General features: G+C 57.3%; 4 protein-coding genes across 5 annotated transcripts; 2 read left to right on the forward strand and 2 right to left on the reverse strand.

Annotated features, from left to right (window-relative positions):
- Positions 1 to 11,693: 11,693 nt before the first annotated feature.
- TAFA3 (TAFA chemokine like family member 3) lies at positions 11,694 to 18,916 on the reverse strand. The gene is made up of 4 exons (XM_054395774.1): positions 18,802 to 18,916; positions 13,100 to 13,249; positions 12,178 to 12,302; positions 11,694 to 11,780 (listed from the first exon to the last, which is right to left on the reverse strand). The coding sequence occupies exons 1-4, from the start codon at positions 18,914 to 18,916 to the stop codon at positions 11,694 to 11,696; spliced, it is 477 nt and encodes a 158-aa protein (XP_054251749.1).
- A 13,797-nt stretch (positions 18,917 to 32,713) lies between these two features.
- Positions 32,714 to 39,922, forward strand: PPM1J (protein phosphatase, Mg2+/Mn2+ dependent 1J). 2 transcript variants are annotated; one of them, XM_054395854.1, is made up of 10 exons: positions 32,714 to 32,988; positions 34,263 to 34,389; positions 34,822 to 35,145; positions 35,593 to 35,705; positions 37,056 to 37,140; positions 38,546 to 38,664; positions 38,854 to 38,917; positions 39,070 to 39,177; positions 39,328 to 39,479; positions 39,775 to 39,922. In XM_054395854.1, exons 1-10 carry the CDS (start codon positions 32,714 to 32,716, stop codon positions 39,920 to 39,922), a joined length of 1,515 nt encoding a protein of 504 aa, XP_054251829.1. The 2 variants fall into 2 exon arrangements, with proteins under 2 accessions (XP_054251829.1, XP_054251830.1); XM_054395855.1 differs by having other exon boundaries at positions 34,263 to 34,379; positions 34,827 to 35,145.
- A 2,585-nt stretch (positions 39,923 to 42,507) lies between these two features.
- RHOC (ras homolog family member C) lies at positions 42,508 to 50,817 on the forward strand. Its single transcript, XM_054395916.1, has 6 exons — positions 42,508 to 42,546; positions 43,829 to 43,895; positions 49,679 to 49,836; positions 50,051 to 50,171; positions 50,358 to 50,488; positions 50,644 to 50,817. The coding sequence occupies exons 2-6, from the start codon at positions 43,889 to 43,891 to the stop codon at positions 50,815 to 50,817; spliced, it is 591 nt and encodes a 196-aa protein (XP_054251891.1). The 5' UTR covers positions 42,508 to 42,546; positions 43,829 to 43,888.
- A 1,675-nt stretch (positions 50,818 to 52,492) lies between these two features.
- On the reverse strand, positions 52,493 to 59,100 carry MOV10 (Mov10 RISC complex RNA helicase). The gene is made up of 22 exons (XM_054395960.1): positions 58,967 to 59,100; positions 57,837 to 57,933; positions 57,649 to 57,729; positions 57,530 to 57,576; positions 57,202 to 57,440; positions 56,873 to 57,113; positions 56,509 to 56,631; positions 56,249 to 56,402; positions 56,017 to 56,171; positions 55,698 to 55,874; positions 55,461 to 55,608; positions 55,208 to 55,369; positions 55,010 to 55,113; positions 54,696 to 54,793; positions 54,485 to 54,604; positions 54,296 to 54,398; positions 54,014 to 54,137; positions 53,743 to 53,934; positions 53,531 to 53,605; positions 53,321 to 53,446; positions 52,799 to 52,887; positions 52,493 to 52,607 (listed from the first exon to the last, which is right to left on the reverse strand). The coding sequence occupies exons 1-22, from the start codon at positions 59,098 to 59,100 to the stop codon at positions 52,493 to 52,495; spliced, it is 2,904 nt and encodes a 967-aa protein (XP_054251935.1).
- Between the last annotated feature and the right edge of the window lie 1,848 nt (positions 59,101 to 60,948).

Raw genomic sequence — 60,948 nt, forward strand, 5'->3', positions numbered from 1 at the left:
ATCCAGGTGTGAAGTAAGCCCCAGCTCAGCTCTTCTGCACTGGACCACTGGCTTCAACAGCTTTCAGTGAAGCTGAATGGATTCCAGCCAAACAGCTAAAATATTCATGTCCAGTCTTAACACCCTGAAGCCTTCCTGTTTCCCATGCACCAACCCCAGTTGCTGGCTCCAGGCAGATGCTGGGATGTCAGCTCTCCAGAGGAGGTCTCAGATGGAGAAGGTGCTGACAGAAGGGAGCCAGAGCTGCAGGAGCAGCTCACGCAGAGCAAGCACAGCAGTGCCTTGTCAGCAACCCAGCCACGAGCTGGAGCAGCAAGAAAGGCTCTTTGCAGATAGTCCCAGTGGGGACACATGGCTTGCTGAGCACTAACTGGGGCAGGGAGCAGAACCAGAGGGAATGGCTCTAAGTGAAGCAGAAAGGCAGCTGGGTTAAAAAGCAGGTTATTGATTACTGTGGAGAGGAGAGGAGCAGGAGCCACGGCTGGGGCTGAGTGAAGGACACCTCTAGGAACATGCATTTGAAAGTGGTACCTGCAGCATTGACCACCAGCTCTGTGCAGCCCCAACATCCTCCTGCCTGTGCCCCCACACAGGGGTTGGGGTTCTCACCCACCAGCAGCAGCCTTCCCACCTCATGATGGAACCAGGGCAGGGGAGCACAATGAGGAGGGGACACAGGAACATCCCCAGTGCTCCCTCCCAGCCCCAGGCTGCTCCCACAGACCCTTGGTTTGGTTGGTGCCCACAGCCAAGTTTCCTGCTGTGGCTTCTCTTTGCAGCCAGGAAGGTGCCAGCAGCAGGGAGCCTTGGCTGGGATGGCTGCAGGCTGGGAGGTGACCCTTGTTACACCTCTACCTTTTCCCCTTGGCACTGAGCCTCTGCTGAGATGCTGCCTGGCAGCCACTGCTCTCAAATCAGCTTTTTCACAGTAAAAACCTCTTTTCCCCTGCAGCCAGCAGGGATTTCACTGTTTAAATAGTGTGAAATCCTTCTTTATGAGGCCACTTGCCTTCTGGTCTACAAGGATGGCCTTTTGCAGCATCCAATGCTTTCTGTTATCCCTGATGTTATTTGTCAGGCACAGCCTGGCCACGCTGGCCCCGTGTCCTGCTCCTCCCTGCCAGCTGCTGAGCATTTGAAGGTAGCCAGGCTGGGCACTGCTTCCAGGGGTCCTTCACTTTGCTGTTTCTGGCAAAGCATTTCCCTGTGGAACCAGGAGGTTTGCTCTGCTGATGCTGCCTGGGCTCTGCTGGGCACAGGAAATTTCCAAAGGAAGTTCAGGGAGCCAAACCTAAATATTGATGAGACCCACAGAGCCTCAGCACACATGTGCCTCTTCCCAGGTGAGGTGTCCATCTGGGGAAAGACAGAGACAAGGGCTGAAGTGTGTGGGGTCTGCCCAGGGTCCAGGCACTGCAGGGTGAACCTTTGTGTGGGCAAAGCTGCCTCAGCCCCAGCCACATGGATCTCAAGCAGGCACCACACCAAGGCTGGCTGGGTGCAGACACCCCAGGTGGCAAGAGCAGCAGCTCCCCTGTCAGCATGCAGAGCTGACCCCCCTCCTCCAGCTCAGCTCATTAACCCTCTCTTCCTTCCAAGCCAACACTGCTTAATTAGTTTTTGCCTAACCGTTTGCAAATGCCATCCTTTACCCAAAACATGACACCAGTGCCTCTTGCAAGGGGCTGGAATCAGCCTCCTTGTCACCCCCCCCTGACAGGAGCATGGCAAACCTGCATTCATCAAGCTGCACATCAGTCACAGGAATTGAGGAGTAATTTGTCAGAGTCCCTGCCGTGCTCAATAACCCTTTGGAGATGACTAAGTAATTAATCAATAACATGTTCTCACCTTTTCATTTCCCCAGGTTTCTCTGACTGTACAGTGGAGTGACTGGAAAATAACAGTTTGAGTTGCCTGGTGGCTGTAGAAGCAGAGATTGCTGTTTGGTAGGGGGTTAAATTCAGCCTGGCTGGGCACCTTCCCTCCTGCCCAGCCCCAGAGGAGCTGCAGCCACAGCCACAGGTGCCCATTCCAGGGGCTCGTTCCAGGCTGGGTGGCACTGTGTAGAGCCTGGGCACATGCAGGGTCTGCACACAGAACCACAGAAAACATTCAGTTGGAAGAGACCTCAAAGATCATCCAGTCCAACCCTCGACCCAGCAGCGAAGGCTCACCACTCAACCGTATCTCTAAAAGCAGAGTCACCAACCAAGGGACAGAAAGTGTGGCAGGATGGACACCTGGATGGATCCTGCTCAAGCCCTCCAGCTCCAGTTCCATCCATCACAACCAGCTTCCACCCTCAGAGCTGACTCTGTGATCTCACCAACTTCATCAGGGCTGCTGCTACTTTAGTCTGAACTCTTCTCTCTTACTCTTTTTGCCATGACACTCGACTGCAATCCCAGAATAACCCAGAATGAAAGCACTGCCTTGGGAGACTGAGCTGCTTCTCCTTCAATGCCCTGAGAGTGATATTTTGATTAATAAAATGCTCAGATCTGCAGCACTGAGGGGCTTTTGGGCTCAGGATCTGTCATTCCCCATCTATTACCCAGCCTTGGATCCACTGAGCGCTTTGTTGAGCTTGTTGAAAACTGTGTTAGTAATATTAAGTAATTAGCAAGATTAATGCTGTTGCAGAGCTATAATCTGGGCAGAATCCAGATTGATTTGAGTTAATTATCTTCTGCCTGCTTAAATAATTTATAGACTGTTTCCCCCACTGTGTAAGAGCACAAAACACAGAAGGAAAGTTTCCCTCCCCCCTGCATGGTCCAAGCCACTCATCAGAGGACATTTTGGGCAGACCCCTGTCACTAGGGCTTCATCCTTCCCCTCTTCCTCTTCCTCCTCCTCCATGCAAGTGCATTCTGCACCTCCAACTCCAACCTCAACTCCAGCACTTGCTGCCCCACCTCATCACCCACCCATCTCCTCACCAGTTCAGGCACCCTTGAGTCTGCTGCTGCAAACCCAAAATATTTGCAGCTGAATTCCCTGATTCTGGAGGCAGTTTGGCCTCCCAGGGCTGCTGCAGTAACTTCTGCATGATCCCAGCTCCCTAATCAACATTTCATTATTATAAACGACTGCAAAAGTTTTTTCATATTCTATGTTTTGTCTTTGCAGGGAATTCTAAGCACTCTTAATTTCATCCCTTGGTGCTGGTGTGTGGAACAACCCCACTGATCCATATTCATTCCCTCCCAGCCTCCCAGCTCTCACCACCAGTGGGATCATTCCCTTACAGCACAGAGTTCCCACAATATTTATTATTGTTATTAGTGCCACACGATTCCAGCCCCTTTGGTAATCACAGGAGGTGATCCCCAGTGCATTTAAACCATTGCTTGAGGCAGAGCTCACTGGTATGAATTCATCCACAAGTCTTTCACTGGATCATTACTTGATCCCTGCTCCGTGCTCTGCATCATGCTGCCAATAGATCAATCATACAGCAATAGATCAATCGCACAGCACTCTGCTCAGGGAGGTGGGGCTGGGGCTGGGACAGAGACCACCACAGAGGGGTGGGTGTCCTGGGCAAGCTCAGGGCTCTCTGAAGGCAAAGGTGTTGGTGAGGGAGGTGGCCAGCCCTGCTCCATGGGACTCAGGGTGCAGCCAGCTCCCAGCACACGTGGGGAGGCTGAGACTAGAGGCAAGTGCATCATTAGGAGGCAATGGAGCATGTGCTAATTTGTCCATGTTCTCAGTTAGCAGCATTTATTAGGGATGTCTGACTTAGCCATATTCAGGTCAAGCTGCTAATATTATATTAACCTCTGCTGCCACTGATGTGCAGAGGAGAAATTCAAGCCAGGCTTTGCAGGGATTTCACACGCTGCCCGAGACATCTCCTGACCATGCTGCTGCCCTGGAGGCACTGCCAGCTGCCCACCACAGTGCCCACTCAGTGATGTCAAAGCTGCCCCTGGGGCCCCAGCACAAGCCCATGCCCACCCAGAGCACCCTCTCAGGCCGGTGCATGTTGGGATGAAGAAGCATTTCCCCAGGACTGCTGCCACAGCAGAGCTCCACAGCCAGGGAGGAGGGGATGGGAGCAGGCAGTGAGCTTCTCCTGCTGACTTGGGTGAAAACTGGCAAATATCCCTTCTGCCTGAAAGCTCATGGTCCCTCCAGAGGGATGCTGGCTCAAGCACTCAGAGAGGCAAAGCAGATCCTCTGCTGGGCAGCATGTCCCTCTGGGACAAGCCAGCTCAGCTGGCAGAGGGGACAAGAGATGTTGTCCTGCCCAGGGAATCATCCACAGAGTCTGGGCCTGGTTCCCCATCAGTGCCATAAACTCCTGTGGCATCGTTGCAGCACCCCCCATGCCACAGCATGGGCTTCACACAGCTGCATGAGTCTGTCCCACAGCCACAGGAGCTGCCCTGGTGGTCAAGTCCTCCTGTGCCCAGTGCAGATTTCATCTCCCTGGAGCATCTTTTGGTGGCTTAGGTCCCCACAGGCAGAGTGGCTGCTAGAGGACCTGCAAACCCCTCCAGCTCCTGCTTTGTGGCTCTGGGCTCTGAACCTGGCAGCAGGGGACTGGGAGCCCTGTGAGAGAGGCATCAGGAGATGCTGAGCAGGCCAGGAGAGCAAGCAGTGGATCACAGACTGAATGTTGCTGCAAATGCCAAGACAAATCACACAACCATTGTCATTTGTACCCATCTGACCCATTAACTCCCTACAAAAGGGCTCAGTAATCCCCAGCAGATGAGCATCAGAGAGGGGACCTGAGCTGCCAGCTAATCCCTTTCCAGGGAAGGAAGGCTGCAGAAATCGAACAGCAGCAGCGAGTCGGGGATTAGCCACGAGCTGGGGAGCACACAAATTGAATTGTATCCTCCCTGGCTGCTCTGCCTCAGCCCCTGTCTCCACTCACACACTGCCCCCACGGCCCCAGCAGGAACCAGGGTCAGAAATCACTTGATAAAGAGGAGACTCTGCCAGTCCCTGGCACAGGCAGCCTGCCCAGAGTGAGCTGATGCCCTGCAGCCCCCCAGCTCCATGTGCCTGTCTCCTGGGGGCAGAGAGCAGCTGGCTTTCCAAACGTGCTGGGATCCAGACTGGGAGATGGAGCTGTGCCCAGGAGAGGAGGCAAGGGACAAGTGCTGCCAGGCTGGTGGCAGTGATGGCCACAGCTGGGGCTCAGGACTCCTGCCTCTTCCTGCCAGCCTGGGAGGGCAGCAGGGGACAAGGCTTTGCTTAGATTTGTGTGGGACACCCACACTGTTGTCCAGTGTGATGCCACCTCTGCAGAGGTCCTGGGCTGGATGTGAGACAGGCCCTGGGCTGGATGTGAGACAGGCCCTGGGCTGGATGTGAGACAGGCCCTGGGCTGGATGTGAGACAGGCCCTGGCTAGAAGACAACACAAAGAAAAGAGCAACACTCCTGCTCAGCACTGATTGCTCCAGGGACAGATGGAGCAGAGGTTGTGCAAGGAAGGCTGTGCCAGAGCCATGGGGCATGGCATGGGGCTCCTGGGCAGGTGGCAGTGAGGTCCACCATCCCCAGCACCCTCCTGGAGCATGGCAGGGGACAGCCAGCAGGGCCAGATCTGCCGGGGAACCCCTCAGCATGGTTTGTGCCCTGACTCTGCTTTTATTGCACAGCAGCATCAGAATGAATATTTCATTGGCTCCCCCAAGAACATCTCCACAAATGCACATCAATAAAACATGAGGACACAGTTTTGGAGGAGCCACTAATGCTCCAAAGAGCCCCATCACAGCTGATTAAGCACAGCACACACTGCACAGCTCTGCTTTTGTCTTGGTGACTCTAACAGAGCCTCACCAGATGTGGGGTGATGGAGGGGGGTGCCCACAGCTCTGTGTCTCCATGTCCTGGCAGTAGGGCCAGACATCAGCCAGGGGATGGGGCAGTGGGTGAAAGCTGGAACCAGCTGTAGGTCAAACAGGGACCAGAGAGATAAAAAAAAAGATTAACTATGCAGAGTTCCTCAGTGGGAGGTGCTAGCAGAGCAGAAAATGCTGAACCACTCCCTCAGGTGCCAGCACCAGACAGAGCCAGAGCAGCTGCCTGCACCTTCCACCTCTTGGAGGAGATGGACTCTGCTTCTCACTGACAAAACAGTTCAGGTTTTCTGCATTCCTAATCACAGCAAGGGAGCTTCATGGTCATTTCGCCCACCCCCAAGATGAAGTGATTCTAGCAAAAATCTTGCTGCTTTTGGAACAGACAAAGCTTGTTCTCATCTGTGTTTTGAATTCGTGGTAAAAGCAGCAATAAACCAAAGGCTGCTCTGAGAGGAGCAAGCTGGGGGACAGCAGCAGGGTAGAGGACAGAGGTCATTTCTGCATCCTCCTGCTGCAGAAGAAGGGAGCCAGGTAACCCTGGAAGGAGAAAATGCAAAGCCAGTGAAAGAAAATGTTGCTCCAGCCCTAAACTGAGCTGTTCAGCTCCTTGGTGCCAGAGGCCACCAAAAGCAAGTTCACAGTGAGGTGCCACAGGAGCAGCACTGGCAGAAGGGGAAGGGCACAGACCAGCCTGGCCAGCACACACCACAGGCAGGGAGAGGGAAAGGGGAACCCAGAACTTGGCTCTTGGTGGCACCAGATTCTTCCACAGTGAGACCTAATAGTGGCCTTCCAGCATCTGGAGGAGACCTCCAGGAAGGCTGGAGAGGGACTGCAGTGATAGGACGAGGGGCAGTGGTTTGAAATGAGAGAAGAGGAGATTTAGATTGGATGGTAGGAAAAAGATCTTTACAATGAGGGTGGTTGAGCACTGGAACAGGTTGCCCAGAGAGGTGGTTGAGGCCCCATCCCTGGAGGTATTCAAGGTGAGGCTTGATGGGGCTCTGGGCAACCTGATCTAGTGGAGGATGTCCCTGCTGAGTGCAGGGGGGTTGGACTGGATGAGCTTTGGAGGTCTCTTCTAACCCAGGTGATTCTATCATTCTATGACCCACAGCTCACACTGCAGGGGTTTGCACAGCAACTCCAGCCTGGACAGGGTGAGGTCCCAGCCAGCAGCATCCCATGGGAAGCTCCTGCACTGGAGCAGCTTCGGATCACTGCTGGCAGGTAGCTGTGATTTATCAAGCAGAGGTAGATGAGGCTGCTCTGCAATTTCACCTAATTTTGTCACCCATTTCAATTTGCCATCTCTCAGCTTAAAGCTGGGTGGTTAATTGTGTTTCCATCTTCCTCCTCAGATAATACCCCCCCCCCCCCTTGCACTGGGCTTCATTTTACCTTTCATTTCACCTCCTAGCACAGCTCTAAATTTAGTCAGCTCATAATTTTGGGGGGGGGGGATTTTATCCATTATGCCTTTATTATTGTGAAGTAAAATGGAATCCTTGTCTTTTAATTCGCTCTCCAATAATTCTCCACCAAGCCCTTAATACAAAAGGCTTTTCTTTCCCTTCTTTTTCTTTTTCTTTTTTTTTTTTTTTTTTTTTTTATACCTGAAGACTAACTGAGTGGGGTGTAATTATAATACCCAGGGAGATGATATTGAAAGTACCTTAACTGTGACAGTTTCCTCTGACTAATTGCCCTTTGGCGAGTCGCAAACCTCGGCTGCGCCAGCTCCCCGGCGGTTACTGCAGCAACCTGCCAAGATCCAGCTTAGAGGGGGGGGGTCAGCATGGTGCTGCTCCAGGGCCAGGATTTCACAGGCTCACAGGATGTTAGGGGTTGGAAGGGATCGCTGGAGATCATTGAGTCCAATCCCCCTGCCAGAGCAGGGCCATAGAATCCAGCACAGGTCACACAGAACACATCCAGATGGGGCTTGGAAGTCTCTGGAGAAGGAGACTCCACAACCTCTCTGGGCAGCCTGCTCCAGTGCTCTGTGAGCCTCACAGTGAAGAAGTTCCTCCTCTGGTTGAGGTGGAACCTCCTGTGCTAGAATTTCCATCCATTGCCCCTTGTCCTATCCCAGGCTGCCACCAAGCAGAGCCTCTCCCCTGCCTCTTGCCCCCCAGCCCTCAGATATTTTAGACATTTATTAAATTCCTTCTCAGATTTCTCTTCTCCAGACTAACCACCTCCAGGGCACTCAGCCTCTCCTCACAGGGCAGTGCTCCAGTCCCTTACACCTCATAGCCCTCCCTTGGACTCTCTCCAGCAGATCCCTGTCCCTCTTGAACTGGGGATCCCCAAACTGGACACAATATTCCAGGTGTGGCCTCACCAAGGCAGGTCTCCAAGCCACTAATTTGGCTCTTCTGCCCTCCACCAGCCTAGTCCTATGTGGAGAGAAGGGGATGGGGTGTCCCAGATATCCAGGGGCCATGGGGGTGGCACCATACCACTGAGGGAGCAAAGTCACAGTGTCTTTGCCATGGGAGCAGGCATTGCTCCCACCTCCATCACCCTCATCCTTTGCTTAATGCTCCTGCTGGCAATGTTCTGCCCACTTGGCCACAGGAAAGCGTTGAAAATACAGCAAAAGCAAAGGGCACAGTGCCAGGAGCCATGGCAGGAGCATCCTGGCAGGAGAAGAACTTGGGGATGTCAGTTGATGATAAACTCAACATGAGCCAGCAGTGGTTGCTGGCATCCCAGAAGCAGGCATGTCCTGGGATGCATCAGAAGCAGTGTGAGCAGCAGGGCAAGGGAGGGGATTCTGCCCCTCTGCTCTGCTCCCCTGAAGACACACCTGGAGCACTGCATCCAGTTCTGCTGCCCCCACAATAAGAGGGACAGGGAGCTGCTGGAGCAGGTCTAGAAGAGGGCCATGAAGGTGGTCAGAGGGCTGAAGAACCTCCCCTAAGGGGACAGGTGGTTCAGCCTGGAGAAAGGAAAGCCTTCTGGGAGCAGTGAGATAAATTGCTCATGCTGGGAACAGGACTTGATCAAGCAGCTTGACTGGCTGCTTCTCCCAGCCTGGGAGTCCTGGCCCTTGCCCTGAGTGGAGCACAGGTTGTCCCATTCTGTTCCCTGCCCTTCACCCCTTCCTTGCAGCCATCCTATGCTCAGGGATGAGTCTGCAGCTCTGCAAGGACACAGCCTCTTTATCTCAGTGCTGAGGAATCTCTTGCCAATTGCTCTGAAGCAGTTTCTTTTTTTCTCCCTCTGTTTGCTGTTTTTAGCTGATCAGATGTCCCACCAGACCTGGCCCTGCTTGGCTCAGGAAGCTGATGGAAAGGTTTTCTGTAGCTTTTGTCCATCTTGGTCTTTATTTCCCAGGGAAGGAGCCTCCTGCTGTGCATCCCTTCTCCTAATAGCTTGTAGCCCAGGCTGGTCTCACTCCTTTGATGGAAGAAAACCATCTCAAGGGTATTTATGTTCAGTCAGCTGCCCAGGACAGGAAGCCACCATGCAGGCAGGGCTGTCCCACCAGGAGATCAGCAACATCCCCTTATAAGGAGAGCTCAACAGCCCTGGGCACCGCTGGCTCCTCTGCCAGGCTTTGCCCTCTGTTGCTCCTGTTCCAGCCAGACCATAACAAACCCCACAGCCAAACACTTGACAGAAGACAAAAGCCCTTTGCTGCCCACCCCCAGCAGCCAAGCCACACAGGGCCCATGACAGGACCAATGCTGTGCCTGTGCTGGTGGCACGAGAAGCACTCCCAGAGATCCTTTGCAGAGATTAAAATGGATTTATTATTTCACAGCCTGGTATTTACATCACACCTGGGGCAGGTATTACCTACCCTGTTACAAAAACCTCTCAGTGCCAAGTCCCACCAGTGGCACCAGTGTCCCCAGCACCACCTGCACTGGCTCCAGCCCCTGGCCCTCCCCAAGCTGGCACATCCCTCACATGAGTCACAGAGCAAGACTGGGGTCCCTGGGGAGGGCTTGGCCCTGCTCCCTGCAGCAATGCTCTTGCTCATCCCTTGTGCTACCAGCCTCACCAGTACAGCAACCCCAGCCCTGTGTCCCAGCCCTGCCAGTGGTGGGACCTCAGGGCTTCCATCCTCTCCCCCTCGAGCTGCCATGCCAGGGGAAATGGTGTGTCCTGGGAAAGGTCAGGAGCTCATGGCCAGCAGATGGTACTGGTTGGTGTTTCTTCACTGGAATGAATGCAGCAGAGTTTGGCTCAGTCAGGCTTTGTGGCTGGGCACATGCCAGTGTCAGGCCCACCAGAGCTGTGGACAGGAGAGGGCTCCCCCCACACCTTGATCTGGAATTCGACTGCAAGCACAGGCAGCAGCTGAGTGGTGGGACTGGCAGGGTGGAGAGCAGACACTGGGCTGGCAGCCTGATGATTGTGGAGGAAGGAGAAAGCAGCAGCACACTCTGTGGAGACCTTTCACCATCCCCAGGGCTGAGGGGGGGTCAGGCAGCCCTGGCCACACCGATGCATCCACCACACGTGGTCACAGCAGCCAGGTCATGGGCAGGGAGAGCACAGTGGGGCTCAGAGCAGCCCCCAGGTGACATGAGGTCATGCTGGAGCTCAGTGCCTGCTCCTGGGAATCCCTCTGACCAAGAGCTGTGAGCAGAAGTGGGAAGGTTCCACACAACCATTGACTTCCTTGTTCCTGGTTCTGCATCCTGGGCAAAGCTGGCAGGGCAGTGACTGCAGCTGTCTCAGAGCAAAGCCCACCTGGGGACCTGCTGTCTGTCTGTCTGTGCACTGCCAACAGCTCTGACATGACTGCAGGAGTTTAGTCAAGAGGATGGGAGGAGAAGCCTATTTCTTGGTCGGTGTCCATGGGAGGAGAGGGCCCTGGAGTGGCAGGAACCTTGCAGCTGTGCTGGGCTTCCACACTTGCAGCCCCCAGGGAAGTGTGGGCTCAGTGGATGCTCTGATCCGGCCACTGGCACAGGCTGGCAGCTCTGCAGCATCCCACACCCCCGGGCACCACCCAGCTGGGTCACATCCTGCTGCTCACCGCTCTGCAGAGCACTGGGGACCTGCGCCGAAGCTGGTCCTGGCACGGAGGCTACCGAGTGACCTGCAGGCAGAAGACAAGAGTGGTGCAGACTTGCTAATGGGGACAGCCAAACTGCAGCAGGCAGGGACCCAACACAGCCTCCTGACTCCCCCTTCTCTGAACTGCCAGCCACCAGCCTCAGGAGGTGCAGATGTGATTAGCTCTGTGCACTCATGGCACTAATGAAGTGGTGGCTGGCACACATTTGGGCATTAGGGGAGTTTGTGAAGCCCCTCCTCTGGCTACAGCCCCCACTAGGGGGGTCTGTCTGTAGAGGGGACTGGGACGGCTCCTCCTGGGGTACCCAAAGCCACCAAAAAGCTGTTTGTGGTTCCAAACCACCTCCCAAAAAGGTGCTGGGAGGATGGCTGTGGAGGGCTGGGCAGCTGGAGGGAGCAGAGCAGAAGCCCCAGGGTCCTGCAGATGGGAATGATCCCCAGAGCAGAGGCTTGGGGCTGAGCTAGCAGCTGTGGGGGTTGAGGGAAAACAGTATTAAGATGGGAAAAAGACAAGGAGCTCAATGTGGTGCTGCAGTCACTGGTCAGTGATGGATGCCCAGGGCCAGGGGAACCTTCCTGGACGTCGATAAAAACCCCTTGACCATGAAAGTGCTTTCTGGGCACAAAAATTAATGGCAATAATGAAGGAAATTCTGACATCACTTAATGGGATAATTTTACAGCAGGGGCTGTGGGGTGAGAAAGAGGAAAGCATAAGGAATAATTCCACTCAGCAGCATGAACAATGATGACAAAATTATGCAACTGATTAAGCATGGCATATATGTAATTACTAATGAGTTTGATAAAATTTTAATTATACCTTGTTCTTCAGGGCATTCAGCAAGCCAGGAAAATAATAATCATGTAGTGCTCTGCCACAGCTGACTGCCTCAGACAGGGGCTGGTGGCAGAATCAGGGCTGTGCCACTGGGCTAGGATGAGCTCTGGCTGTCCCAGGGTGGTGGGGAGGTGCTGGGGAGCAAGCCAGGACATGCCATGGCCAGGAAACATGCCCAGCATGGCTACTCCTGGGCTTCCTATGGGAGGTATTGATTGACAAAGCTGTGGGGCCCACCCGGGGTTTGTGCTACCCCCAGCAGCCCCAGCACCAGTGACAGCAGCTCAGCCCAGCCCAGCCCCTCTGCTCTGCTTTGGGGCATCACAACAAACAGCCCTGGAGAAGCTGGAGCTCTCCCATTCCCCTGCCAGCTCTTCTGGGATGCTGCCCTGGGTTTTGCTCCCCCTAGGATGAGGAAATGCAGCCAGGCTCCTGCCCAGCACCCTGCCAGGGGACGCACCTTGGTCGTCTTCACTTTGTTGCCACTACTGCAGCTCCAGCCTGAGAGGTCAGGCAGAACCTTGCACTCCTCCCCAGCTAGGCAGGGCTCCATCTGGCACCACCACTTCTGCAGCACGATGGAGGCTGGGGGAGAGGAGAGAGGGAGTCAGAGGCCAGGTTGGCATGCGGGGTGCAGCCCTGCTTTCTGGCAGAGCCCACGCTTGCAGTGACCTTGCCAAGGAGCTGCTCCTCGCCTGCCTGGCCTTACTCAACCCAGCTGCTCCAGAAAGAGTCTCTGTTCTCCCAGGACCCCAGCTGCAAAGCTGACTGACAGCCTTGTCCTTGCTCCCAGCAAGAGCAGGGAGAACAGTGGTGTTCAACTTATGGAGGCAAGGGGGGGGGTCTGCTCTGCTAGGCTCTTGTCACTTGTGCCTCTAAGGTGGGTAAGGAGCACAGACTCCCCCACAATTTGGAAGAACGACACACAGAGGCTGTTTGGGACAGCAAAAGCCTCTCCTAACAGCTCATCCTGGCATTTCTTGGTGTTGCACAGGGCACTGGCTGTCAAGCAAATCAACCTGGCACTGGCAGAGGCTGCAGCTGCTGCTGCCAGCTCCTTGGCATCGCCCTGTGATGCCATCTGATAAAGCAGACAGGGACTGAGCTTGGCTCAGCGCTCCTGGGCTGGTGACAGTGCTGCATGGCTGGAGCCACTGCCCTGCATTGAACCTCTGGAACACCATCCCAGCCATGGCACACAACCCGGGGCTGCATGGGTGACAGCCACACCAACAGAGACCCCAAGTGTCCCCTCTGCTCCTCTGCAGGAACCCCTGGGCATGTCTCTGTTAACACCAAGGCCATAGACACCCCACACCAGCCTGGCCCTGAGGGAAGATGCCCTCAGGAGCTGCAGGGCCCCCAGCTCAGGGGCCACTCACCATCCACACAGGAGGGAGCTGCCCGAGTCGTCCCTGCCACCTGCCCCGGGAAGCAGGAGCACTTCACCGTCTGCGAGCGCTCCTCGATCTTGTTCTTGTTGCAGCAGCGGTGAGCTGCGATCACCTCACAGGTGCCAGGCTCCACGTGCACTGCAGGGGGACAAACAGCGTCGCCAGGCTGCCCCCCACCCACCCCCTGAGCCCTGCGCTGGCCCCTGGTGATCCTCCTGGGGCCATGCAGCTCGGCACAGCACCTCCCCAGCCCAGCAGCAAGGAGAACTGCTCCAGACCAGTAAGGTCACAGAATCACAGAGTGTCAGGGGCTGGAAGGGACCTCGAGAGATCCTCCAGTCCAACCCCCTGCCAGAGCAGGATCACCCATACCAGCTCACACAGGACCACATCCAGGCAGGTCTTGACTATCTCCAGAGAGGGAGACTCCACAACCCTCCCTGGGCAGGTTCTGCTCCAGGCCTCCCTCCAATCCCTCTCCCTGGCAGCTGCATTGCCACATCTCTGCTGATCCAAGTGCAACCTCCCAGCTTGTGCCAGCTGGGCACAGCCACACCAGCTTCCAGCCCAGCAGCCCTTGCCCTTCTCCTGTTCCCACTCTGTATGAGCACCAGGCAGGAGGTGGAAAGGCAGGAGGGAAGGAGGTGCCCAAGATCTGCTCTCCAGCAATGCCACCAGCCTCAGGCCAGGGCAGAGGTGCTCACTGCTGAGCAGAAAGGCCATGTGCCAGCATGAGAGTGGGCACAGCCAGCCCTGCCTGTCCCTCAGCCTGCTCCACCAGAGAGCCACAGCCAGGAACCACACATCCCTGTGCCCTGCACCTGCTGGCACAGGGGCAGCACAGGCTGTGCCATCCCCACAGCTTTAATTTGGCTTTATTTATTGTTATTTCATGGTCATCTTCATTTAATGAACCATGACTTTCATTCCTGCCCATAATAATTAGACAATTACCTACCCTGGAAGTATTTTGCAACAGCATCTCTGGCCATAAATTTTATCCTTCCTTTTAAATGCTTCATAATTCAGCTTGAAGGATAATTTCTGGTCTTTTTGTATGCAGAAATGGTAGACTTAGGTGAAAGTGAGAAGGAAAACAACTCATTACACAACAAATGTGACTGTTTGGTCCTAGTTTTATGGTTAATGAGATCTGGGAAGCAACCTGAGGAACAAGCAGAGGTCCTTGGCTTTGGTTGAGTGTGAATCCACATTCCCACCACACTCTGGGCCAGGACCATGAGGACTTACCCACCCTGTGGACTCCAGAAGGGCATTTGATGCCCTCCAGCCTCACCTGTCACACACAGCTGTGGCTCTGACTTGTTTTTGTTAAAGCCTCCCCACAAAGCTTCCTTAGCAGAGCTGTTCCCTGGGGGAAGGGGCAGGTGACCTCTCCACTCCCTCAGGTGCCTGCTCCCCAGCTTTGCATTTCCAGCTAATTTCAGAAGGTTCAGCCCAGGGAGAGCCAGGCAGAGCTGGGAAATTGCTTGTTACAGCCATGCAATGAGAGTTCACTCTCCTGCCAAAGCCCTTTTAATTTGCTCAACAAGGTGCAGCTGGGAGATAAAGAGAAATTTGCCTCTCCTGAACCTCACTGCTGCTGACTGAGCTCAGCAGCACCAGACCCACAGAGCCCATGGGCACCTACTGTGCCCCTGCCAGTCACACCCCAGAACCCTGGCAGGCTGTGGGTGTGCAGACACAAGGAAGCTGCTCCCACCAGGACAGATGGACATGGTCCATCTCCAGCTTGCTCCTTGCCCTGAGCTGTCTGGGTATGGCCTATGGGGAAGGTGAACTCCCCACAGACCAGAGCTGCTCTGGCTGATGAGATGCCACTTCATGCCCCAGCCCAGCCAGGCCTGCCATGAGCAGAGCTGTGCAGGGACCCTCAGATCAGAGAAGTTCAGGAAGCTTTTGCTTTCCCCCAAAAGCATGGAGCTTTCCCCCAAGCCAGGCAGAGCCCAGGCTGCTGCCAGCAGGGTGGGCAGTGAGCTGCTGTGCCAGAAGCAGGTGAACAAGGCAGGAGCCACCTTCCCTTTGTGAAGCATCTCAGCTCCCTACACACCAACCAGACCCATCCACCTCCCTGCCCCTCAAACACAAGTAGGACACTGGTGCCATGGATCTCAACACCTAAGGAGCTCAGGGAGGGGGTATCTGGGTGCAGGTACCCCCCCACATGAACACCAGGTACAGTGATGCCCAGGGTGTCAGAGAGGGACTTTGGTGTTTCTTAACTGCAGAGGAGATGAACAGCCCTGTGCCAAGGGTTCAGCACCTCTTGCAGGACAGCAGTGTCAAGGGGTGGCCAAGCAGCTCTCTGTCACTTGGGCTTCCATGTTCCATGCCTGGGAAGAGCTAGCAGAGACCTGAGCCCCAGCTCAGGGAGGCAGACAGGCTCCTCCAGAGCTCCAGCAGCTGCTGCTCCTTGTGCTGAGCAGCAGGGAACTTCACACCAGCTAGGACTGAGAATGCAGATCAGATGGATGCTGTTTAACACCAAGAGCAGGAAACCCCCAGAGAGCCTGGGATAAGTTCCAGAGCTTCTGGCATGCTTCTCCCTGCCATTTAGGTGGTATTTCCCCACTGGAACCCTTGTGGGGAAAAAAAAAAAAAAAACCAAAACAACAAAACTCTTATCTCATGGAACCATGAAAGCATTGTAGGAGCACAAGGCTTTAGAATCCTGCATGAAAAAAACCCAAACCAAACCCTCTGTCCTACTCTGTCTGACCTTTAAGTGAGTGACAGAACATGTTGTTTGGTTTTTTTTTATAGCAAACCCTGAAATGACACACTTTCTGTGTCTAGAAGGTGTGGGCACAGCTCCATGAGTCCACTGTCAAATATCACCCTGGCTGCTGGGGGAGAGCTGTGAAATGAAGGGAAGTGGAACAGAGAACTGCTGGGCAGTGCCCAACCTCTGCACCAAACCCCATCCTCCTGGGCACCAAAAGCTTCCTAAAAGGGCCAGGAGGGCCAAGCATCATAACAGAGCCAAGCACAGCCTGGGAGGGAGGCAGAGGGTCCAGTCCCAGTGGGAAGCAGGGCTGTGGGCTTGGTGGGTTCTGCTTGGAGGGCAGCATGGCCCTGGAGCACCAGGCAGGCAAGGGTGTGAGGCATCTGTGCCCTGTAACAACTCAACTACTAATACTCACTAAATAATTAAAGTCTTAAAATCACTACTGCCTTAGCTGCATGTTTTATTTAAGAGGGTTTTGGAGAGAAGCAGGCTTGTTTTTATTGCTCATTATCACTGCACACCAGTTGGGGTTTTTCATTCCCTGGTCACCTCCAGGTTCCATGGCAGGCTCCGTCCCACCCTGCTGCATGTGTTGAGGGTGTGCATGTCCCCAGACTGCTTGTGCAGGTCCCATCCCTTCAGCCTCACAAGCAGAAACCCAAATGGGCTGTTTGAGAAGAGCTGGAAGTGTTCTGCTGTTGTGCCACACAGGCACCTTGCAGTCAGGGGATCCCCTCCTGGCACACAACCTCCCACCCTCTGCTGCTTCCCACTGCCCCCCCAGCACAGCTCCTGCCTCAGCTGCAGAAAGTGACTTAGAAAAACTTTCCATATGGATGTAAAGGCTGCACAGGAAGGAGTAACCAACACTTCTGCAGGTGGGAGGGCATTGTACAGAAGTATCTCACACCATGGAGCTGCTGCCTTCTCTCCCAGGAGCGAGGTGCTGAGCAGCAGAGCTCTCATACAAGATAATCAGAAATTGATGCTCAGAGAACCTCATCTCCCAGGAGCAAAGCCCAGCTGACTGAATGCCTTTGCTTCTGCTTCAGGCTGAGTGATGAACAGGAGTGAAGGCAGAGGTGGCACTTTGATTATCAGCAGCAGAGGGGTTATCTGGAGATGCTGGGGCCACCTTTGTGGGAGCTGGATCCAGGCAAGGAGGTCTTGTTCATCACACAGAGCTCACCACGTTGTTGGTGGTGAATCATTCCTCACTGAGGAGTCTCCTGGTTCATTTCCAAAGGACTTAATCTCCACACTCGATTCATGTGGCTGTTTAAATCTAACCACAGCCCCCAGGCAGCACTGCTCTGCTGGGGCCCATCAGCAGTCCCCAGGTGCTGAGTGAGCACAAGGGATCAGGTCTCATTTCTGCACCCCAATATTTGCAGTGGGGAAGAGATGGGGGGGGGGGTGTTCCTTGGAGGGCTAATAGAGGGTCTGCATGGACTTCTTTGCCCACATGAGTCTGGGAGCTGAAACCTTGTGGCCACATTGTGACAACTAAAGCCCTTCCTCTGCCTTTGCCCATCTGCAGGTGCTGCAGCAGGTTCTTGCTGTGCTCCAAGCAGCTGAGGGCTCTGGGTCTGTCCTGTTACACACACAATCACCAGCATCCCTGACTCAAGGGGGTCCCAGGCTGGCACCAGTGGTGCAAACAGATCCATTCCCACCTCCAGTTCAACTCCACACTCAGAGATGTAACCATGGGCAAAAACATCTTGCAGCTGTGAACGCAACCTTCAGAAAGTGCATTTCAAACCAAGCCTTTACCAAACACTGTCCCAACAGGAGGGAAAGCACAGAGGCAGACAGCAGGAAAACAAAGCCATGAGCTCAGCAAGCAGAACAAGAAGAGTTCCTGCTCTGAAGCCCATGGAGAGGGGCAGCTGCCAGCACAGGGCACCGATGGTGCCAGGCAACTGGGATATGCAGAGCCCTGGTGTTAATGCAGACACAGAGCAGGGTCAGGCTGCAAAGTGCTTGCTCCTGCACTGCCTCTTTGCTGCAGATTAGAACCTGCTTGAATAAAAAGTAGAAGATCTGGCCCACTGTGGATAACCCTGAGCAGAGTCCTCAGCTCTGCCCACCAGCACGTGAGCTCTGCTCCCAACTCCTCACGTGCAGAGGAGGTTTCTGCATAATTCACAGCCCATGGGCACACTCAGGCTTCTCTACTTCTAACCTCACTGAGTCACTGCTTTTAATGCCAGCCCTGAGTCTTCCCCAAGCAATAGCTCCCTTGAACTCCTCCTACCGAGGAGGGGTGGGACTGGGTGGGTTGGGTGGGCAGTGCCCAGGTCTGTAGCCAGGGCATCCCAAGCTGGGATCAGAAATTGGCTCCTGACTGAGGGATTTGATCTGCTGCAAGTTAGGCTGAGGGCAGGGCAGGTAAGTGCTGACGAGCTGGGGCTGAGGGAGTCACTCTGGGAGATAGGTTTTGGTTTTAAGCAATGAGGGTGGGGATTAGAGGATTAGAAGTGCTTTAACTGCCAGGCAAAAATGACAGAAATAGGACAGGGTTAGGTGGGGTCAGGCAAGAGCCCCAACAGTTCCCCATTAACCCTTAAATTCCTTCTTTTCCAAACACAGCAGGAGGGGCAGGCAGCACAGCCTGGGATTGCTCCAGACTCCAAGAACTTTGGCCACACTCATCTTCATTGCCCAGACCCCAGCAACAGGACTAGACATTGGGGTCTTCCAGGCCTCTGGTCCCCAGGGAGACCCCTGCCAGCTCCCAATCACAGCACAACCTGAGATCATCTGCACTTCTTCTCCCACCCAGGAATGAGAGACAGACCCTCACCAAACAGCTCAGCCCAACGTAACCCCCACCCTGGGCACCCCATGGAGACCCCAAAGGACCACCAGCATCATGGGGGCCAAAGGTGATGGCACAGGAGTGGGGTGCAGGTGGCAAGGATGTCACTCCCCCTACCTGAATGGCTTCTGTGATGGGTGGAGGCCAGAGTCAGTCTTCCCCACAGCGTGGTAAGGCAGAGAGTGAGCACGAAAACCCATTTGCTCAGGCTTTGTATGTCTCTCTCACTCATTCTACCAAGAAGAAGAAGAAGAAGAAGAAGAAGAAGAGAGGTGTGGAAGCAGAGAGGCTGAGGAGGACCAGGAGGTGCAGCCCCACTCACCAAGGCTGCTGCATGCAGCTGTGTGGCCCTTGAACATGCATGGCCACGGGCACCAGGGTGGGCTGGCTGGAGGGGACAGGGCAGGATGTGCACCTGGGATTCACCCACCACCCCTGGACAGGCTCAAGCTTCTTTAGCAGCAGGAGAAAAAAAAAAAAAAAAAAAAAACAAGACTCAGCACCAGCAGCCCAGCTGAGCCATGGTTACCTTTTGCTGGGGATTCACACCAGCACCTGCACATCTGCCACCCCTGGGGAGGTCAGGGCTCTGCATGGGGCAGACATCAGGGCATCTGAAAGGAGAAAGAGATCTCAGCATGGGTGGTGACATCCATGAAGAACCCAGGGGTGAGGACCTGCCACGTCCTCCAGGAGCTCACTGTCATCACCCTCGTGCCACTGAGGTCCCCTGCAGTGATGCTCAGGGCTTGGATCTCCCGAGCTGGGCACCCACCAAGAGACAGATGAGATGGACTGACCACACCAACTGTGCCAGTGGGGCTGGCATTGCAGGGAGAGCCAAGGAAGGGGCAGCGATGCCTGAGAGGATGCACACAGCCCAGGGCAGCCAGAGAAGCCACAGCCACTGTCCCAGCACACTGCTTCTCCTCCCATACAGCTGCAAACTCATAAACCCACTGACATAAAACTGCATCCACGACCTCCAAACACACCTCTGGGCACCCCTGAGCACATCAGGGCACGGTGTTGTCACCCTGCCATGCCCTGCAGGACATGCTGGAAAGTTTTCCATCATGTGGAGCCTTAAGGAAACATGTAAATGCCCAGAGCCTTGGTAATTTCCTGGTGGCTACTTTAAACACCTTTTCTGGACTGTTTGGCAGCCACAGCCCCTTGGGTGAAGCAGCTCCAGGCACTGCAGCAGGAGCCAGAGCAGCTCTGACAGCAACATCCTTGCAGGGCATTTCCTGGGTGAGGCCTTAGTGATGCCCCCCTGAGATGTGACCCTGCTCAGGGCCAGCAGCCATAGCCCCCAGAAACCTTCAGGGCTGGATCATCTTTTATCAACATGAGGCCACGAAGTGCTGGTGGTGCTGAGGGCAGGGAGTGCTGCCAGGAACTGACAGCAGGTGCCAAGGCTGCCCCATGCCCATGGTCCATGCCCAGGTGAGTCTGACTGCACCAGCCCTGCTGCCTGCACCCACTGGGCAGGCACTGGGCAAACTAAACCAAGCTGCTGGGAGAAGAAATCCTTAATTATCCAAGCATCTTCTCCATTTCTCTCTCTGCTCTGGACCAGGCTGGCATAATGAAGTGCCCAAACAGCAAACACTGACATTTTTAATCAAAACAAAGTGATTTGAGGTGGTAAAAGGGCATTTCTTGTTTTGAAGCGTTTCAAAACGAATCCTTCTGTTTAAAAGTGACATTTCAAAATGAGAAATGGTTCATTCCAGAATGCTGATTTCCAATGATTTCCCCACCCCCCCATTTTGATTCTCTCAGCTGGGAAAAAAAAAAAAAAAAAAAAAAAAGAAAAGAAAAGAAAAGAAAGAAAAAAAATTGAAAGGAAAGAAGAAAAGTAAAATAATCAGAAAATGTCACCAAAAACGTTGACATTTGCCCAGAAAATAAAAAGAGAGAGACAAAGCCACAGAGTTTATGCTAGGAAAGAATTTAGAGGTAAGGAAGGATTTGTGATTAGTGCTGCAGGATGGGCAGCCTGGGCAGGGGCACAGACACACAGGTGCCCCTCATCCCTGCCCGTGGCTGACGGGGACTGATCCTGTGCCAGCACAGCCCTTGCTCAGGCTGCACTCCCTGCTCTAGAGACTTGGGGGGGAAATCTCTGCAGACCTACATCATTGCCCAGGGTCAGGGCAGGCTGAGCACCCCAAGCCCCTGTTTGCCTGAACAAACTCCAGGTAGCTCAAAGCACTCCTTGAAGGGGACAGAGCTGATGTGCCAAGGCTGTGCTGGCCACGTTTAAGGCAAACCCCAGGGGTTGGTGGCAGAATCTGCTCTGCCAGAGCCTTCCTCAGAGCAGGATTTTCACACAGCAGCCAGCCCCTGCAGGGATACAGCAGCCCTTCATGCAAATATTGATGCCAGCTTTAAACACCTACAGTTTCCCCCATCAAAAAGGGAACAGCTCTTAGAGCTGCTCAGCCCCCTGTGCAAACCCAGGGGCAGCACATGCCAGCTGCACTGTGGCTGGCAGTGGGCATGATGCCCTCCTGCACCCACCCACACCCCCAGCCAGACTGGGCCAGGGGAGGCAGGGAGGAGCTGTGCAGCAGGGCACATCTGTCCTGCCCCACCAAGAGGCACATCTGGCAGCCCAGAGGTGGGGACAACAGACACAACGCTCTCCCCAGGCTCAGCAAGCCCCTGGTGCCAACACACATCCCACACAGCTTCCAGCAGAGGAGCCACATCCTGGGGGAGGTCAACCAGCTGTGAGCTGTGAGCCAAGCTGTCAGCCCCAAGCCCCACAGCAGAGCAGCCCAGCCCCAGCTCCTGTCTGTGGGACCCCTCCAGGCACACAAGAACTGCAGGAGACATCCCTGAAGGAGGCATCAGCTGGACCAAAATCCAAGCACACCTCTGGCCACCTCCATCCCATGCAGGACAGGGATGCACTCCCAGCACAAAGCTATATTTGGCTCAGAGAGGCTGAGCTGTTTGCTGCAGCCATGGAAGGATAAATAAATCAGAGTTATCAATAATGCAGCCTGCACCACGCTCCCAGGGCAGCCACTGTGCCCAGCAGCTGGAGCCAGGCTGGCAGCAGCAGAGAGCACCCAGGGTGTATGAGGCTGAGAGGTGCCAACCCCAGCAGTGGCCAGCAGAGTGATGCCCCCCCCAGCCACACTGGCACCCTGGGCTCCCACTGGTGCACAAACTCCTGTCAGAAAATGATGCCTTGCTGCTTGGACAGCTCTCAGCCTCCATCCTCAGGAGACTCCAACTACAAATGTTTGGTCTGGCTTGAAATTTTTCAGCAGGGGATGTCACTCAGAAGTGAAGAGTGATGCTCTGGCACATCACAGCACTCGGTTCTGGTTGGAAACATCAGTGTTTGCCTTCTGTGCTGGTTGGAGCGTGGGGGAATTTTTCATCATTATTTTTTGTGAGCTGCTGTCCACCTTTTGGATCTGAGCTAGGGCCTGAAGTAACCTCAGAGTGCCCCAATTTCTCTAAAGAGCAAACTCAGCTGTAGCCAGTGTGGAAGACTCCATGTCCCTCCCCACAGGCAGGGGCCATCACCCACAGCAGAGCCTCTCTGAGGTTCTTCCAGCATGTGGGCACAATGGGGGCAGCTCCATGCTGCCTTCCCAGATCCCAGCCACAGGAGTTGGGGAATTTTTCCTCCTTCTCCATTAAAATCACATGCAGAACCTCGACCCTTCAGCCAGGAGGGCTCCATCCATAGCTCTCTGGAACTCAGCCCAGCACCCACAGTGCTAACGAGGGACTCTGTCATGGCAAATTATGCTCCAAGTCCTGCTGGTCTGGAGCATTGTTTTCCATGGTCTATGTGAGCTGGATAATTATAGTTAGCAGAATTCCACCCAAAAAAAGAAACAGAAAGGTGGGGGAGGCTGTCAGCATGTCTGCTTTCTGTGCCACTGCAGCTCCAGCACTGCCAACCTTTGTGCACATCTGGCCCCACAGGTCTGCCAGCTTCCTCAAAGCTATGTTCATGCTCCTGCTGTTTCTGCACTTCTTGGAACTTGGGGCACCTTCACTTGGTGCAAGCAGCACAGGTTGGGCCCCCCAGGACACAGCTGGGGGTCTGCAGTGCCAGGCAGCCCTATACCCCAACCACAGAGCAGGGGGAACCTGGATGTTGGGGATGCTGCACTGCCCAAAGGAGGGGGTGATTTCAGTGCAATGAAGCAGAAAGTCAGTCAGATCATCTTAGCAAGTGCCCCCTGCACAGGGCCTGTGAGCACCCTGCTCAACCCTGCTGTGCTACAGAGCTGCCTGGCAAACCTCATCACAGCAGTGGCTGAGCCAACCCCTCCTCACACCAGAGAGAGGCCTGCCCCCACCCCCCTCACCCCAAAGCATCCTATCCTGTCCCCTCCATGCCCTGCCTGTCCTTCCCTCACCCCAAAGCACAGCTCCATGAGCTGCACAGTGGTGATGCCCACAGCATAGGGAGGCTGCTGGGTCTCCTGGGGAGCTGACATCTCCTCCAACGATCCTGAGCTGGATCCTCCACTCTGGGTAGGTGAGGAAATGCTTAGACATGTCCAGCATGAGAGGCCTGGGGCCAGGATCCCTGAGACACTCTGCTGCTGGCTGGGAGGCTGGGGGTCCCTGGTGTGGGAGGGTGGTCAACAGGATGCTGCATCCTCTGTGCACAAACCAACAGCAGCAGCAACCTCCCCCTCTCCCTCCAGGTTCACCAGTGCAGGCCAGCAGCCTGGCTAAGCCCCAGCTCACTCCACAGCACTGCACCACCCCATGCAAAGGGAACCCCCTCCAAGGGAGCCTGCCCTGAGCCCCAGGCTCAGCTCCCAGCTCCCTTGCACACCTCAGCTCAGCTCTCTCTCAGGGTGCACCCACAGCAGTCCAGCCCCACAGCTGTGCTAGTGAGGGCAGCAAGAGGCATGTGCCCCCCAACCAGGCAGAGGTCCTGGGGAGTGCACAGAAGTGCAGAGGACTCCTTCCCCCAAGCTTGCTCTCTCATCCTCTCATCTACACTGATTCATTTCCAGCTTCTTGCTCATTCCTCCAGTGTCTGCAGCATTTCCTTCCCAGCCAAGGTGAGCAGAAGAGTTCCACCCAAGCATGGGCCTGTTTCTGCTCCCTCACTGGGTGAACCCCAGTGCCCCTTGGCACTGACATTTTGAAGGTCAGCTCTGCTGACAGCTTGAGCCTCAGACTCATCCAGTGTCAGAAGCCTCTGTCTGGCAGGGGGTAGCTGCTCTTCAAGGGGGTTGAAGCCCAAGGTCAGAAGCAGCTCAGACTTGTCAGCAGAGGGAAGCAGAGGATTCGACAGCTCAAACTGTGTCCCCAGGAGATACAACCTCTCACCTGCTCAGGCCTTTTACTGGGGTGTGGGTGCCTCCAGCATAGATGAGCTCTCCCCGGGCAAGGGTTCCTGCACACTGAGTAGCCCCTCAAGCCTCACACGGCATCAGAAGGGATGGCAACCTGGGAGGAGGAGGGGTCTCCTGCTCCCTGCCCAACACCACGGCATGGATCCACTCCTGGTGTCTCCTGAACAGGACTGGTACCGCTCAGGCTGTCTTCCAGAACACTTAGCCTCCTCTCGCAGGTGAGGGGGAACCCCCCGGCCGTGCAGGCTGCTCCCTGTCCTGCATCCCTCGACCCACCCGTTCAGGGACTCTTGCCCTACTCCAGCCTGGGGTCACCAGAAGCACCCCGAAGCACCACGCTTCCACCAGCAGCAAGCTCACGGCAGCTGAAGGAGTTTCGGCAGAGGAAGGAGGCAGAGGAAGACCCCAGCCCGGGACCTGGCCGCCAGGCACTGGTGCACCAGCGGCGGGCAGCAGCTTCCCCGCAGCCTGGGTGCAGGATGGGGTTTGGCCGCAGCAGCCCCGGACCCGCCTCCCAGCGCTGCCAGCGGCTTCCAACGCCGACAGAATCGTTTCACCGGGGGGAAACGGCTGCCCCGGCCCCGGCTTGTCCCCGCAGCAGGACCCTGCCGGTGACCAGAGCCAGGCCTCCCCCCACCACTCCGAACGGGCACCGGCACAGCTTCTCTCGGAGTCAGCTGTGAGCGGGCACCAGGCAGAACCCGGCACGGCGAAACTCACCGAGAGCATCAGCCTAATCCACTCCGCCCCGGGGCTCGGAGAGCGACATGGGACCGGGACCCGCCGCCCCTCGGCACCTGCTGGGCTGATCCGGGGGCTGATCCGGGAGCGGATCCCACCGCGGACCCCCAGCCGCTGCCCACTGTGCCGCGGACACACAGAGTACGGTTACCCCCGCCCCGGTTTCCCTGTCGGTAAAGGCCCTACCTCGGGGACGGCGACCGGACGATAGATGAAGGTCCCCGACGGCGTGCCGCCGCGCTAGACACCGGGGGGGTTCCCGTCCCACCTCGCTCATTCCAAACTTTCCTTCCGGGCCGCACGTACCTGCCGGTGCCGTCCGTGCGGGCCGGGGCCGCCGCTGTCCATGGCTACCATCCGCCGGTCAGCGCCGCGTCCGCGGGCCGGTGCGGCCGGGGGCCGCTGGCATCGCCAGGCGCGGCGGCGCCGGTAGCGCTGGGCTCGGCTCGGCTCGGCGCGGGGCTGAGCTGGGCGGGGGCGGCGGGAGCGGAGCGGCCCCGGTACCGGCGCAAAGGGGCGCAGCGCCGCCTGCCGCCGCCCCGGGACCGGCCCCGGGAACCCACGATCCCGGGCTGGCAGCAGGCTCCGCACCGCCCCGCCACTCGCCCGGACGCTGCCCCGCCCCAATTAGCCCCGGTGCTCATTAGCGGAGCCAGTAGCGAGGACCGGTCGGAGCTAATTGACCTAAAAATCGATTTTCTACCCCCGGAAAAGAAAAAAAAAAAAAAAGAAGAAAAAAAAAAAAGAAGATGAGCGATCGCCCCACTGGCGGAGAGCAGCGCTGTGCTCTACGGAGGGGCAGGCAGACAAACTGACTGACAGGCAGACAGACTGCAGGCAGGCAGGCTGCCTGCTGGCCCCACTCCTCCTCAAAGCAGGAAGCTGGCTTCAGGGTCACAGAATCACCACATTGTTTAGGTTGGGCAAGACCTTTGAGACCCTCAAGCCCAACCACTGACCCAGCACTGCCAGGTCCACCAAAACTCAGAGCCTTTCTGGAGCCAAGAGCTGATGAAAGGCATTGACCTGGCCCCAGCTCTGCAGAATGCTCAGGCCTGACCCAGGGGATGCCAGCCCCAGGCTGGGGTGGTTGTGTCCTCAGAGCAGCTGTAGACTGGCAGAGCACCCCAGGGTGCAGCTCCATGCATGCTGTGCCAACCAGCAGCAACAGGCTGTAAAATGCCAACAAAAAAGCAACCCAAGGGCTGGATTTTCACAGCTGCTGCCACAGTCAATCCCACAGCTTCAGGACAGCCCAGAGGGGAGGTTGGGATTACACAGAGCTCATTTTCTCCTCTTCCCTCAAAACTGCTTGAGTATCTGTGAAAGCCTCTGGCTCCAGAGAACAGCTCACAGCCCACTTCTGGACCCTTCAAGCTCACCTAGAAGCACGAAGTAATTTCCAAGACCAACCCAAGTTACAGATCCACAACAGCTGCTCAGATAAATCCCACGTGGGCAGTTTGCAGCTCTCTTGGCCATTTTCTCCCCAAGAAGTCACCCAAGCCTTCATGCAGCTCCCTCCCCACCTGGGCACCAGTCCTTGGAAAGGGGTCTGCTGAAGGCCCCCAGCAAAAGGCCACATTGAAGCCACCCTCAGAGTTGCTCACTGGTCCCGTGTTCATACAGGCTCCTGAGGGCAGCTGCAGCAGCACCTCATGCCCTGCATGCCTGGGGACATCTCAGGCCACCACCACACTGAGTCCCTCACTGCTGCCCAGCACCCTCACCATGGTTCTAGATGTGACTCAGCCCATCCTGCTTTGGCTCCTCCAGCACTCTCTGATCAGCCTCTTCCTCTGGCCTGTTTTCCTTCCTCTGATCCACACAGGTTTCTGCAGCCACTTAGAGCAAACCACAGCCTCTTGGTGCCTCACATCAGCCATTTCCAGCTCTTTCCTAGGAAGGATGCAGGGCAGAGACAGGGCCCCCTCTGCAGAAGGTTTCTCTCTCCTCTGTGTATCCACAGCAGAAGCCCAGACTTGTCCTTCTTCAACCTGTTTGATTTATAACATCTGTAGTTGGGATCAGTAAAACCAATTAGTGCTGGCAAAGGCAGAGAGCAGGGCACAGCCCCAGCAGCCTCCCCCAAGCATGGTCCTACCTGGCACAGCCACCTTTGCCCAGAGGGGCCCCAACAGCTCCTGGGAAAGCTGAGACCTTGGTCTGAGGGAAGAGTCACCCCAAAACAGACGGAGGGAAAGTACCCCAGCTTGAAGAGGCCCATGGTAGGAAGAGGCTGATTTGCTAGAAGGGAACTATGGTTTTTCCTCCCTCTACAGAATAAAACTCACCATATGTTAAACTCCAGTTTAATTAGACTTGGTTGTCTAAAAGAACAGGGAGCAGCCCTACAAGATTAACCCAAACCCTGGTAATAAGATATTAAGGCAACACAAGCATCTCATTCTTCAGATCAGAGGGGTTTAATAATAATGGCAAAAATCAATACGAAACTAAATTAAATCTGCTGTTTATATTCATCAGGTGATTTGATCAAGAGCCTGCCAGCTCAGGACTCTGCTGCTGCCATAAGGAAACACAAACATATTACTTTTCAGATCACAGAGTTTTAATGGGAATGATCAAGAGCACATGCAGTCAGAACTACCTTTCACGCCAGCCAACTCCAATTATATTAGGCCAGATTATTTCAATACAAAAATCAAGCTCTTTATTGATGTAATGGCACAGAAACACAAACTTGCTGCTTTCCAGATCACAGCACTTGAGAGCAGGGCAAGAATTAAGACTTCAGTGAAACTGGTTTCATTTAAATCCTGCCAGATTAATCGCAGCAATTCCTCTTCCCCGGATTTCTTCCACCATCCAACCACAGCCCTCAGCATTGCTCACTGCCTAGGCTGGGACCCTTCAAGGGGCTGTTGTTTTACTGGGGAGAGTAAAAAAAAAGAGTTGTTAGTATCTGTAACAAGACAAGTTTGGCAATGAAGGGAGCTGTGCTAGGAAATCTTAGTGCTGAACACTCCTGCTGCACATCAGCATCATTTCCTCTCAGACTGGACAGCTGTCACCACACCTGGAACCCCTCTGTACCCCAGTGACCAAATGGCTTATCTGGGGGAAGAAAATTCAGGTTTTATGACATAGACTCAGGTTAGATAGATACACAGATGTAGAAGGACACACCAGAAGACTTTAAACTCTCATTGAGACCAACTTAGATACACAGATGTAGAGGGACACACCAGAAGACTTTAAACTCCCATTGAGACAAACTTCTCTGCAGCTGCTGATGGGCAGAGGAGTACCAATGATTTTATTGGAGATAGACAAAGCAGAACCTCTGATGTTTTATTCCTAGGGAGGGATTGTTACAGCCTATGTTCAGCAGGTCACTGAGTTAAGATTGAAGCTTATTTGCCCTTTTTCCTGAGGCAGCAGCACGGCCTCCAGACTAGCTCAGCTCTGAGCACACAGCTCCAAGGATTTAGATCCTTTTTCAGAAGGGTTTGCTGAGGACAGGGACTTGGCATTCAGATCCCAGCCTGATCATTTGGGGCTCAGCAGGGAGGGTGTCTGGGGAGTACAAGCAGGGACAAGTCCTGCTTAGGGTCCCTGGGATGTGTCTAGGCTTCCAAAATGAAAAAAAAAAAAATTTCCAGAGGGTCTGTAATTTCCAGTTAGCCTTATTGTCACACCTTTATTATTGTCCTGCTGTATTGCTACTGCCAGGGGAGGTTCCATGGAAACAGGAGAAGCCTTGGAGAGCCGAATTTAGGGTGAAAATCCCTCAAGTGATGAAAGACCATGAAGAGACAACCAGAAGAGGAAAAGTGACCCCAGAGGTTCTAACCTGCTGACCACTCTCTGCAGCAGGAAGAGGAAAACCTCCAGGGAATCTGCACCAGCCTCAGCTTATCCAGGCTGCAAAACACCAACAATGCCCTGCACAGAGGTCACACAGCCCTGAGCTGTGGCACTCCAGGGGCTGGTCTGCACTTCAGCAAGAACAGAGAAGGAACAAAGATGGGATGGTTGCAATCAAATTACCCCTTGGAAGAAATAACAATAAATTCTTAACTTCCCAATTACAGGGGACAGGCAAACCTTGGAAACCATTAAGAGCTGCTTCTTCTGCTGATGAATTATCCAGAGAGCACAGAGCTATTTGCTGAGCTTCACTGTATTACACTAATTATAAATTAATATATTGCTCATTACACAGTAAAGCTCTGCAGACAACTAATGCACTGCTGCAAAGAGTCTGCTTTAAAGCATCCTCTGCTACTTTTATGATCTAGATGTTTAATTTACTTCTGTTCTGGCTGGAATGCCACTAAGCTGTCATTCTTTCCCAAAGAAATATCCTTGGCTTCATCTCACCTCCTGTGCAGCTCAGGCAACGCAGATGAGTGATGAACTTAGAAAGGCTTTTTAAATGTTTTTTTAAAATGCTAAGCAGTTGCACAAGAAATTAAGCAAAACAGCAAAATTTAAGCAAAATTCAAGCAAAATTCCTGTGTTACTGGTTTTGAAACCTCTGTCTATCACAGCAGCAGGCTAGCAAGGGATTGCTTGTCCCAGTGCCCTCCCTACCCAGATTTGCACTTACTTGAGGAGCACTGCTGTTAAAAATAGTTCAGTGCAGCCCTGGGATGGAGAAGTGTCTCCAGAGATGAGTTTGAAGCCTGAAGTTGGTGGCTTTAGTGGGAATCACATGAATCTGCCAAAGAAATTCTTGGAAGCCATGACCATGGAGAACAAGTGCCTGGTCCTGTGCTCAAGCTAGCAAGGACACCTTGGGTGAGACAGGGATGCCAGGAAAGCCTGAGCACCCCTGGCAGGAACCCCTGAGGTGTGTGGGGGGGCAAAAAGTAGAACCACTGACCTCCAAAGGGGCCATTTACTGGCATTTGCCTCCCCAAGCTCACAGCTTGACTCAGTCCAAACCTGCATCCTCAGATCCTGTGCTCGGCAGCTTCGGGGAGGGGGACACCAGCCTGGCAGGCAAGGAGGAAACTCTCCATTGACCTGGGATGGGATGAATGGGAGGAAATGCAGCCCTCTTTCTTGGAAACCCGTTATTAGCACTGCATTGTTCCCGGGAGCATTCCTGCAGCCTGTTTTTATGTCAGGCCATTCTTTCTGTGCAGTGCTTAGCATAACAGAGACAACAAACACCAGACAGGAGCAGCCCGACACAGGAATCAGTTTGGAAGCTGCCATTTCCTTCTTTCCAAGGAAAGCATCCTGGTGACTCAGCAGTCCAGGACAGATTGGCAGCCCCACAGAGGAGACAAGATCCCAAGGGAATCCGGTGATTTCCAGCCTCAGTAGCACAAGGATATTGCACTCACCGTGCCGGAGACTCCCCTGCGTGACTAGCAGCAGGACAGAGATGCTCTTGGGGGCAGGCATATGGAGCAAAGAGAGGGAATTCAGGGCTGCTGGAGGGGGACCAGAGGGGTGCTGACCTGCAGACTGGCACTGTTACCAGTCCATAGCTACCACATCTCCCAGTCATAATGGGACAGACACTCAGGTGTCCAGGCTGGCACAGCTGCTCCCCTACCCACCACAACGCCCAGCCACGCTGGTGCAGCCCCTCGGGGGTCCCTGATGTCCCAGACCCTCGGCTTCCAGCCTATCAGAGCCTGCACAAGGCCAGGAGGCACTGAATGACCGTGAGGGAGAAGACAGGGAGCCAGAGATACCTGAGGCTGTGTAACCTCCGTGTGTCCCAGGGATGCAAACTCAGCCAAACCCCGGGCTCCCCGGCCACGGTGAACTCCCAAGCAGCTCATGCGAGGAGTCCCGGGCCCTCGTTAAAGTCTCACGGAGAGCTGCCTCGGGCTGGAACGACGGGAGGATACTGGAATGATGCGTTAAGAGGCAGCTGGACTCTCCCTGCTCGCCATCCCTCACAAGAGAAAGACAGGAAGGCAGCTGGTGGCCTTCACTGTCGTTGCGGTCACTCGCCAGCCGCTCTCCCTACCCGACCGGTCCGGAGGTCCCCGGTGAGTGGCGGTAGCCCCGGGCGATCCGCGCAGCCGGGGCCGTAGCGCAGCCTGTGTCGCCATCCAGCGCCTCCGCCGCGACCTGCAGGCACCCCCGGGCCCGGCTCCAGCCCCGGAATCCTCGGGTGCTGGAGGAGCAGAAACTGTCAGAGGGGGTTGGGGGAGGCTGTAGCCCACCCTGCGCACAAAGCCCCACGGCGCTGGCTGGGAAGGGGACGCAGACCCTGCCATGAAGCATGAAAGCAGAAGCTGTGGGCAAGGCAATATTAACCTGGACAGGTCGGTGCCAGCAGTAGAGCAGCTCGAGCAGGAGGTCACTACCAGTGGCAATGACAAGCTGTGGCTTACTCTGACCCAATAAGCAGAAATGTATCTGCTGACAAACCCACCTTGCATCTCAGGTACTTCCAACCCAAAGAGCTTATTCCACCCCTCTCCCCCAGTCCTGCAGCACCCACCATGGGGGAGCAGGGGGATGTTTATGGGGAACCCTTTAACTGGAGCTCAGTAACAGCTGGGACACAGAGGTAAGCAGTGGGGGTGAGGCTAGGTGGGAAATAAGGCAGCAGCTGTAAATAGGGGTGTGAGAGAGAGAGGTGTGAGCTGGAGTGTGTGTGGAACAAAACTACTAGTGGGTAGATTCAGATTGGATGTTAGGAAGAAATCCTTCCCCATGAGGGTGGTGAGACACTGGCACAGGCTGACCAGAGAGGTGGTGGAAGCCTCATCCCTGGAAGTTTTTAAGACCAGGCTGGATGTGGCTCTGAGCAACCTGATCTAGTGTGAGGTGTCCCTTCCTGTGGCAGAGGGGTTGGAACTGGATGATCCTTGAGGTCCCTTCTAGGATTCTATGAGCTTCAAAATGGTCTGCCCAGATAAAGCTAGGCACTGGGAAATGGGGCCGGAGGGAGCACCGAGTGAACTCTGTAGGGTGATCCTGGTGCTGTGGTGCAGTTGGAAGAGCTTTAGCTGAAGGAGGCTAAAGCCTGGGGAGCTTTTCAGAGCCCTGCTTCAGCTGGGGCCTTGAGGTGCCAAAGTGCTGCATGTAAAGGAATAAACGGTTCCCCTGCAGAGCTGCTGGGAGCACTGGGGTGCACTGGTCTCAGGAAATAGCCTTAGTTTTGATTTACTGCAGGAAAATTCTGTGTTCTTTCAGCAGGTTCTTTTTTTTTTCTCTTTCTCTTTTTCTTTCTTTTCTTTTGTTGCCATAGGAACCCGGAGGTGGGGAGGTGCTGCGGTAGGGCTGGGCCAGTGATGCTGTTTGAGGTGCCAGACGTTCCCTGCCAGCAGCGGGAGTGTCTGGTTCTGGGTCAGTTCAACCCAGCTCCCGATGGGTGCTGAAGCTTGGCGGAGAGGAGGGGACTCAGCAACTCGTCCTCTCTCTCATCTCCTCGCTCCTCCGAGGCCGGTTATTAATAGCCGAGCATGGCTGCGGGGGTTGGGTTTCACCGGGAGCGCAGGGAGGGTGACAAAGCAGCCACCACCGGTAGGGATGTCGTACCGGGGTAGGCGGTTCTCCTGCAGCCCCGGGAAGATCCAGCCAGGACACCGATCCACCGAGAGAGCCCAGGAAGGGACACGGCTCTCCCTCACCTTCCTCCCTACCTTCCCTCTGCCGCCTGCACCCAGGAAGAGCCTTTCCCAACGCCGCTCCTCCGCGGCCCCGCATCGCTCCGAGCCAGCCCCTGGTGAGGTCGCGGTGGCTGTCCCGGGGCTGGGTACCGGGCCACACCGGGCTGTGTGGGGCGGGTACTGGGTGCCGCAGGGGGAACCTGGTGGGGCCATGCGCGTACCCGCGGCAGCGCCGCCGGCCCCTCCCGCACCCCCCGCACCGGGGCGGCCGGCGGAAGGCGCGGGGGAGCGGGGCGGTCCCGGGGCGGGGCGGCGGGCACGGCACGGCTCCGTTCGGCCCCGTTCAGCCCGTCTCGGCTCGGCCCGGCCCGGCTCGTCATGCTGCCCCGGGTGCGCGCAGCCGTTGCGCAGCTGGTGGCAGGACTGGGCACGGGGGCGAGCGGGCAGCCCCCGGCCGAGCCCCGGGGAGGTGGCGGCAGCGGCTACGGCGGGACCGGGGGGTCCTCGGCGGGGCCTTCCTCCTCCTGCTGCCGTCCGGCTTTCCTGCAGCTGACCCCCGAGGAGCTGCGCCGCGCCGGGGACCACACGGGCAGGGCCGTGCAGAGCCCCCGCGACGGCCGCCGCCGACTGCCCTGGAGCACGGGCTACGCCGAGTGAGCGGGACTGGGATGGGATGGGATGGGATGGGATGGGATGGGATGGGATGGGATGGGATGGGATGGGATGGGATGGGATGGGATGGGATGGGATGGGATGGGATGGGATGGGGGTACCCCCGAGACCGGGAGCTCTGCAGCGCGGGGAGGGCGGGACCAGTAGCGCTCGGCACCGGAGCGAGATCCCGGGAGCTAATCTGGGTCGCGACCGGCGGGAAGCTCCTGGCAGAGGCGGGTGGAGCTGGATCCGCGAATGCCAGCGGGTGGGAAAGGGCCGCGTGGGTTTAATGCTCTTACCCGCGCCCACCCGCCCCCTCTGGGGGGCTGCGGGCTCCTCTGGCCAGTTCGTTCTCCGCGCTTACCGGCACCGCACCCGCTGTCGGTGATGGGGAACCGAACCGCTGGGGCTCTGCAGGACGAGGAAGAGGAGGGAATTGAAGCTGTCACGGGAGTGGGACCTGATTTTTACTTCCCCTTGAAGAGCCTGATCCTCTTCTCCTTTTACTCACGGCGATTTTCATCCTTAATTGATGGCTGGTGGGGAAGGCCAGACTTTGAAAGCCACTGTTGCTGCTCAGTCCACTTCTGCATGCCTTGCCTCAGCTGATCTGATATCCTGGGGAGCTTTGTCGTTTTGCCCCAGGAGATCTTGGGTTAGGACCACCCGGAGCAAAACCCACCCTCTGCTCAAGACATCCTTCCCTAGACTTCTTTCTTCAAACCACTGGAAACGTCTGTGCCCAAAGAGGTCCTCCTGTAGAGCTTGCTGACAGCTTCCTCCCGTGAGCAGGTTTTGCAATCGAGACCTGAAATCCACTGTGCCAGCACAGGCTGTGAGAAGTTAGTGTGAAACCTTTTTGCAAAAGTTCTGTTGATGAAGATGAAACCACCTGCTCCTCTTCTGAGGCACCTGCTCCCTCTGAGGGGTGATGGGACGTGGATGGGGCTGTAACTCTGTCTGTGGGTCCTGCCTGGATGTGTGTGCATTGAGGCTGGGGCAGGTTTTTGGGCAGTCACTCTGCTCAGGGCAGTGGTGGGGTAATTCAGCAAACCCAACTTTTTCTGGTCCCTTGGTGGCTGCCTGGATGGCTGTTCTCCCCTGGGCCCAGCTGGGCTGCTGCTGGCCCCACATCAACCCATGGAAGTGGCAGACAGGGCAGGAGCATCTGGAGAGCATCCTCAGGGACACAGAGGATGAAGTGCTGCAAGGTGAGCTCTGCTGGAGCAGGATGTGAAAGAAGAAGCTTTTATGCCTTGTTTCTTCCTGGCAGGGTGATAAATGCAGGGAAGAGCCAGCACAATGAGGACCAGGCATGCTGCGAGGTGGTGTTTGTGGAGAGGAGGCCAAGCCCCAGGGCCCGGCTGCCATCCAGGGAAGGTGGCAGGGAGCTGGATGGGGTGAGAGCTGTGCAGGGGCAGGGATGGGATAAGGAGGCTGGGAGGGTGCCCAGCTGCAGGGCATGAGATGGGGCCCGTGGTGCCTCCGCTCCTTGCCACTTCCTGCCATCGTTCCTGCTGGCCTGTGCCAGGGCTGGCTGGCCTGGGGGTCCCTATCCTGCCTCCTTCAGAGAGCTGGCTGCAGAGACACGCTGCTGGCAGCACGAGGTGCCTGATGCAGGGCTGGGCTGGAGCCAGGGACTGGCTGTGTCCAGCTGCCCTCCATCAGCTGCCCTCCATCAGCTGCCCACATCGCTCCTGCCTGCTCTGGCACCCTGAGCTGCAGGCAGAGTCCTGTGTCACTGTGGCCAGCTGGTGATGCAAGCTGCTCTGAGTTCCCTGTTCCATCTGCTTCCTCACAGGCTCACCTCACCTTCCTTTCCCTCCTTGCAGGGCAGGAAGGGGTTTTATTTCCACTACTGGGCCCTGTTTGATGGCCACGCAGGCAGCGGTGCTGCTGTCATGGCATCCAAGAAGCTCCATCTGCACATCTGTGAGCAGCTCCGGGACCTCGTGGACATCCTGCAGGACCCCTCCCCACCTCCCATCTGTCTCCCACACGACGTGAGGGCTTGCCCCACAGAGCAGAGCTGGGTCCCCCTCACAGAGGATGATGGGGAGGTCCCCAACAACGCCTTGCCACGGTTTCACCTGGAGAAAGCAGTCTCCCATGAGAGCCTGGTGATCGGTGCCATCGAGAATGCCTTCAAGCTCATGGTGAGCAAGCCCCTGGGGGCATCTCTGCTGTTCTTGTCTGCATTGCAAAGGCAGCTCTGCAGCAAGAAGAGGGCTGCAGTGAGGTCTCCTAGCAGGACAGTCTTGGACAGGGCACTGTGATACTCCCCTGTATTTCTGGGATGCAGAGACTTTGGGCTCCAGGCCTGTGTGGGTGCAAAGGGATTCACTGTGGTTTGTTCCAGCAGTCCCAGCTGCTCATCTCATCTTGCTCTTTCCTGCTTGCTCCAACACCCTGGTGAAGCCACATCCCCTCCAGCCCTGCAGCCACCCTGGGCTGTGTGGGGAGAGGTGCCCAGGTCTGACTGGCTCCTGCTCCCACCTGGAGCAGCTCTTGGCTCAGGCAGCAGCAGCTGGGTGCTATTTTGGGCTGCACACTGGCATGAGACTACCTCCCTCCCTGCCTGGAGCTGCTCTCTGTCTCCCCAGGATGACCAAATCGAGCGGGAAAGGGCTTCCCAGCGCCTACCTGGGGGCTGCTGTGCCCTGGCTGCCATCTACATCATGGGCAAGTTCTATGTGGCCAATGCTGGTGACAGCAGGTATGTCCCTGCAGGGCAGCCCCTGCTTTTCACTCACTAATCAGGAACACCCTGGTTGGGCAGCAGGACCAGGCAGAGCCACCCCTGCCTGCCCTCTCCAGGGACAGTGTGTCCTGCTGTGATCTCTGTATTTGCCTAGTGCAAACGTGGGGCTGCAGAATCACCTCCCAGAATCTGGGACTTGCTCCCTTCCCTCCTGACAGCATCCTGTCTGCTTCCCAGATGGCTCTGGATCATCACTCCCCAGCCCCTGGTGCCAGTGCCATCCTGGGCTGCGAGTTGGGGAGTGACAATTGCCCTCAGCAGAGCTTCCAGAAATGTGCAAGAAGTCACTTTAGAGTACATTTCATAGCAGGAGAAGGACACACAAATCTATGCACAGACAAGTTCCCTGGCAGCTTGGAGCCTAGGGATTTTAATTGCATTTCCTTGGGTGCTGTAACTGCACTTGGAGGTATTTGTCCCCCCCCTTGCAGTGGCAGGAAGGTGACTCCACCTTCTGCTAAGGGTGCAGCTGGTTTGAGTTGCTCTGTATTTACTGCAGGGCTGGCTTGTCCTCAGGAGAGTCAGACCAGCAAATACAGGCTCTGGTAAATGGTTTGGGGCTGGAGGACATGCTTCCAGCTCCAGGACAGAAGTGAAGGAGTTCCTTCATGCCTCCCCTTTTGGGTGCAGGGCCCCTCCATGGCAGCAGTGCACAGGATGCTGAGGCTGTCACCAAGGGTCTGTGTTCCCCCCTCAAGCATTGGATGCTGCCAGAGCTGGGCTTAGCCAAGCCCAGCATCCATGGAGACCTGCAGCCCTAGGCAGGAGAGGCTGGAGATCCTTGATCCCTCCATGACATCCAGAAACATCTCATAATCAGACCTTTTTTTTTGTTTGTCTTTTAACATATCAGTCAACCAGGCTGGTGCCAGCAGGGAAGTGCAGTGCTGGTGTGGGCTGGCTACTCACACCTGTGTCCTGCTGCTGGCAATTTCTGCCCCTCCTGGGTGCAGCTTCTCTCCAAAGGTGGATTTGCTGCCTTCACACTGCTCCTTTTCTACCCATGTCCTGTCCTTTGGTTCACTTCACTTCATCCCCCTCTGCCCCCTGCTTGTCTTCCATTTCTCTTCTGACCCCAATCCTGCACAGGAGGGAGGTGTGGGGGGTTGTGGGGCAGCAGGGGATAGCCAGCAAGCAGCCCCCCAGCTTGGGGCTGGGTGAGGGCAGGCAGTAGAGGGAAGGGGTGGCACTGCCTGGGTAGCCATGCAGGGAATCAGCCCTGAAGAGCCAGGCTTAGCTCCCCACCATGTCCCCTCTTGTCCCCTCTCCTCCTCTCTAATCTCACCCTTCCATGTTTCATTGCAGGGCCATTATCATCCGTAATGGGGAAATCATTCCAATGTCCAGGGAGTTTACTCCAGAGACAGAGAGGCAGAGGCTGCAGTTTTTAGTAAGAAGGACCTTTCTTCTAACCTTGTTCCTGCTGAACCACCTCCTGACCCCTTCCCAGCTGCCTTCTTGGTGGAGTACAGGGGCAGCCCCACAGCTGGGACCTGCTGATGGCACTTGTCCATCCCAGCCAGCTCCCTGGGTTGGGAAGAGGTGCTGGGATGTGGGGAGCTGCCCTGGCTCACTGGTGTCTCCTGGCTGGTGGAGTCCTGTTTGCTGTGGGGTTAGTGTGAGAGGCTGAACCTGCAATCCTGGCCTGGCCAGGAGCTGGAGGTCCTGGGCTCAGTGTGGGACTGGTCCAGGATGCTTGCATGGAACCAGTTTGGTCCACCCTGCCTGGGGTGGGCAGGGGTGCTTCAGGCTGGCTGGATCTGCTCCCTCACACAGTCAAAGGAGCCCAGTCCTGGTTTCCTCCCTGGCTGCTCCCTGGGGAAGGCAGGAGCTGACGTGTGCCAGTGGGTTTCTAGCTTTTCTACTGCAGCTCCTTCTGCTTGGCCTGCACAACCCCCCCCTGAGCTACACAGGGAGACTTTTTAAGGTTATAAGGACCTCTGACAGCAGCACAGGGGAGGAGTTGTCACTGCTGGAGGAGCTCTTGCTGGATGTGATTTCCTGGCTTGCAGCATGCTTGGAAAAACACTGAGGCTTTTTTTTTTTTTTTTTTTCCCTTGAATCTATTTTTGAATGACCAAGAGGAGGAAACTGCTATGAGCTGGATCCCTCCAGCCAGCCGTGATGGGCAGGGGCCAGGCACAAGCTTGTTCTGCTTCACAGTGCCCAGGCCATGGGCAGGGCTCTCTGTTCCCCTGCAGCCAGGCCTTCTGCCTTCCCAAGGGCTTTCCTCCTCCTTCCAGCATTTTCTTCCTCTATCTGCATTTTCCATCGCTGTTCCTGTTCCCAGGGAACTGAGGCTGCCTCAAGAAGGGGCTCTGTGCTGCTTCTTATGCCTTGCCATGGCCACAGCTGGGACATGGTGTCTGAACTTCAGCCTCTTTCCTGCAAGTGTCCTGTGCTGAGCCCCAAGTCCTGGGAGGTCTGCAGCTCTGGCTCCTCCTGGGCAAATTACAGCTTCTCCTGGAACTAGCTGGAGTTTTGTCCTTTTTGGAGATCCTCATTTCCCAAAGCTCTCCATGCAAAAGCTTCACCACCTTGCTGGGTGCTGACGTGGCTGTCCCCAGCTCGTGTCTGCTCTGGGTGTAGCACAGATGGATGGTTCAAAGCTGTTTCACCACCCTCTGTTGGAGCTGCAGCAGGGCAGCTGATGCTACTCCACCAGGAAACGCCATGACTGAAGTCCCCTCAGGCTGGTGGCTCCAGTACTGTGGTGCCAGTGTCAGCCAGGCAGGCACTGCCATGGTGAGTCTGCTCTCCTGGCACTGCACCTGAGCCATGGCTTTGCCCCACAGGCGTTCCTGAGGCCTGAGCTGCTGGGGAAGGAATTCACCCACCTCGAGTTCCCCCGCAGGATCCAGCCCAAGGAGCTGGGGAAGAAGATGCTGTATAGAGACCAAAACATGAATGGCTGGTAACCCCCACCCCTCCTGCCTGGCTCCCACATCCCTCCCCACGGGGTGGGGGGTTGGGGGGCTCTGGCATGCTGGAAACCAGCTCTTGAAGGAGCTTTCATCCTGGGGGATGCCATGTCCCAAACGGGCAGGGGACATGCTGGGAGCCTTCACCTGCTGACACCCTGTCTCTGGCTTCTTTTAACCAGGGCTTACAAAAAAATTCAAGAAGATGATTTGAAGTTTCCACTCATCTATGGGGAAGGCAAAAAGGTGAAGTGCTGTGGCAGGAGCTGTGTATGTGGAGGGGTCACTTCCCATCCGTCCTCACTTGAATTGGGGATCTCCAGCCCCCTCTGGTGCTGCAGTTTCTCAGCTGGGAATGGAGGTGAAGCTGCTCACAGTATCCATTTGCTGTTCTCCAGGCTCGGGTGATGGCCACGATTGGGGTCACACGGGGCCTGGGAGACCACGACCTCAGGGTGTTCAGCTCCAACATCCACATCAAACCTTTCCTGTCCTGCTTCCCAGAGGTGAGCCTGGCTGCCAGCTGCTCCTCACCCAGGGCTCCCTGCAGCAGCCAGAGCTGGTCAGGGTGAGCAGACCTGTGGTGCACCCAGCGCAGCAGGAGCCTGCTCTGCCTTCCTGCCCCTCACCCCCTGTCCCACCCTGCTGCTCGCCAGGTCCGGGTGTATGACCTCACGCAGTATGAGCACTGTCCTGATGATGTGCTGGTCCTGGGCACTGATGGGCTCTGGGATGTCACCAACGACAAGGAGGTGGCTGGTGTGGTGATGGAGGTGCTGACAAGCTATGAGCCCAATGATCCATGCAGGTGAGCTGTGAGTGGGCAGGAAGGCCACTTGCAGTGGTGTGTCCTGCACATGTCCCCCTGGCCTTGCTCCTTAGAGCAGTGTCATGGCCACATCTCTCTGGCTTGGGGCTGGTGCTGTGCTCCTCAGTGTGCCAAGCTCCCCTGGCTGTGGGAGCTCAGGTCTCTCCTCTCCAAAGGACCCTTTCCTGCACCTCTAGCTCCTCCAGCTTCCCCTTCCTTGCCAGCAGCTGTAGGATGCTGCATCAGGGAGTCTGTGGGGTCCAGAGTCACAGCTGTGCTGTGCTGTGCTCCCCAGGTACACCATGGTGGCCCAGGAGCTGGTGGTACGGTCCAGAGGGGTGCTGAAGGAGCGGGGCTGGCGGCTGGCCAACGACAAGCTGGGCTCTGGTGATGACATCTCTGTCTTCGTGATCCCTCTGGGTGGCCCAGGCAACTACACATGATGCCCCATGACCCTGCATAGTGAGGCTCACCTTGCCTGGAAGAAGATGAGTGGGACACTGGTGCTGCCTCAGGGCCATCTCTCCCTCAAGCAGTTCTTTCCTGAGCCAACTTCAACAACAAGAAACCTGGAGCCTCACTCTGTGCCCCTGCCCAGGGCATCTCCCTCTGCCAGCTGCATCCCAGCCCCAGGTGAAGATGGAAAGGCCTTGGACAGGGAGCAGGGCTGAGGGATGTTTCTTATGCTGCCATATCTTGATTGCTGTGAAAAGCTTGAAGGCTCCCTGCCTCCTGGGGACTCCTTTGCACCCTACCTTGGGCCAGGGCTGGTTCTAGCAGCGTGCAGCAGCCATTGGGCTGGTAGGGCACCGAAGAAGTGTGTGCCTGCTGCTGCAGCCACCTCTTGTCCCTCTTCCCTGTGATCCCAAAGTTGCTACTGGGGCTGGGTGCTGGAGTTAGGACAGGGCACGGCTTGGGGTGAAGTTGTGCTGGCAGCTGGGCAATGCTGAGCCTGGCAGAAGTCCAGTTGTGGGTGGCATGGTGGTGGGTGAGCCCCACAGCTGACACACTAGCTTTGTGTTTGCCCTTTCCAGCCCCTCCCACCCTCCCCCAGCCATGTACCTTGTCTGAGTCCTTGGTATGGGAGGATGGGGCAGCACTGAGAGCCCCTGGGCAGGAATGAGCTGCTGCACTTGCACTGGCTGTGCCACAGGTTCTGCCCCTCTCTTCCTCCTCCCTTGGGTCACTGCTGTGTTTTGGAGCCAAGTGTTTATTATTAACAGGAGAGCTGAGCTGGGAAATGTCTAAATCCTTTCTTGGTGGGGGGAGTCTACGAATCTGTCTGTATTTTGGAGTGGTGCTCAGCTGGCCACTGCTGAGCAGTGGTTGCACAGAGCAGCCCTATTCAACCAAGCTTAGCAGCTTAGACCTGCTGCATGGATCTGCTTAGCCAGGGCTGGACCCCACAGCAAAGCAGCTTGGTGGTGACTTGGGAGAAGAGGGAGACAACACCCTCCTTTTTCTTCATAATCTCAGAGCTGGTGCTGGGCAGAGCTGTAGCAGCTGTTGAGCTCTGCAGAGGATCTTGCTCAGCAGCACACACACCTCTGACCTGGAGCTCTGCAGAGCACTGCGTCCTCCCAAACCATGAGGGATGGTCCCATCCTGGCAGGGTGCTGATGGGGAGAGCTGGGCTGTCGTGCCTGGGTTTGGAAAGGCTCCCTGGCGCCAGTAGTTTGTGTCCTGCTGTCACTGGGTGCAGCCAGCTCTTGTCAAGTGTCACCTCTGGTGAATGCTGCTTGTCTCTTGGACTGAGCGAGATGTAAACAAACTGGGTGCACTTAATGGGAAGTGAAAGTTACCCAGCCAGATCCTGACCTGTTGCCATCTCCTGTGCTGATGGGAGCAGGCAGCAGCACTGGGACAGGGAGCCCTCCCTGAAGAGCACCTTGTGTTTAAATAAAGGTTTTGCCACTCACAGTTCCATTTCCAAGTCCTTTTTGTAGAGCTCCTGCAAAGGCGACTTACCTAAAAGCCAATTAGCTCTGATTAATTGATGTAGGCAGGTTTGGTAACGAATGAGTGCAGGCAGAGCCATGTGAGCTGCTGTCCCTCTGCCCTTGGCACTGACCAGACCTTGCAGAGTATCCTTGCCCCATGCCCATGCACATTTTCCCCACGCCCCTGGCTCCCCCCACACAGCCCCCTCCTCTGGCATGATGCCCTTGGTGCTCGTGGCTGAGAGCCAGCTCTGCTCTTCCAGGTCACTGCCTGGGAGCTGCTGGATGAGGCAGGAGGCAGAGGCTGCCTTCCCTTTCTAAGGAAACATTTCCTTTGGAACCGGCTCCTGGCCTGGGGCCCCAGAAATTAAGGAAAATTGCCTGCGAGCCCTTAAAATAGCAGCAGTTGGAGCCTGGGTCTGGGCCAGGCCCCTGGGGCTGACTTTTGCTGGCTGAGTGAACGGGGGCTCGACCACGCAGATGGGGTGTGACGGGGGTGCAGGATCCAATCCCCTCTCACCGACAGCCCATGAGGGGCACGGAGAGCAAAGCCCCTGTGCTGAGATCGACCTGATGTGGGGCTTGGCAAGTCACAGCCCCGCTCTGGCAGTGTCACATGGGGACAGGCACAGCCCTCACACTCCTGCTGTGGCACGGTGGGGTTAGAGTTTTCCTGGGGGAGCGGCTGGCAGCATGGGGACGGTGGAGTCCTGCTGCGGGTCCCGCTGGGATCTGCCTGCCCTGGCAGAGTTCCTAGAGCTCCCATAAAGAAAGCTCAGTGCCGCGATCATCCCGCTCCCTGCGCGGGAACAACCGAAACCGGGAAAATCCCTGCGGTGAGCCCGGGCTGGCATTCCCTGCCCGGGGATGGCAACTGTGGGGGCACAGCGGCAGGTCCCCGGTGTCGGGACAGGGAGAGCGCGGGGAAGGGGCACGGCACAGCACTGCGCGGCTCGGCACGGCACTGCACGGCTCGGGTCGGCTCGGCTTTGCTCGGCTCCGCTCGGAGAGCGGCCGCCCCGCCCTCCGCGGGCGGCCCCCGGACGGGGCGGTGCCGTCGGAGCCGCGCTGCGGAGCCGGGGCCGGGGCTGAGGCTGGGACCGGGAGCGGGACAGCGGCGGAGAGAGGTGCGGGGCTGGGCTCGGCGTGCGGGCCCTGGGGCAGTGGAGCGGCGGGGCCACTGCTGTGGGTGCGGGGATCTGGGGGCCTTGGGGTCAGTGCTGGGCAGCTGGGGTGTGGGGTTACTGGTGGGGTTTGGAATTACTGGGACTGGTAAAATGTGGGGTCAGAGCGTGGGGCTGGGGGAATTGGGGTGTGGGGTTACTGGTGAGGTTAGGAGGAAGTGGGGTGTGGGGTTGCTGCTGAAATCTGAAGTTACTGGTATTGGTGGGGTGTGAGGGTACTGGTGACGGCTGGGAAAACGGGTCTGGGATTACTGGTGACATCTGCGGTTACTGGGACTGGTGGGGTGTGGGGTCGGTGCTGGGGTGGGGTCTGGGGCACTGCTGGGGGAGCAGGGCACGAGGGCGGATAGCTAGGCCGAGCTGGGTGGGGCACAGCAGGACAGGACGGGATGGGTGTGCCTGGGGTGGGGTGGGGGTCCCTGTGGGCGTGGGGCAGGGATGGGTCAGCCGCGATTCGGTCATCCCTTGAGGGTGGTCACGGTCTGTAGTTCCCCACTCGTGGGTGCCACCTGGACGGGGCTCCCTGCTAGCCAATAACTAACCTGGACCAGGCTGGGGAGAATGCCCCGGGGGCTGCTGCCTGTCCTGTCAGCCCTCCCCACAGCCCCCACTTGCAGCAGCGTCTCCATGCCCAGCCTCGCTCGCGGGGCAGCCGCTCTGTGTTTTCTTCAGAAAAAGGAAATCTCCCTTTGCTTACTGCTGAGCTCATTTTTAAACATTTACTTTAGGGGGGCTTGCGGGGAGGAGAAATAATTGTGTAATGTCTCCGGAGCAAGGGAGCATTCCAACAGCATGACTGCGCGACCCGTTCCAGCACGGGCAGAGCAGGCAGCCAAGTGTCCCTGTGCCGATCTAGCCCCAGCCTCTTGGTACTCCCAGGACGTGGCGGCGTGGTCCCTGGGAGGCTTTGCAGTGGGCTGCGAGCTGGGGAGCAGCAGCTGTGCCACATCCCCAGGCAAGCGTCCAGCGGTGAAGCCGGAGGCAGGGAGTCGCGGCGCTGGCTGCCGGCGTGTCACCGAGCCCAGTCGTGTGCTATTTGCATTTTGCCGAGGGCCTTTGGTGGCCAAACGGCTTCGGTTTAAGTTCAGTTTCTCAGCCGCGACGAGGTGGAGGCTGTGTGAGAGTTTATGGACTTTAAATCGGCTCCATGCTCCTAACAGCTACAGCTTCTCCAGGGAAACCTGGATTTAAGTGGAAAATAAGCCAAGTCACTGTCTCCCAACAGGTTGTCGGGTTGTCCAGGCTCATCTCCTAACTTGCTGTTTACCCTGGAGAAGCTCTTGACATGAAAAGTAAGGAATGTGTTAGCAAATATTGATTAGTGCTGGGGCAGCAGCAGGGACTGCAGCAGTACCAGCATCTGCTCAGACCCTGGTGTGGCACTGGGAGCTTTCAGCAGGATGCTTGTGCTGAGCCTGGGAAGGCTGTCACTGCCATGGGAGGTAAAATAAGAACATAGCCTGATGTCCTCTGGAAGAGAAGGTAAGGGCAGGCAGCCTTTCTCACAGAGCTCAGGCACTTGTGGTTAGAGCTTTGTTTAGGCTTTGAAATTCTTCTGTTCCATGTCCCCTTCTCTGTTTTGCTTGTGGATGTTTCTGTGGGATTTAGCAATGAGAACCACCCAGCAAGGCTGCTCGGCTCCAGCTGCAGCTGCAGCAGCTTGCCCTGTGCTGCTGAAATGTGCTGGGAACCTGGGCTGCCTGCCCCTGCCCTGGGAGCAGCTCATGGATGCTGAGTTTGGGCTCCTTCTCTGACGGTTGCTCATCGTTTGGATGTGGCAGGTGTGGATCTTGAGGAGTCCCAGGCAGCTGCCCCTTGGTGCTCTGTGCTGGGTGGTTTTGGCAGCAGCGGTGGCAGGCAGGACAGGAGGCTCTGAGCAGCAGGAGCCAGCGTGGGTGTGGGTCCTGCTTCTGGGTGCCAGCGATAGTTGTTGGCAAGGGATGGAGGTTGGTCTCCTCTGTGCTGCACAGAAATGCCCAGCTGGGCCTGCCTGGGGCTGTGGGTGTGAAATTGCAGCCTCTGCTGTGCCAGCACCAGCGATGCTTTGAGCCTCTCCAGGCTGTGATCTGGCTTGGAGCAGGTCTCCTACCCATGCTGCTCCCCTTGCATTGCTCTGCACTTCAAACCCTGTTTGGAACTTCTTCCTGAGTTGTGCAAGAGTCTCTGACATCTGGACCACTTTCCAGGACTCTTGTCCTCTGTTCCTTTGGCCATTTAGATGTCTCAGCAGATTAGATTCCTCTGGATGGACACACACAGAGCTGTCAGATTCCAGTTTGGAAGTTTACTTTCTTTTTCATCACACCAGCTGTGCCATCAAGTCCTACCAGCTAGGACCTTCCCTGTGGTGACACAGCCCTGCAGGGCTTTCTGCTGGTGATGCGTGCAAATGACACTTGTCCCTCTCTCATTCTGTCTCCAAACACCTCCAGTCCTCTTCCAGTTACCTGGGGTCAGCTTTGGCCTCCACACCCACTTTGGTAGGGCTCCCAGTTTGTGCTGGGAGGAGAGCTGCTCTTGGGGGGTGCTGGAGGGAGGCAACCCCATGCCCCTGTCCACTGGGGACCCATGGTGGCCTGTGGCTGCCCAAAGTGGCTCCTATTTGCCTGGTGGCACATCTCTGGGACCCTGAACTGAGGTGCCCTTGCTGGCAGTGCCATCAGCCCTGTGCACACCATGGCCATCTGTAGAAAGGGAGGTGGCTTGTCCCTGGCTGCACTGCTCAGGAAATGCTTTCTGTGTCCCCTGCAGTGTCCCAGCTCCTGGGATGCTGCAGGCTCCTGTCACTCTCACCTGTACTCCAGGCTGCAGCTGAAGGTTCCTGAAATCCAGCTGAATGCCCTGTGGTGGTCCTGGCCGTAAGCCTGATCTGTGCTGTTACCCCAGCTCCTTCTGAAGTGGGGTTAGCCCAGCCCAGCTGAGCTCTCTGGCTGCTTTTGTTTCTTATACCATTGAAATGTTTGGGCAGAGCTGAAGGCAGAGGAATGCCAGGAAGATCTTGGTCTGTTCAGAGAGGTGGTTTTCCTTCTGTGGTTGTGTCATGATGCCAGGGAGTCCAGACAGGTGCCTGGGCCTTGGGTGATGGTGCTGGTTGTGCCCTCAGCCTCTCATCCAAGGGGAGCAACCAAAGAGCTGCTCTTGCAGGGGAACATTTTCTAATCATCTGACAGGCTTCAAGGACATGCTTGGTGGCAGCTCTGCAGGGCAGGAACATGAGCCCAGGTCTGTTCTCCTATCTCTGGCCAAGATCACCAGGGTGATGCTGGCGGCTGCACAAGCACTGCCTGGAGCTTTGATCCCCCTCCTAACTCCACAATCTCCTCTGCTTCTTCAGGACAAGGAGGTTTTGTTTGGGGTAGGAGGTCTTGGCAGGGAAGGGGGGCTGTGGGGAGCTGGCCCTACCATGCAGGCAGTGCTGGGGGTGTCCCTGTGAAGGAGGTGACCCTGCAAAGGGGCTGCTTCCAGCATGGCCCCATCCGCAGCAGCCCAGCCCTGCCCAGGCTCTGGGGCTGTGCCTGCGGCCAGGGCTGTGGGCAGAGCAGAGCTGGGGCTGGTTTTGCTGATAGTGGTGTGACAGGTCTGGCCGGGGTGTGGCTGTCACCAGCAGTGCTTGGGAATTTCTGCTGTAGAACAAAACCCCTCTGTGATCCTGCTCTGGCTGGGGGGGGCTGGACTGAGATGATCTTTTGAGGTCCCTTCCAACCCCTAAGGTTCTGTGATTCTGTTGGCTCAGGGAGCTCCAGTCTTGCCAAAGAGGTTCACTGAAAGATTTCTGTCCCTTTCCCAAAGTCTTAATGTCTTTGTCTGCCATTTCCTGAGATCCCAGAGCAAACCCTGGATGATGGATGCATCCTGCTGCCAGAGGAATTCCCCTTTTCCTGCTCAGCAGGAGCCTCACATTTTTTTTGAGGCACGAAGCAGAGAGAGACCAGTAAGACAGGGGCTGTCCTGGAGCTCCAGCTGCTTTATAGTGATGACTCCAGAGTAGCTGCTTGGAGAGGAGAGCAGAGCAATTTGGTTTTGTTTTGCAGTTTCTCGGCATGCTGAAGGAGCTGATGGAGCAGGATCAGGCTGGTGCTGGCAGCGTGGGCACTGCCAGCAGTGGTGGCACACACCGAACCTGTGCCTGTCCCATTGTGGCCCTGCAGCAGTGGGCACAGGCCTGAGTGTGGAGCCCTGTAGGGTTTGGCAGTGCCACTGTGGGAGAAGCCAGCACAAAGATGCTGCTCCCTGCCCTTATCTCTGGCTGAGCAGGAGGCATCTCCAGCGAGGCACCTCAGGTGCTGCTGCCACCCCAGCACTGCAGTTGCTGTCTGAGCTGGGTTGGGTGCCGGTGTGGCTGGGCAGCCTGTGCTGTAACTCAGGTGGTTAATGCTTGGCAGGGTTTAAAATCTGCATTTGCACATCTGATGTGGGTGGTGACGCCCTGGGAACCCTTTGGCCTACTGGCAGTCATAGTAAAGCTGTCCCCAGATCGTCCTCACGTTTTCTACTCCCTTATTGACTGATTGTCTGGGAACAGGGCAGAGTCCTTTGTGTGGGGCTCCCCTGTTCCAGAGACTGGCCTCATCCTCCTGAGTGACAGAGGAGTTATTCTGTCCTGGAGCATAGTGCCATCAGCATCTGGTGCTGTGCCGGCTGTCTTGGGGGGCAAGGGCACAGATGGGGCAGGCTGGGCAGCCACCGAGGCACGGGGTGCTCACAGTCTGCTCGCCCCACTCGCCCTTGCGCTCGGCTCCGCGTTAGCAATGGGCTATTTCTGGCCACTCTCGTGAGTAATGGAATGAATTGTGCCGAGATTTTGGGTGGGGACGGTGCCTCTGCCCGCTGAGTCACTGCTCGGCATCACGCCGGGCGCGGGAACTGCCGGGGCTGGAGCCGTCCCGGGTCAGGATGGACAGCGGAGGCCGTGGGAAGGAGCTCGGTTGCAGCCTCTGCCGTCCCCTTGCCCGGTCCGTGTGTGGGCAGGTGGGGCTGGCACCCAACCCTGCTGCGCCGCTCCTCTTGTTGTTGTTTTAGGTCTGGTGCCCAACAGATTGGGCACGGGCAGACCTTGATGTCTGTCTGGGAGCTGGTGTTTGTCTCCCCGGGCATCTGCTGCTGGCTGTGCTGTGTCTCCTGTGCTGGGTGGGTCAGGCTGAGCAGCGCGTCCCCCACGGCTGCGCTGCCCCCGCTCGTCTGTGAGATCCGGAGTCACAAACCAAGCTCTGCTGGGGGCAGAGGAGCTTTGGCTGTGAGTAAACAGACTTTTCTGTCTGTGAGCTCTCCTTTTCCCATGCTGTGGAGATGATGGATGGAGGGAGGATGAACCTTTGGTCAGACAAGAAGGATGGTTTGCAGCAGGGGTGTGTTGCGTTTAGAGAAGGATCGATTTGGGAAGAGGTGAATCCCCTGGTGCTCTAGCAGGCCCTCAGGAATGAAAGGGGCAGCTGGGCTTACCTCTTCGTAGTTATGCCAGTTGTGGGTACTACCAGCCCAACACCAGCTACCCAGACAGCCCATCTGCTGGAGGTCTGGCTGGCTTCACCAGCAGCAGTCAGTGGTTTGGTTTATTCATGTGCAGCCTGTCCAGATTGCTGGTGACAAATGCACTGAACTGCAGATGAGCTCCAGAATACAACTGCAGTCACACACTGGATCTCCTGGGGAAGCACTTGGCATAGCTGAGGTCACAAAAGGTGTCCCTGGGTGGGGGGGTGACAGGGTCAGACCTGTTGATTTGCCCCAGCTCTTTGGCTTCCAACTCTCAGTCCCTTCCAAACCAGATATGAAATTGGGGCAGCATTTATACCTCCTTATCTGCAATAGTGCAGAGTGTGGGGTGGGACTGCAGTCAAGCCATCATTCCTGGGGTGAGCTCAGCAGGTTGTTCCTTTATCAGCTGCACAAAGCATTTCTTGTTTTTCGGGTCAGCAGTTTGGCAGGTGATAAGTGGAAGAGTGGAGTGGTGGGGCTCCGCCTTGCCCCTTCCATTCTGTGCCATGGCAACACCACCAGGTCTCCACCCAGCCCCGGTGCCAGCTCTGTATTTGTCAGCAGCCTTGGGCTTGGTAATTTTCTCCTGTTTTATGCTACCAGCAGGGTGACACATTTCTTGTGTCCCCGAGGCTATGCTGTCCTCAAGAGCTTTCCCTCCTCAAGTGGACAGGAAACAGGAGACTCTTCCAGACCTTTTTCCTGCCTCCATAACACAAAGGCCATCTCCTGGGGTGAGCTCCTGGCTGTGTGGGGCTGTGGGTGTCCCTGGTCCAGCTGGGATCAGCCGGAGCAGGAGGGCACAAGGAAAGGGTTTTTCACCTGCCAGGCTGTATCCCTGTGATGCGGGACAGAGAGCAGCCTCTGTGGGCATGGCTGGCAGCTTCTCCTGCTGTGGGTGCCAGCGTCAGCTCTTGGTCGTGATGTGGCAAAGGCTCCTTTGTCATATGAGTTGGGATGGGTCCAGCCTGGTGCTGGGTGCCAGGCACGCAAGTCGTGCTTGCATGGACATCCAATAGCTCAGCCTGGCACATTCCTGCTGCTGCTGGGGTTATGTGGGAGCTGGTGAGCATGCCTGGGTGAAACCTATGGTGCAGCTTCTGCCCTGAAGCATTTATAACCTGAAATAAAGCTGGCAGGTGTGTGTGGCTCCAAGGTCACCAGAAAAGCCATCTCCCTGGGGTGGTGGCACAGGGAGTAAGTCCAGTGCAGGAGGGATTGGGTGATGGGGGCAGGAGCCTTGCTGCCCAGGGCTGGGGGTCAGGCAGTGTGATTGTTGTCTGGCACAAGGTCTCTGCATGCAGCCACTGGCACTCACTGAGGCTGGAGCATCAGTGTGACACTTCTGGCCACACTGGTGGTGGATGTGAGCGGGTCCATCTGGGCTGGTTCTTGCAGTGCCAGTGTGGGGGCTGGAGTGTGCCTGGCATGGGGCTGGGAGTGCCTCTGTCCTAGCACTCAGCTCATGCTGCTGCGTGGCCAGATGCCTGTGGCTGGTACCTTCCTGGGCAGTTGTTCAAAAGACTTTGGGGAGGGAGGGGCAGGGAGCACGGACTAGCTGTGGGTGCTGTGCCCCACTGCCCCCCTGCTGTGCCCGCAGCCATGGCAGCCATCAGGAAGAAGCTGGTGATCGTGGGGGACGGTGCCTGCGGGAAGACGTGCCTGCTGATCGTCTTCAGCAAGGACCAGTTCCCCGAGGTCTACGTGCCCACTGTGTTCGAGAACTACATTGCTGACATCGAGGTAGATGGGAAGCAGGTAAGGAGTGCCACAGGGTACCAGAGCTTGCCTCGTCCCCTCGCTCCCCTGGTCCCAGTGCCACCGCCCAGCACTGGACTGTGTGACTCGGAGGATCCACGTGTTTGGGTCTGAACCTGCCCCAGCCTGAGGGCAGACTATAGCTGTAGCTGAGGAAGATAAAGCTGCCAAGCTGTCTGCAAGCTGCTGAGGTATGTCCCTGTGCCCCGCTCAGGTGGAGCTGGCCCTGTGGGACACGGCAGGGCAGGAGGACTACGACCGGCTGCGGCCCCTCTCCTACCCGGACACGGATGTTATCCTCATGTGCTTCTCCATTGACAGCCCAGACAGCCTCGGTAGGGAGCAGGGAGCCAGGGAGGGACCTGGCCTGGGGCTGCCAGAGGACTGGGTGCTGCTGCTAAACCCCCCCTCCATCTCCTGGCTTTGCCTGTGCTCTGGGTGGGTGGACGTGGTGAGAGAAGAGAATGCTGCAGAGGGGAGCAGAACTTTAGCTCATGGGGTTCCACGTGTGCCTGTTGCAGAGAACATCCCTGAGAAGTGGACACCAGAGGTGAAGCACTTCTGCCCCAACGTGCCCATCATCCTGGTGGGGAACAAGAAGGACCTGCGGAATGACGAGCACACGCGGCGGGAGCTGGCCAAGATGAAGCAGGTGGGGACAGCCCCGGGTCCTGCAGCCTCATCTAGGGACCTGCCTCTCTCCGCCCTGGCTTCCCCATGCCAGATCCTGGATGTCCCAAGGGCAGCCAGGCTGCTTGTGCTGCCGCTCTCTGGTGATGTCTCAACCTTCTCTTTGATGCTTTCCAGGAGCCCGTGAAGCCAGAGGAAGGGAGGGACATGGCCAACAGGATCAACGCCTTCGGCTACCTCGAGTGCTCGGCCAAGACGAAGGAGGGGGTGCGGGAGGTCTTCGAGATGGCCACGCGTGCGGGGCTGCAGGTGCGGAAGAACAAGAGGCGCAGGGGCTGCCCTCTGCTGTGAGCAGCCGGGGCCAGCAGGCAGCTGCCAGCGCTGGCAGGTGGCCGAAGCGGGACCTGGTGGTGCCAGTGCCTGCCCCGAACCTTCTGCTCAAGAGCTGCCACCCAAGCCTGTGGGGTGACCCCACGAGGCTCCGGGACTGTGCGGGGCCAGTGCCTTCCATACCCGCTGCTCTCCATGGGCAGGGCTGTCCGTAGCTCCCCTGTGTCTTCCTGTTCTGTACCAACCTCCCTGGTTGTGCCTCTGCCGTGGGGATTGCCGTGGTGTTCACTCTCCCTCGCTGGCTCCGGGCCGGTGCCACAGCAGCTGGAGGTGCCAGTGCACGCCCGTGGGGTCTGCTGTGCCTGCGGGGTCCCCGCGGCTGGTGGGCAGCACACACCAGCGTTTCACAGGGACGTGTCCAGGGCAGCTCTCAGCCTCATCTGTGGGCAGAGCTGGGCTTGGCTGCTGCCAGAAGTGCTCTGCCCACGGGACTGTGCCTCTGCCCAGCTCTGCCAGTAATGCTGCCTTCCAGTCTGCATTGGTCACGGACTTGGCACCAGTAAACTGAACTGCGTAGTTGGGAGAATAAATGCAAACTGGTATTTTAGTAACTGTAAATCTGCTTGCGTGGCACCCCTCTGGCTGCCCTTTGTGCCCCTGTCCAGGCTGCTGCCTGGGGGCTGGGTCCATGTGCTGCAGGGTACGGGGCTTGCTCAGCCCCAGCCCTCCTTGCTCCAGCCACTGATGCAGGATCAAGGCTCATCACCACGGGCTTGGGTAGGACCCAGGGAGCAGCTTATGTGGGAAGGGCAGAGTGGAAGTTCCCCAGTTGTGCCCACTCCTTGGTGTGGAGTGCACTGGAGCCACCCCTCCTCTGTGACTGTCCTGGAGCAAGGCTGCAGCCAGTCTACCCCTCTCCAGCAGCCCAAGTGGTGGTGGCAGAGCCCGGGACTCAAGATCAACACAGCTTTTTTTCTCTAAACGTTTATTTCAGGGAAACAAAGTGAAGTGGGCCTGGGTGGCCATGCCAGCTCTTAGGCCAGGCTGGTACTGGGCAGGGAACAGTAGCCACCCTGTGCCCAGCCAGGTCCCTGCCTGCTGCCTGCACCCACCACAGCAGCACCAGGCTCCCCTGGGCACCCAGTGATGCTCTTCAGAGGCCAGGCTCTAGTTTGAGCTGCTTGTGGATGGATGAGACCAGGCAGAGGGCTTTCCACAAAAGTATAAAAAATTGTTTAAAAAGCAGAGTGGTCCCAGTTCAGCAGTTGCTGCGAGAGGAAGTGTCTACCCCAGGCTGCCCATGGTCCATGTCAGGACTCTTGGCTGTCACTGATGGCTGTCAGGACCCCATTGCCCATCTCTGCAGGGATGCATGGGGGCACCGAGCACCCCAGGACCAAGGTGGGGGGACAGCAGGAGACTGCTGCAGGCTGAGGGTTGCTGAAGCTCCATGGGGCTTCTCCTTCTGTCCCTGGAGGGTTTCCTGCAGAGAAACCTCACGGCAGAGCTGGTCCCTGGCTTGGGAAGGGACAGGAACTCCCTGAGAAAGAGCCCATCCCGAGTCCTGTTGCACTTGCTCGGGAGAAGCCTCCCAGTGCCATAGGTGGCAGGGTGCAGCCTGGCCTTGGCTGTGCCACTCCTCACTCTGCTCCAGCCTCAGCTCTCTGGACAGTTCCAGGCCCTGCTCACCTGGCTGCTAATTGGAGAGGTGCAGTGCATGGAGGTCAGCGGCGAGGCTGTCGTCGGCCGGGCTCTCGTCCTCGTAGGGGTAGCCAGTGTAGCCCCCCTGCTCCCTGCAGTACCTGAGGAACCTGTGGGCACAGAGTGAGGGCAGTATGGGCAGGAGGTGGCACTGGCCTTGCTGTTGGCACTGGCCTTGCTGTTGGCACTGGCCTTGCTGCTGGCACTGGCCTCACTGCCTCCACAGCACTGGCATGGCCAGGCACCATCTGCAACTGGCAGGGAAGGGCAAGCAGGAGCTCTGGAGCATGGCAGGGCTCACCTCTGCCAGTGCTGGTCCTTGCTGAGCACAGCTGGGTTACCCACCACAATCAGCAGAGCCTTGGCCCTGGTGATGGCCACGTTGAGCCTCTGAGAAGAGAACAAGAGAATGACAGAATGGTTTGGGTGGGGGGAGGGAGCTTTAAAGCTCATCCAGTCCAACCCCCACCAGTCAGCAGAGACATCTGCAACTAGAGCAGGTTGCTCAGAGCCCTGAACAACCTGACCTGGAATAGTTCCAGGACACTAGCCAACCTAGGTTTCACCACCCTCAATGTCAAACATTTCTCCCTTCTCTCCACTCTGATTCTCCCTCTTCTAGTTTCAAACCGTCCCCCCTTGTCCTGTCACAACAGGCCCTGCAGAATCCCCGCTAGGTCCCTCCTAGCCCCACCTGGGTGCAGGCACCTTCAGTGCAGCACTGAGCTCCCGGAGCAGCTCTGCTGGTTGCAGGAGAGCAGAGGGGAGCAGGAGGTGCTAAGAGGAGGGCCAGGCTTGAGGCAGGGCTCAGGCAGCAAGGTACCTTGGGGTTCTTGAGGAAGCCCAGCTTGAAGGTCTCATCAAGTGCAAGGTACTCGTTGCAGCTGCGCACAGTGGAGATGAGGATGACACGGCGCTCCTGGCCCTGGAACTGCTCCACAGAGCCCACCTGGGGTGGGGACAGCTGGTGAGGGGCCAGGAAGCACCCACACAACAGGGTGGGCTCCTCTCTGCCTCATGCCCAGGACCATACCTTCAGCAGGTCGATGTCTGGCAGTGCCCGCAGGACAGGGTCCAGGGAGGTGATGGCTTTCCGGATCTTCTCCACCTAGGAAAGGCACACAGCACGTTCCAGCCACCCTGGTGTGCCACCCTGGTGTGCCATCCTGGGGCTGCCCATCTATCCCAGTGTCCCCTACCCCTTGGAGGGGGGGAGTGTTTCTCCGCAGGAGATGTGCCCCTCACCTGCTTCCTGTAAGGAGAGATGATGCCAATCTCCTTGGGTGAGATGCTAGGGACGCCCCTCTTGCCCCCACTCCGCAGCAGCTTCTTGAGGTACTGCAGCAGCACCTCGATCTCAGCCGTGTTGAAGAACGAGGGGCTCTTGGCCTCTCTCCGGTCTTCCCCACACACCCCGTGGAAGATGATGGGGAAGCCCTGGGGATGGACAGTGTTGGGCAGGTGGAGACCTGCGGCTTGGAGCTCCCCCCAGGCTCCTTCCCTGCAGCCCCCTCACTTTTTTGGGGAGCTCTTCCCAGGCACAGTAGGTGTTGCGGACGTCGAGCTCGCTGCGCTCGCAGGCTCTCAGCTCACTGTCATAGAAGAGCTCGTTGGGGATCCTGAGGATGGCCTCGTGGGACCTGGCAGTGGCAGGACAGTGCCCAGGGTGGGTGCCATGCAGCCCCAGCACTCTCCCAGGCACTGTGCACTGGGGACAGAGGGTTTGCTGCCATCTCCTGTGACACTGCAAGGCTCTGGACCCTGCCTGTGCCTGTCCATGTGCTGTCCCCATCCTCACCTGTAGTTCCAGAGCAGTTTGGTGACAAATTGAGGGTCATATCCTTCACTTGACTTCTTGTACAGGGGGTTGTGCAGCATCAGCCTCTCCAGCAGCGAGGTGCCTGCACCCAGAGGGACCCTGTGGCTCCACAGAAGGCCGCTTGGCCCCCCAGCCGTTGGCAGCAGCCTCAGCCCTCTCCCCACTCACCCAAGCCATGCTCGATGGCCAGTGGTGACCTCAGGACAGGACCCAGCTGCTGAGGGTCTCCTGCCAACACCAGCTGCCCCCCATTGGGGTTGGTCTTCTGGTCCATGGGAGTCAGGAGCCCTGGGCAGAGGGAGAATTCAGTGGGGGACAGGAAAATCTTCAAGTCACACAGAGAAGCTGGTCCCAAATTGGGCAGCTGGGCACCACTCACCCGCGATGGCAATCACACTCTCCGGCTCTACAGCCTGGCCACACTCATCGATGAAGACGTGGGAGAAAAACCCTGGGGGGAAGTTGGCTGACACCAGCCTGGGGAAGAGAGCTGGGTGAGGCTTCCTCAGCATCTCTGTCCCAGCTGCTCACCCTTCCCCCTCTGCCTTGGTCCTTACCCTCCCACAGAGGAGAGGTCCTGCCCCCTGTCCACCCTTCTCCACACCCCTTCCCTGCTGCCCTCACAGCCTGACTGTGAGGCAGCCCCTAGGTCCCCCCACTGTGGGTGCTGGGGACAACCCCAGGTCCTCTGACCTTCCTGCTGTCACCAGTGTGGTGACAATGATCCGGTAGCAGCCCAGGTTCTTCTTGCTCGGGTACACGTAGCAGCTCTGCTGGTTGTCCCAGTTGCAGCAGGGCTGAAACACGGGTATTTGGTGGGACCCTGCTCTCCCCAGGGCCATCAACGCCAGGTGGGCTGTGGGGTGGCAGGATGAAGGTACAGGAACCTACCCTGATATCAGCAGGCACCTCCTGGAAGTTCCTGGAGTTTGCCATCAGCCTGTAGATGTACCGTGGAGCAAAGTCCTTGATGAGGCGCTGGCACAGCAGGTCTGCAGCGCTGTTGGAAGGGGCACAGGCCAGGATCCGGGAGTCCTTGAGGCACGTCCACACCTAGGTGGCAAGAAGGGGAAGCAGTGAGTGCCATGGGCCAGGAAGGGCAGCAATGACCCTGGGGGGCTGGGCCAAGTCAGTGTCTGGTCACCTGCTTGATGGCCTCCACCACTGTGACCGTCTTGCCAGTCCCGGGGGGGCCAAAGATGAGGTATGGAGCTGGCCTGGATGTCCCCATCAGGATGTGTGTCACAGCTCTGCACTGCTCCTCATTGGACTGCAGCTTGCGGTCAAACCACCTGCAGGAGCAGGGGCTGAGTGTGCTGGGTCCCCATCCTCTCCTCATCTCCTCCCATCCCACCCTGTCCCCTCCAGCACTTGGACTCACCGGGGCTGGAAGGTGCCTGTGAGGAAGGGCTGGTGGCAGGAGGCAGAGGGGAAGAGGAGGTTGGCCAAGCCGCGCCTCATGGCCAGGTCCACAGCACGGTGCTGGACCTGCAGCGGCAGCCGGCTGAAGGTGAAGGTCACATCGAACCTCAGGTTCTTCACAAACTTCTTCTGCAGCCTGGGAAGGACTGGTGTGAGCAGGTCATAGGGACATTCCCCCACATCCTCCCCAGCCTGTCCCAGCCCATGCCTGGCCTCCAGTGGGTCCGAGCAGGGCTAGCAGAGCTCTGCCAGCCTGGCTGGGGCTGGACACCACTCACTTGGTGGAGAAGCCGAGCCTGACGCTCTCCAGCTCCACGCCGTGCACGTAGCCTTTGTACTGCACGAGTGGGGAGTGGTCCCGCTCGCTGCTCAGGTGGACAAAGAGGTGGTCTCCTTTCAGCACGGATGGGCGGTTCTCAGCCACACCGGGCACCTGCCAAGCAGCCAGCGTGATGCCAGGCACTCCTGAGCCCCAGCACCCTTCCTGACCCCCCTGCTTGCTCTACGCACGTTGAGGACCAGCAGCCCCCTGTCCTGCACCATGGGCACGTCCTTCATGTCGTAGCGATGGATGTCCACCTCCATCTGGATCTCCTCCAGGTGCAGCAGCAGCTGGAACTTCTGCTGGTAGTTCTTAGCTTGCAAGGGAGCCTCCAGCAGTGACCTGCAGGCAGCAGGGAGGTCACTGTGCCCTGGGGACACTTCAGCCAAAGGGCAGCTGGTGGGAGGTATATGGCTGGGTGGTGTTGCCCCCATCCCTTGGTACTCACTGCCTCGCAGCCCAGCCGGTGTTGACACTGGCGTTGGGTCTGGTCACGATTGCCTCTTTGAGGCTCTTTGGGTACTGGTAGGTGCCCAGAGGGATTTCCTTCTCCAGTTCGTTTTGCTGGGAGCTGGACAGAGGGGACAGTGGTACCACAGGGATTGCATGACTGGGCTGCCCCTGGGCTGTAGCCACCTGTGGCCCCAGCAAGCAGGATGTCCTTAACCCCACTGTCACCATCCATTGTATGGGGATGAAGCACTGTCCTGGGGTGCCAGACAGCCAGGTCCCAGGCAGTTGAGCCTTGTCCCAGCTGGAGAACAGGCTGGATCCCCCTGCAGAGGATGGCAACAGGTGATCCTGCCATGTACCTGCTGGGGGGAATGCCATCCTCAGTGATGACAGTGACAGGGCGGCGGAGGCCAGCCTGGTAAGGCTGGAAAGGTTCCGAGGGCCCCAGGTCCTTGGCCAGCTGGCTCTCAGCAACAGCAGCGATGTAGAGACCGATAGTGAAGTGCTCCTGGGACTCCTTGGTGAACTCAAAGACCACCACAGCATGGGAGTACCCATTGCAGGTGGCTTGGCACCGCACCTGGACAGGGTACTTGCTGCCTGCAAAGCACAGAGGCGAGACCTAGGTCCTGCATCTCCAGCAGGGCAGGGTGCAGGGCAGAGGAGGTGGCAGGGAATGGGGCCCTACCTGGGTGCAGCAGCACTGACTGTCCCTGCATCACCCCCTTCTCGTCACTGAAGGAGAGCTCCCGTGATGGCCAGCGCAGCTGGCACCGCTGCAGGGTCACAGCCTTGGTCCCGTGGTTCTGCACCATGATGGTGACCGTCCGGGGCTCGCCAGGCACCACTGGGAAGCGGATGTGCCCCTGGCTCTGGTTGTGCTCTGAGGTGATCTCGACCCCATGCTTCCCACGGATGAGCTCAGCCCTGCAGGACAGGAGGGTCAGTTCCAGCCAGGGTGGGGGACCTCCAGGGCCATGCCAGAGGAGGCGTGGGCAGGGTGCTGCTGGTCATACCACTTCTTGGCACGGCTTTGGGGCATTTGTGGAGCAGAGCTGGGCTGCTGCCCTGAGGCAGATGCCGATGCAGACACTGATGCTGAAGCTGATGCCGATGCCGATGCCGATGCTGATGCTGACGCTGATGCCGATGCTGACACCTCTACATTGGTTCTGGTTCTCCAGTACTGGTCTGCTATCACCACTCTCTTCTTGTCCTGCGAGGAGCAGCCAGCATCAGTGTGGCCCTGGGGTCCTTCTCCTACAGAGCCTGTCCCAGAGTGGGGCAGGAGCTGCCCTTTGCCCAGCCTAGGGCATCCCTTACCTTCTTGAAGAGCACCAACTCCCCAGACACCTGCGCCCGGCGGGTCACCTTCAGAGCGTATAAGATGCACGAGAAGTTGGGCATTTTGGTTTCAGTCCTGCAGAGGAAGAGAGGTTTCTCTGAGGGCACCAGCAGTTGAGAGGAGGTGAGCAGCAGGGGAAGGGGAAGTGGGCACAGAGGCTCAAGTGAGGGGCACTCAGCAACTCCCTTCTGCACTGGGCAAGGGAGAAGGACTGGGGCTTTTCACTGGCCCATGCAAATCTTGCATCCCTCCATGCTGTAGTGTTCCCATTCCAGCTGTGCCATGGCCATTCTGGACGTGCCATAGCACCATTGTCTGGCCTCAACAGCCATGCAGTCTCTGTCCCTGCCAGTGCACAAGGAGCAGCAGGGTACAGACCTGCCCCTGTCTCCAGATTCTCCACGGAAGAGGCCATCCAGAGGGGCCAGCCCCCTACACAGCCCTAGGGGCAGAGTGGGTGCAGATGGGAGCTCCTCCAAGGTGTTACCACTGTACCCCTGGCAGTGATGCATTCCCAGGTCCCTACTCCCACAGCCCGAGGCACATCCCACAGCGCTCCCAGCTTTGCCAATGATTAACAGCAGGGATGTTGCACAAGGGCCAGTGTGACTGGCGTTAGCAGGGTGAGGTAGGCAGTGCGAGTGGCCGTGCCCACACAGCTGCTGAGGGCCCATGCGGCTGGGAAATATCCCAGCAAGGCTCTGGTGAGGTGGAGGGGACCCAAGTGGGCTTGGTGTTTGGAGAACAGCTCTGCCTCTGGCTACGTCCACAGCCCAGGGGCTGCCCCACAATGCTGCCCCTTTATTCCCTGTGCCTGGAGATTAGAGCCCCTGAGCTTGAGCTGAACCGGTGCGGGTCCTCGCTGCTCGTGAGGGAGAGGCCCTGAGGACCCAAACTACTCCCCAGTGCCACCTTCACACCCAGGTCCTGCCCAGAGTTGGCTTCACACCCTGTATGAATCCCGAGCGATGCCAGCTGGGGAGTGGTGATGCTCGCCAGGGACTGGGTCATGCTAGTCAGGCACTGGTGAAACTGGCCAGGGACTGGGTGCTGGCTGGCTGGTGACATTCCCAGGCGACGCAGCCCGGGTCCGGCCGAGAGCCCTCACCTTTCGCGGAACTCCATGTTGTAAATGCCACGCAGCGCGTCCCGCCGGTTCTCCTGCTCCCGGCCCGTGTCCCGCAGGAACTGCACGAACTGGTCCCCGCACCACCTGGTCTCCGCCAAGCTGAGCCGAGGCATGGCTGTGCCGAGCCGTGCCGAGGTGTACCGAGGAGCACCGTACCGTACCGTACCGAGCCGAGCGGTGCCGGGCTGGGCTGGGCAGGGCCGGGGCCGATCCCGCAGCGAGAAACGAAAGCGAAAGGGGCCGTGCAGGTTGCGGACCCGCCCGCCGCGGCTAGGGCGGTGGCAGAAGGGGATCGGGGGCGGCTCCTGGCTGGTCCCGCAGCATCCCTCCGTGCCCGGAGTCCTGCACCTCACAGAGGGTCCCGGCTGCGGGAATTGCCCTGGCTACCTGCAGGGGGTTGGCGCAGGCAAGGACCCCGAGGAGTGCGCACCTCTCCCTCGCAGGGATAACCCAAACGTCCCGGACACGGGGTTGTGGTTGCAGGGCTGGGGGGAGCCGGGCTGCCGAGTGCCAGGGGTCTGGGTTAGTTCTCCTCCCCCCAGCCCGCAGCCCTGGCATTGGTTGCCCCCGGGGTAGAGGTGAGAGATCAAGGGCTGCAGCCTCCCTCCCCCCTCTACATAGAGTGCAGCAGGAGCTGCTTTCTGGGTCTTTCACCCTGACCAGTGAGGACGGTGAGCCCTGACCTGAGCTCGGGACCCTGGCACAGCTCACGGTGCTTGCTTTTGCCTTGTCTGTGGCTCAGCGATGTTGGGGGAAGTCTGTTGGCTCCCTCATCTTCTCTCAGGTGCTTGTCTTCTGACCCAAGCTCTGCCGATGACCTGCCACTGTCAGGAGGTGGCCAATAGACTAAGGTGATCAAGGGCCCCTTGCAGGTTGCAGAAGGGCTCCAAGGCTTAAAAAGTGAGAGTGTTGCCTTTGGAGAAGTTGCTTGTGACTCTGTCGGGGATTGCAGGCAGAATCCTGGAGCTTTAAGCTTTGAAGCAGTGGAAAATTCTTTCCTTGGGGGGCAGCTGGGCAGCACCACTGCTGTCTCTGGGCTAGCACGACCTGCCCTGCTAGCTCTGGACAGGGCTGCCTTTGCTGTCCCTGGCTCAGGTGGCTGCTTGCTGTAATTCACCAGGGTCACTTTGACTTTTGTCCAGCTCAGCAGAGCCAGCCCAGCACGTGTCTGGCTGCAACTCCTGCTGAAGCCTCTGGTCTCCAGCAGACAATAGCTTTAGGGATTAGGATGTCTCTGGGCCTGTGTCACCTTTGGATGCCCCTTTGCTTAGTGGCCCAGTGGTGGTGAGCCAGGGCAAGTGCTGCTTCTCCAAGGAAGAAGCAGCACATAGAAGAAGGGGATAGGATGGAATGGCTGAGCTTGCTGTGGAGAAAGCGGGTGGGAGAGCAAAGGGCTTGGAGGTAGGCAGGGACTGGGGTGGCCTAAAGGATGATTAATGAAAGATTTGGAGGACAAAGAGATAGAAATGTTCTGAAGGCTGGAACCAGTGAGTCGTGGTGAGCTGCTTGTGGTGTAACCTGGAGTGGGGAAAACCAGCCTTGAGGCAGATAAAAGCTCTTGTTGTGTGCACAGCCTTATCTTGGGCCCTGCTTCAGCTTCACATTCTTGGAATTGCTGCAGGGCTTGTCTGGATGGGACCATGGCCACAGACCACAGCACCTGAGGTGCCCATCCACACAACTTTTCATCTTCTGTGTGCTGTGGCAGGGAGGAGACCCTTTCCACAAACACCCACTGGCAGCAGCCATGTCCTTGAGCAGCTCTTTGCACAGATCCTCCCCAGGACAGCCCCAGTCCTCGAGGACAGTCCTGCTTTGTCCTGTGTCCCTGGCCTAGGACACAGCCAGCAGTTGGTGAGACAAGGTCAGTGTTACAGCAGGACAAAGATAAGTCCAGGCACTGATCTGTGGTACCACTGCGCAAACCATGGGGTGCAATGCACAGGCAGTCCCACCCCTAC

This window comes from Indicator indicator, chromosome 35, assembly GCF_027791375.1.
Source record: "Indicator indicator isolate 239-I01 chromosome 35, UM_Iind_1.1, whole genome shotgun sequence".
Taxonomy (NCBI): domain Eukaryota; kingdom Metazoa; phylum Chordata; class Aves; order Piciformes; family Indicatoridae; genus Indicator; species Indicator indicator.

Excerpts from the sequence above, each read along its gene's own strand:
- TAFA3 (XM_054395774.1), bottom strand. The coding sequence starts at position 18,916 with ATGAGTGAGAGAGACATACAAAGCCTGAGCAAATGGGTTTTCGTGCTC. Across the intron at positions 13,250-18,801 it reads CCATCACAGAAGCCATTCAG|TGCACGTGGAGCCTGGCACC; the intron begins GTAGGGGGAGTG and ends GTCCCCCTGCAG. Across the intron at positions 11,781-12,177 it reads ACAAAGTGAAGACGACCAAG|CCCCTGTCTGAGGCAGTCAG; the intron begins GTGCGTCCCCTG and ends TTCTGCCACCAG.
- PPM1J (XM_054395854.1), top strand. The coding sequence starts at position 32,714 with ATGCTGCCCCGGGTGCGCGCAGCCGTTGCGCAGCTGGTGGCAGGACTG. Across the intron at positions 32,989-34,262 it reads TGGAGCACGGGCTACGCCGA|GGTGATAAATGCAGGGAAGA; the intron begins GTGAGCGGGACT and ends TCTTCCTGGCAG. Across the intron at positions 35,706-37,055 it reads GCCAATGCTGGTGACAGCAG|GGCCATTATCATCCGTAATG; the intron begins GTATGTCCCTGC and ends GTTTCATTGCAG.
- RHOC (XM_054395916.1), top strand. Across the intron at positions 50,172-50,357 it reads TGACAGCCCAGACAGCCTCG|AGAACATCCCTGAGAAGTGG; the intron begins GTAGGGAGCAGG and ends TGCCTGTTGCAG. Across the intron at positions 50,489-50,643 it reads AGCTGGCCAAGATGAAGCAG|GAGCCCGTGAAGCCAGAGGA; the intron begins GTGGGGACAGCC and ends GATGCTTTCCAG.
- MOV10 (XM_054395960.1), bottom strand. The coding sequence starts at position 59,100 with ATGCCTCGGCTCAGCTTGGCGGAGACCAGGTGGTGCGGGGACCAGTTC. Across the intron at positions 57,577-57,648 it reads CAGCATCGGCATCAGCGTCA|CAGCCCAGCTCTGCTCCACA; the intron begins GCATCAGCATCG and ends GCCTCAGGGCAG. Across the intron at positions 57,441-57,529 it reads CAAAGCCGTGCCAAGAAGTG|GGCTGAGCTCATCCGTGGGA; the intron begins GTATGACCAGCA and ends CCTGTCCTGCAG.